Source organism: Apteryx rowi, unplaced genomic scaffold (genome assembly GCF_003343035.1).
Source record: "Apteryx rowi isolate R43461 unplaced genomic scaffold, aptRow1 scaffold_54, whole genome shotgun sequence".
Lineage (NCBI taxonomy): Eukaryota > Metazoa > Chordata > Aves > Apterygiformes > Apterygidae > Apteryx > Apteryx rowi.
Window position 1 is genome coordinate 1,537,735 of NW_020450805.1, and position 71,331 is coordinate 1,609,065.

The following is a 71,331-nucleotide window of genomic DNA, read 5'->3' on the forward strand; positions in this document are numbered from 1 at the left end:
TTCATAAATCCTGCACATTTTCGGAGACCCCAGAGAGAAAGGGGAAAGTTGTGAGTGTACCTATAGACAACACAACTTGAATAAATTCCAGTTATCAGTAACCTCTCATTTTTGAGAGCTTATCTATACACATATTCACACAGTATGTGACTGCAAGCAGTACCTCCAACATACCACTGTGTAGCTGGAGAAGTGCCCCAGTGTCCCTTAAATGAATCGAGACAGAAGGACTCATTTTTTCATGACAGAGCAATCTCATGCCTGAAAGTATCTGTATTTGTGTAGTGCAATTACAGAGGGTGAATGGAGTCCAGATGGCAGCTCTGCAATTCGTAGGGATGAAAACATTTTACAGAGAGGTCACTAGTACCATCTGAGCTGTAATGGAGGTTCAGATATACTGTGCTGTCCTGCCTTGCTGATGCTTCACAGGTTTTAACATGATCTGTGACCCACCAGCAGTTTCTCTGTGGAGATAACTGACCCTTACAAGCTTTCAGCTACAAATTTCAGAAGAGAGGAAAGTTTTTGCCTGTATTTCATCCTGTCAAGATCAGAAAAAAAAGAAGACATGGATTATATAGAACATGCAAAAATAGTTTAGGCAGAAAAAATTGAAGATTAATTTTCATACTTGGAGGGAAGCTGGACTTCATCTCAGAGAGAAACCCAGAAGGAGTGCTAAACATGATTTTATCAGAAAAAAAAATGGCTATTTTCTCTGAGATGAAGGAGGGAGCTAAGAGCTGACCTATCATGGGAGTAAGGACTAGGTTCAGCTCCTCAAAGGACTGGGAGTGCTCTCTGGCAGAGACCCTCACTAACACTTTAGTGAATTCCACTGTAGTGGAGCAAAAAAAAGACAGAACAGCCTCTTACTGAGAGTACTTCTTTTCTTATCAAAAAGATCCATTGACCACTACTTGCCTGGGCCGATGGCTCTGCTGCTCAGTCCCACTCAACCACAGGTAAGGTGGTTTCATGGCAGAAATGCCCCAAACAACACATGAGGTCAACTTGGCTTTGTAGGAATATATAAGTGTAATCCTTACTACTATCAATTAAAGCATTTGCCATATGAGGTGCTCRTGTGTGCTCTGCACCTGAGAACTTGCTAGCATCAGTGTCATCACGTATGGGATGCTGCAGGTCAGGAGCGCAGCTGGTTGAACTTAACTGAAGAGGTCTGGTAACAAGGACAGGACTCTGGTGAGCTGCCCTTGTACTAGGAGAGGGTCAGGAGGGTGAATGTTCTGACTCCAAGTTTTGGAGGTGGTGCAACGGTTGTGCTTCAGTAGTAGGGAGGAAAAGCAGGATGAGTGTGGGACCCACAGTGTGGGTGTAAAAAGAGCCAAGTGCTTGAGAGAATACCTTCCTAGGAGAAAAAACAAGTTAACTTGCATGACAAGTTACCAGTGTCCATCACATTAACAACTACATTGCTTCTCTTTTGTAATTCACCTATATTCTTACATCTTTTGTTTTAAAAGTAGTAATTCATAATTAGCTTTATATCATGAGGGAGAAATTATCTCCCTTCCAAAACAGTTAGTTCTGGTGCCAAAAAGCAAGAAGATGGGCAAGAACAGAAGCTATCTATCTATCTATCTATCTATATCCTTCTCACGGCAGCATAATAACCTTTTCCAGTCTACGAGTGTTAATATTGAAGGCAAGCAGACATGTATTTTGCACGTGCTATATTGGATTCACCACTTGCAGAACTTGAAGCACTCTGGCCAAAGTCAGACTAGTTGTTTCTGCGTCTGCCAGTTGTGTGTACCAGCTGGTGCAAAGTGAGAGGGCAAGGAGAATTGGCCAGTAAATAAAAACCTTCACTCAGTGGCTGCATACCCCACATTGCTGTGAGCGCAGTCAAGAGCAACCACTTTGCAGGAAGCTGCCCAGCAGAGAAGACTTCTTGAGAATTTCCCTGTACTTCATCTAAAAGTTGTTCTTACCAAAACATACAACGAATTATCACTGATGTAAACCTGAGCATATCACCTTAGCTTGATACAACAGTGTAGCAGTAATACCAAAAAAACCTCAACTAACAAAAGAAAAATGAGGTTAAAATATGTTTATAGGCAATATTTTGTTGTGTTTATAAAGCTAAGTAAATTAAAATGTTGTTAGTTTATTTTAGCTCTACTACCTAATACAGAGATAAAGACAGGTGATATATTGGCATGCTCACATTCAACACAGGGTGTACAATTGTCAGTCAGCTTTTAAGGAACTTTCTTGGCAAAGACTGCAGTCAGCATCATACAGACCAGATACTTTTTTAAATTTATTTTTCTGGTCTATCCATATTTACAACTTATAAACAAAGAGCTAAGGTACATGAATGAAATCTCTTGGTAAATGCCAAAAAAGAGCTTTCTGGTCACAAAACTGAGAACTGAACATAGATATCTCAAGTTCCAATTCAATATACAAACTACAGCACTATTTTCTCCCCATTGTTTCTGAACAAAAAGTAGGAAATAGCTTCATTTTTTCACATGATAAACAGTTTGAAAAGTCCTAACAACAGACTGCTTACATATTGAACCAACTTCACCCCCTTCTTATTGGAAAATACAGTAATAATTCCCCTCTCATGATAATCTATTTTTCGAAGGAACCAATATTTAGACAGAGCTTACAGTGGGCATTCAGGAAACTAATCAAAGAAATTAAAATTACTTTCTTTGTGTAGCTCAAGTGGCTAGTTAGCAGCAGGGAGAATAAGAAATCACCACTGTATCCTTCAATATGAGCATTATTAATTAGTTTTATTCAATAAAATATTATTTACTTTGGCAACAGAATTTCTGTTCTTTTAATATCCTAGAAGCACTTGTGTTTAGCTATATTTTTATTATGCCTGTATGTGAACATTATTATACACTGCTGTACACTTTGCATTTCTTCTAATTTCACACTTGTGTATATATGCTAAGTATTTTGATGATTTGAAAGCAAGTTAAAATATGATTGTTTCATTATTACATACCAGCTGTGGATTTTTCCAACTTTTTTTTCCAATACAATTTGGTACTCTGTAAATGGAAAGGGTGGGTATTTGGTCCATTGAACCAGTAGCTGAAAATCACCAAAAAGGTAGCCTTGTGAACAAAACTGCTACTAACTTCCATTGAAAGACATTACATAGAGTGGTATTTTTTCTTTCTGGAAAAGTGGAACATGATTATAATTCAGGAGGAAAGAAGACCTAAATCAGAAGGAAAACATCTACCCAGCTATATCTTCTTACTCAGTATGTGATTATCACAGATAATACTACCAACACATAAAATGGGGCAAATTCACTTCTGCTTCCTAGAGCAACTGGCGTAAAATAAGAAGAGCCTAATGTATATGTCAAAGAAACAAATCTTATAGAAAACAGTAGCTCTGCACCAAATGGTATTACAGAGGTCAGGGTGCCAAAGATTTCAGAAGTAGTTGATGTTGAAAAACAAGTGCATCTGGAGATGTTTAAGTGAGAGGTCACCTATAGGTTTCCAGATGGTTGAAAAAAGTAGCCGAATAAAGAAAACAAGAGCTGGTACCCCTGTAAGAGGCATCCTTTAAATTAATCAATTTCAAACCTTCAAAAGCTCAGGTTTATCTTGAATAAGGGGYTGAATTCAGGGCTGATTCCCACTTTATTGAAATTGTTCTCAAACTTTAAAATGCAGATGTCAGAGCTTACCCTTAGGCTTTCTCAAGATCACAGGAACTACTGTGTGTCAAGATCACACACGCTTTTTGTTAAGGAAAAACCGTTGTCCAGTCGTCCGGCTGATATGAATAGGGTCAAGGGAGTTCAACACCTGCTTTGAAAAAACAGGCTCAGCAGTTACCATACTTTGCTACAACAGGTGCTGAACTCATCTAACCTTATTCATGCTAAAAGACAACTGTTTTTAGCACTATCTTATGGGAGGAGTAAGCTCTGATATGAGCGCTGTGGTTACATCTCTAGGTTATTCTGGAAGTAAATAGCTAACCACTGTAGTTAGGCAATTGTAGGGTCTTCAGAGAAACTTCTTTTGGCCTGAAATCTTTGTGTTACTGCAGGATGGGTAAATAAGGCTAATACTTGCCTATGCTCATACTGATGCAAAAAGATTCCTAGAAGTATCTTAGAAACTAGTCTGCCATATGAAACAACAAAAAGTGGATTCCAGTTTGTAGCATGATGATCTAAGCCATAGTAGCCCAGCACAGTAAATTGCCTAGTCCCATAAAATACAAGTCATAAAAAAAGAAAAAAGGTTGTGAATAAGGCCACCAAATTACAGTTAAACGCTGTTACAACCAAATAGCTCATGTACAACTTCATAAACACTTCAGCTGGTGCTCTTAAATTACCAGATATATTTACTTTAGTCCTCTGAAGCACATTAAAGAAAAAGTGTTCTTTGTTCTCTGGAACTATTTGGACTCTTTAGCAGTTCACTTAACACATCATAATGTTTGTCATAGACTTTCCTAAAACACCACAGAAAAATGCATACTTCAGGAGAGGAATAAATCTCTTAAAAGGTATTAGTGTAATGAAGTAAGTCACCCCGTAGAGGTGAAGTGCTTGTTAATATCAGTGGATTTTCGTTCCAGTTCAGCAGAGTGCTGAAGCAAGTTCCACTAAAATCAGTAAGCAAATACACATGCAAGTTCTTTTCTGAATCATGGTCTTTAATTGTTATTCTGCTGGCTCTCGTGGGTTTTGCCTTTCCTTTTTCAGTGGACAGTGACCCTTGGAGCACGTGACAGTAACAGTTGTCCAAACATAAATTATGTTTGATTGTCTTTCAAGGTTCTTGCTCTTCTTCTCTTGGGTTGTCTCAGAGCAAGCCCCTCCTATCCCAAACATGCATGCTTCAGAGTTGCATTTGAGCCCTTGTATCCTGTGGCAAATATGCAAGGAAGTGGAATAATGTGTTTAATATTTTCAGACCTGTAGATGTTCACACAGAATCGTTGGGGTTGGAAGGTACCTCCGGAGATCATGTGGTCCAACCCCCCTGCTCAACACAGGGCCAACTGGAGCAGGATGCTCAGGGCCGTTCACAGTTGGATTTTGAATATCTCCAAGGATGAAGACTCCATAACCTGCCTCGGCACCCTGTTACAATGTTCAGTCACCCTTATGGTGTCTTTTTATAAAAACAAAAACAGAAAAAGAATTTTCTTACATTTAAAAGGAATTTCTTGCATTTTAGTCTGTGCACGTTGCCTCTTGTCCTTTCACTGGACACCACTGAGAACAGTCTGCCTCCAYCTTCTTTACTCCCTGCCATCAGATATTTATACATATTGGTAAGATCCGCCCTGAGCTTTCTCTTCCCCAGGCTGATCAGTCACAGCTCTCTCAGCTTCTTCCCATATGTTGTCAAGAATTAAGATTAGGCTATTGTTACCTTGTAAAAAACTGACAGTGTTTGCCTGAAGGACCCCACCCTGGAAGCAGGTGGCAGTCCTCATGAGAAAGGATTAAGTGAAAGTTGCTGACAGGCAGAGACAGGCTCTGAGGGGAACTGGCTTATTTTTCCTAGGGAATGCTAATTTAGAATATGGACTAAATTATCCTGGAAGAGGGATGCTAGGAGTGGCCACCTGAGGCAGAATATATGATCTGAATTTTATGGTATATTCTTTGTCTTTTTTTTTTTTTAATTAAAGACAAACACCATTAAGATCCTGAGCCCATAATTTTCACATTGCAGGGGCAGTCTTTAGCAGATAGGAAAAGCTGTCTGTTTTTATTCTTTGCAAGCACTGATAATGTCAGAATTACTGAGGTGATTCAGGGGAGCACTAGAAAATTGAATTGTCCTTCAAATACATTACTGAAAACTGAAGGATTGTTTGCAAAAATACATCTGTTTCTGGATTGCTGATTCTGCTATTCTGAAGCATTTTCATTTCAGTAAAAGCTTTGGATATAGACTGCAGTTAAAGGGAACCAAGTTTCATGCAGCACATAAAGCACAACCCGTCAAAATAAGTGGCTTGTGTACTACTCTTATCTCCTAGATTCAAGAGCTCTTTAACTCGTGGCAGCCCTTCACACAATTCTTACAGACTGCAGCACAGATCTCCTGTCCCTGACAGTCCCTCTACATTCAGACTTTAGGTTTTCCCTGGCCTGTTGCAGATCTTTATTTGCTACTTTTCTTTGCTAAATCTGTCTTATATTGGGGAAATTTTGAAAACAGTGGGTTAGTCTGGCTTGGTCATTAGAGATGAGATTTATTTACCTGTCTGATACTACACTACCATATTATTTATATGCATGATATGATGTGAAGTATGTTTCCTTTACCTGTCTGTGTTTGGGTTCCTCATGGACATGGTGGGGGGTTGGTGTTTCTGAAGTCCCTATGGATATGAATAGCCTGACAGGAAAGATGGATCCCAAAGAACTGAATAAACAAACAAAATTGCCAGAGAAGCTGACAGTCCAGCTGTCACTGCACAGAGAAGCCAGTGAAACAGAAAGTATGTGAACTCTTCAGTAGACTGTAAAATTCTCACAAAATGAGTGAGTGGACAAAAAAGTAGCAAATTAGCTTCAGTGTAAATAACTATAAGGTAATTCATCCTGGGGAAAAATAAGCTAAACTATGCTTACAGGATGCTGAACTTGAAATTGGCAGTTACAGCTCAGGGAAGAGATCTTGCAGTCATTGCCAGCAGCTCTCTGAAGTCATCAGCTTAAGGTGAAACAGTAGTCAAAAAGCCAAAAAATGGTCAGGCATCATCAGAAAGGGAATTGAGAATATAACAAAAAGCATCATTTTGCTGCTGTACAAAATCTTGAACTCACATCTTGGGCACTATGTGCAGTTTGGTCTTCATATCACAAGGAGGTCATAGAGGAGTTAGAAAAGGTACAGAGAAAGGCAATAAAAATGATTAAGGGTATGGAATAACTGCCTTACAAGGAGCAACTTAAAAGGCTAAATCTTCAGCTTTGAGTGCAGAAGGCTCAGTGGGAATCTGGCTGGGATGTACAAAATCATGAAGGCACTAAGTGAAGTGAGTACAGAGCTGTTAACTCGCCAGATCCTTCAGTAGTAAAACCTGATGTCATTCATTAAAACTAGTAGAGGATGAGTTTAAAACAGGTAAAAGTATATACTGTTTTACACAGCAGCCAGTCAAGTTCTGAAATTCTTTGCCACACATTTTGGGGGCAGACAGAAAGGTCTGAAAGGTCAGTTTCTAAAAGGAATTAGAGATTCCTGGAAAACAGGCCCAATAATATGCTAAAGAGAATAGGCAGGAACTGCCTATTCAATGACTGTGGATGTGGGAGGAGTACTAAGGGAAGACTGGCCAAGAGTGCGTGCTCTTCCTGAACAGCATTTCCTAGTGCCACTTTTGGAGACAGCGTGCTGGTCTACATGGACCACTGGTCCAGCATGGTGGTATGTCTTACATTCTTGTTTTCAACACTGGGCTCTGCTGAAAGACATAATCTGCATCTGCCTCACAGCATCCTAGTCTCTTCTCTATTCCGCAGCCTCATGTACAAAAGCTGGCTGGTCTGCATACTACAGAGCAGGTCAATCTACTACGTCTGGTGTGTGGGGTCACAGAGTGCCAGAGAGACTGCAGCAACATGTAGTAAATGCATGAGAATCTCAGGCAACATCTGGAGTGTGTGAGATGTGGTCAAATGATTAAGTCATATGCTCAGTTTCATGCCTGGCTGTTTAAGGACTTCTGTCAGAGGAAAGCATTGAGAACATCAGGCTGATAGGCAGTAATAACAAAAAATATAAATTACTCCTTCTGATTCCTTCTGTTCCCCTTTTGGATCCTACTACATGACTTGTTGAGAGTAAGATTATGGGAGGCCATGAACAAGCTTAAAATCTGGCCCTGCTTAGCCATCTCCTATTTTGTATGGGGGAAGGAAGTGGCCTAGATCTGACCCATCTACTATATATAATATATTCCACGGCATGTAATGTTTTGACAGCTTAAGTAGATATACAAGCACTGAATTGGTAACTCATTCAAATGAAAATTGGTATGCCTCCTATCTGAATATTGCAGGTTCTGGTTTTATTCAGATAATTGTGTTTATTTTTTCTTTTCCAGCAAGATAATTCTACATATTACTTCAGTGTCTGGTATGTGTTAATCTTGTCCAGGTTTTTTCTAATGCACTTTCATGAAATTTTAGATACAGATATCATCTGTGTCAGTAATGGGGAACGTAGGTGCTGGACAGGAGCAGAGGGTTCATAATCTATTTTGTCCACCTTACAAACATATTGCTTGGGACAGATTTTTTTTTCTCCAAGTACAACATTATGTGAGACTGGATGCACTGAGTGCCACTAATTTCTTGGATGACCATGCAGAACCTAATGATCCATTTACTCACGTGGACTGTGCAAGCACATTGCACATGGACTGATTATGCAACAATAGGAACACAATAGAAACATTTCCATTCTATCTATCAGGAGCTAAGACACAGAGGAAATTTGTGATTTGTCAGGAGAAGTCAGTGGCAAAGAGATAAGAAATAACTCTGGAGTGTCTTAACCACAAAGCTTCTATAGGTCGGTTGAAATGATGGACCGTGGAGCTAGTCTTTTGGTGAGTTTGACACCACTGCAGAGCATTTCCAGGAGCACTATATGATGGAGAAGGATRAGTTTTCTCTGTAATGTCTAGTCTCCTCTAATAATGATAATATTTGGCACACATCAGTACTTTCCTTTCAACTATTTAAAGCCCTTCTGCATACCTGTAATATAGACAAATTGTATAATCCCATTTGCACAAGTACAAGTGGAGAGAGTTTAGGTCAATCATTAGGAAAGCTTTCAATAGATMCCAGGAGTTTGGACCCCCAGTCATTTGCTTTAGTCACGTGAAAATGCATGACTTCATTCCTCACTGCTCCCTCCTCTTTCCTTTTTCTACATCTTTCATTTCTCACCATTGTTTTTTCTTTGTCCACCATATGGCTCATGACAGCTCAGTCTCTGAGTCTTAAATCACTTGAACTTGTCTCCTGACTCTGAGCCCCCTACTTGAGCAAGGAAGTGACTCTCTGGGAATACTGTATTAGCACTCAAGAGCAGAGTTCTCATACTTCACGGAAAGACAACCGAGAGGATGAGCAGTGTCTCCTGATCGTGCTTCATTCATGTGGAAGTCCGACAGGCAAATAGTTGTGGCCATTACTCACAAAGAATTAACTGCTTGGAAATAGTACTTCCCTTATCCCCACATCTTGCATCTTGTCCTCAAGCTTAGAATCAGCATGAACTGTGAGCAYGTCTACTTGCAAATAGTCTATTCTCATACCAATCCATGTTCTGCAACAATTCTGTAGTTTCTAACTATTTGGAGGGGGAAAAAATGCTATTTGAAAAGTGTTGCATATACCTCTCCATATGTGATACCTTTCCCTTTTAAAGGATCATCAGGAAGAGGGGTCAGCCATTTACTGTGGAGATACAAAAAGCAGCAGAAGTGGACTGTTATATCTGTCACTTGCTAGCTTGATGGGCTTAGTGAGAAGATAAAAGATACAGACATGATTTTACAGTACTTAATCCCAAAACTTGAGTTCACTTACTTAAGGAATATCTTTGTAGGTGCAGTCTTTGTTTGCCCTTTCCCTCCTGGATCTGATTTCCTTGTCCTTTTTCTCCTTCCTCTCACCCTTATTCTCTTCCTCTTTGCCATGTGTATTATCTCTCTTCGCGCAATTTGCCTGACTTTGATTCTTCTTCTCTTGTAAAAGTTACTGCAGATCCTTTATTTCCTATTCACACATATGTGCTGTCTGCAATCTGGTGTAGATTGTGTCAGAGCTGATTAGGATCATGAGGCAGGAACAACCAAGGCTTAAGGATTCCTCTTTTCTACTATCTATAGTGATAAAGCTTGCTGCCCGATACAGAGGTCTTCTCTGGGAAGGGGAAGAGGAGGTTCAAAAGCCATTCTGCAACATATTTAAAAACTGAGATGGGGAAGCCACTGAAGGATTCCTGCACTCATTTGGTTTTTTTTAACTTTGAAAGCTCAGTTATCTAGTTGGTCCTTTGGGTTGCTAGAGCTCAGAGGAGCAACAGAATTAAAGGATTAAAGATAAAAGATTAAAAGGATAAAAAATGAAAAATACTTTTATAAAACAGATGTTGGCATAGGTTTCTAGACACAATCTTGCTACTTCCCAAACTCATGGGAAGAGGAATCGCTGAAGGAACCTTGCTCATTCACAGGCTCTGCTTATGAGTTCAATTTCATATTGAGGTGAATGGCTGAGATAGGGTTATGTTTGTCTGTTCCTCCAGTTTAAGACAGAGGTTTATAAACAAGCTTCCCACTGGCTTTGACTTTTTTTCCTCATTCTAAATATTTCCTAATATAGTTTATAGTGTGGTAGGTTGAGTTATTTTGGCAACAGGCCAGCTCAGGTACACAATAAATCTTGTCCTCCAGTCTTTAGGCAGGTAAATATATTTTCTAATCTGGAGCAGTGGAGACTCAGAAAAGTCCTCTTGCTTTTGCAAGCAATCCATCAAATCCTTGTCTGCATTTTTGGACCCTCAGTATCAATACAGGCATTAACCTGAGCAGTTCCAAGACTGCAAATGAAGAGATACAGTTGCTCAATTTCTTTTTCCTGTCAACAGAAAAATGAAAGAATAAGTCCAGTGGGAACACATTATACGTGCAGCAAAGAGCTTAGGCACACTAAGAATATGCTTCTCATACATTCAAAATTTTAAGCTTCTTACTGAAGACTTCAGTAGCCTTCAATTTGAAAAACCTGGAAGCAAAGACAAGAAAACACAAAAAGAGCTGGAAAATCCCTATGATATGATGTAAAACTGAAGAGCAAGATTATAACTTCAGGCAGAGAACAAACTGTTCTCTGTAAGGATTTGTGAAGGAAAGAATGAGGCCTTAGAGGCCTTAGTCTGCTCTAGTATACACTCTCTGGGTTATACTTCTATTGAGATGTGCATCTCTGTAGCCACAGAGCCATTGAAAGGTGAATTCTAATATGTTCATTAGGAAATATATGGCAGAGCAATTTTTGTCACGTCTGGAAAAAAGCAAAACACCATCTTTAATGTTAAATCTTCACATCTTGTTTCTAAGCAAGTTCTCTTAGGTTACACTGACAAGTCCAAAAGATACTTTGAAAACATATACTTAGAGTCTTGCTGTGTAAGTAATGAAGTTGTATTAGTCACTCAAATTTCTAAGGTGTCCAGAGACTCAATAAATAAGCAAAACATTCCTCATAACTTTTTTCTTTTGTTGCCATTTCTAAAATTGGTTTGATGTTGTAAAGGGGGGTTTACTTTTTTTCTTTTGCCAATATCAGATCCTATGTTATTGCCCTCCTGATTGCCCAGCATAATTCACTCTAATACAGTACCATCTGTGAGGATGACAGTGTATATGTTTAATATATACATCCTACTCAAAAATCAAGAACTGGTCTCTCTCTCTCCTTTTAAAAAGATCTTCGGAGATTCAGCACATTCTTGCATCAACGAGAGGATTATTATTTGGAAAACATGAAAGCAGAAAAATATTTGGGAAGAAGACCAAATAAAGTGATCATTAAAGTTTCTTTTTAAGTCACAACATATAGCTGGTCTATTTCTTTACTTAACCTATATTACTTTTTGTTTCAGTGGTTACTCAATCCTTCACATCAATAACTTGAAGTGAACTGAGTCTGAACCATTGCATACACAGACTTCAAAAACCAGTTACAGCAGCACCTTCAAATTCCACAAGGAAACCATTAGCCCTATCCACACTGTGTGCGGGGCAGAGCACCAAAGCTGTCTTCAAGAACAGATTCACTGTCTGTGCAGACAGTGAACCTGAAAACATGGCCCCAGCTATGATGGGAAAGCATCTCATGGAGCATGCAGGTTACTGTGTGCCTAAGCACAGCCAGTGGGTAAACACCAGGCATATCCAGGCAGGCTGTCTACTGGCTGACTGCAGGTGTCCACAAGTCACCCATGTCAATAAGAGACAGGCAGGTCAAGGCGTGCTCACAGCCACTCCCCAAACTGCTTTTTAAATGAGTTGTGAACATTGCCGCTAGGTCTGATTCATTGCTGCCATTTTTCAGTTTTTCATTGACATAGTTTCATGTGGTGGAGAAGGGGGGAGCCAGTAGATAATATGAAGAGTGAAAGTGATGTTATCGGAATGATGAGGAAAGGTAGACAGATAAGACATTAAGAACTTAGCACCTGTGTTTTGAGGTGATGAAAAGGAGGAACCATGCACCATGAGGCTGGCTGGGGAGTTACAAAACTCAGTAAAATGAGACATCGAGCAGCTGCACAGGGAAGAATGACTTGCATTTGGATATCGTCTAAGTGGAGTGGAAGGAGGAATAGTTGAAGGACCCCTAGGTTAGGAATACAAGCGACAGGGGAGTTCAGCTTTGTTAAGTACATTCAGCTGCGGCTGGACATGCCAGGAGTGTGAAGTGTATTTTCTGTGAAGACAAGGGCAGGAGGCTATTTTTCACCACTGTAAGACGTAGCACAGAGCACACAGCGTAGCAGGGGGTGAGGACTTCACACTGTTTCTCCAGTCAGCCAGCTGTGAGCTCTTCCAGGAGCTAAAGTGGTCACTGCATTATTGCAGCATCACCTGGTTCTTGACACAGGTTGCAGAGTCATCTGACAATTCTTCGGTGCAACCTTCCTTCCCCTTCTGTGCCCCTCTGCCACCGTCTGCAGTTCTGGTCTTGCCATGGCTTGTAACTAGGGGAGCAGAGGAGATTCTTCCAAGGCAGCCTGATGTTGTTCTCTACAGTTTGATAGAAAAAGAAACATAATGGCCCCCTTTAAAAAGCAGATAGGTTGACTGAACTTAAATTCTTGGAAAATTATCAAAAGAAGTATTTAGACAATGTATTTGTAATTATTAGAAGGCAGCAAGATAATAAGTAAATACCAGGCTAAACTTATGAAGAACAATGTGTCATGCTAATCTAATTCTGCTCTGTAACAGGGTAATTGGCCTTGTGGAGAAATAGTAAATGGTCTCTCTTAATTTGGTCTCAGATGATATAAGCAACCTGGGTATATACGATAAAGTATTTTTAAAGTACTTTTACTGGATCAATATCTTCAGAATTTTTGCTAGTGGTTCTGATGACAGAAAAACAAATAGTAATTTATTTTATTATTAAAATACTAAATAAATACAATAATGCTTCAATAAGGACAAGTGCAAAGTAGTACGCTTTGAAATGATTACTTGCACAAATGAAAGAAGGGGAACAAACAGCTAGATGGTCCTTCTGGGCAAAAGGGTAAGACGATTTAGTAGATCACAAACGAATATAATGCAGGACGCATAAAAATGTATAAGATAAACCTTCAAAGTATGCATTTTAATTTTTCTGTTTAGCTATGGCAAGACCTCATCTAAAGCTCCATGCTCAGGTTTGGCTAGCCTATTTTAAGAAACCTATGAACCAGAGGGAAGCAGCAAAGATGATCAAAAGTCTAGAAAACCTGACATCTGAGAATGAAAGGATGAGGTTTGTTTAGTCTAGGGAAGAGAGAAGTGAGGAGAGACGTGAGAGCAGTTTTAAGCACATAAAGACTGCTGTGAAAAGGACAGAAACAAATTGTTCTTCATGTTTATTGGAGATCAAGACAAAATGCAATGGGCTTAACCTGCAGCAAGGGAAATTCAGGTCAAACACTAGGGAAGACTTCCCAACTTTAAGGATGATTAAGCACTGGAATAGATTGCCCACCAGATACAATACTTCAAAGCCCTTTGATGCTATTCCAGTTTTCTTACGTGGCATGAAGAATCCCTGACCAGCATTTCAGCTTAAGAAATATTTTGTGTAAGTGGAAACTGAGAAACGCTAGAAGGCAAGGTGTAGAGATAAACTCATATTTTGGATTAGATGGAGAGAGTTGGGTCAGAAGAAAAGTTTGTGCAGAAAGGGTAAAGCTGTGTGAGCAGATAAGGTCAGTCAGAGGTAGGAGAAGAAAATGGACCTAAAACCAAAGTGAGTATGGTTTGATCCCCACTGTGACTCCAGGTAAGGAGAGCAGGTGGCCTGCTACAATTGATGCTTATGTAACTACCAGAGAAATTCACTGAAACTGCAAATATCACTAAAATATTTTGTCTTTTCTAATTTTGTATCATTGCCCAAATAATGCAATCTAAATGCGGCATAAGACCTTTAATAAAAGCATCTTCAAAATATTTGCCACTTTATTAGGTGACAACAGTGAATTACATTGCAAAGGTCAATTGCATTATGTTTCATGAACTTGTTTGATGCAAAAGCAGTGAAAAGATTCTGTGAAAGAAAAGATGTTTTAAAACCAAAGCATAGACCTGTGAAGAAATTCGTTCCTTTCCCAGTGCTTGCAGTACATATACTAGTCGGCATGTTGACTGCATATGTCAACTTGCAGTTCTGAAAGATTAATCTCACATTATCCAGTACATTGTTGAGCCTCTTTGGGAATTCATGCTTTGTACCTTTGGCTGACAAAGCAATCTTTTCCTTCAGTATTCAATATTTTATGCTGCACAGTGCTAACCACAGCTGTCCAAGGCCACATGATAACTCTGCTTAGAAATATTAATTGAAGTGCATTAGCAGAACATTTTAGAAAATTCTAAAGGAATCTTAAACTTTGTAAGTTTCCTGCATGAGTTTTCTCTCTGCCTGATTGTAATGAACTAGTACCAATATACTATTTATCTTATAAAAGTCAAGTGATAATAGAATATTAGACAGAATTGTAACAGAAAGGTACAGCTGTAGCTACGTATAGCAGTTGCAATGTTTTACTCAAACACGGCTAACCCAAAGATTTTCCCTTTCAGATGAACATAATTCTTCTCAAAAAAAATATGTATATATCACTAAAACCAAAAAAGCCAAAGTAGCAGGAACTGAGTTCAGACCTGATAAATGATGTGAAGATAAGTAACCTGTAAATATATATTTGAAAGATTATATCTGACATTTATTGATGTGTGGTAACTGTACCTAGAAATTCCATTTCAAAAACATATCTTACTGTCCTTGGCTATGTAAGTTTGCACAACAAGAGTAAGCTTCTGCCTCAGAGGGTTTCCAAACTAAATAAATAAGAAAAGGGATGGAAGTGCACAGAGAAATGAGCATGTTCAAGATTTTGTAGGAAGGAAGTTGGAAATACTATCCGTATTTCTGAATCCCAGTCCAGAGATTCAGTCAGTGTAGTATATTGCCTGAAGAAATCTAAGCTTCACTTATAACTCTAAGTTTCACTTATAAATACTCTTAAAGGTCTAAATGTGCCTGGCTTGCTCATGAAATTTGTCTTCTTGATTTCAAAAAGCTACTCATATGAATAAGTCGAGGACAGTTTAGCCCTAGAGCTTTCAAGTGTTTCATTTATTTGGGCTGTTTATATCCCTTCTTTATTTGGTAGACAGATCACCAGATCACCCCCATAAAGACACCTCATGCAGGTAGTAAATCTTCATCAAACTCTCCCCACTTGTCTCTTGCTCTACTTTCCCTTACACTGTCCTGTATAAGTAATTATATCAAGTTTCTGGTGATGCAGAAAATATATCTTTTCTTTATTACAGGAGTCCTTTCATCATTACTGTTTCCCTACTGATATTCCTTTTCCATTCCCAGCATCATTCCCTCCTGTTGAATTCAATATGTTTCAGATTACATTTCCCCAAATGTATTAGCTTATAAGATATGTTCTTTTTACAGTTGCTTTCTACCTATGATACAGCTGCTGTACTGTCAATGTCTACACTGTTATTTGTATCTCCTCCCAAATTAGAATCATATTGTAGCCTATAACCTATAATATTTCTTTAATCCTTAAGCAGGAAACATGATGGCTTCAATATCTGATCACACTGCCATAGCAGGCTACTCCTTCTTCTCCTTTGCCTTTACCTTTGACTTTTTCCTCTTCTTCGTCCTTTTCGTCTTCTTATTGTTCCTCTTCTCCCTTTTCTTCTTCTTCCTCTTCCTCTTCTTCAAAAAGCCACATACATGCAGACATCATTCTGCAAATCAACAGAATCACATTGTCGCGGTCCGCGGGAGTGACGGGAAAGAATCATACGCAYTCACAGAATGCAGGTTCAATTCCAACTTTATTCGGCAATTTGCCCATCTTATATATGTTTGTGCAGTCGTACACTTTGCTAGGCCAATCACCATGCAGATTATGTCACAGGGAGCCAATCAYGGCACCGATCACGCACGCAGYGGTCATGCCTTGTACCTTGCTACTTATTTAGCAAAGCTATCTTACCCTTAACCTTGGTTCCCACTGGCTTCTGCTAGTTTATCTGTACTTTCTCAGGATGTATCATTTCCAGCTGCACCAGTGTCCTTGGTGGACTACTTCAAAGCGCGTAGCAGTGGCTATAGCCTGAGGCCTAAGGCTTCAGCAAATTTAGCTACTAATGCTAAGCAAGTTGTGCTAAGCAATTAATCCTAAACAGTGTTAGTTCCATGCTCTATATCTCATATAGATTATTGTTCTGAAGCACCGCAAGGGCCCCAACATCACATCTTGCCAAACAATGTTTCTGTGTAAGTCAGGGCTTTTCTTTAGGAAAGATCAGATCACCTGACACTAATCTGTTCTGCCAAGGATTATCTCAGTTTATTTTAATTCATGCATTGGCCCATCAGTCACAAATTGTTCATTAACCTTTTACATTCTCACAGCCCTGAAGCGATGGTTCAGTTTCGGAATTCTTTGGTGAAAAGGAGTACCTAAATCTGTGCTCTGCAAAGATTCATAGCTCATGAAAACTTCAGCTCATGAAAATGTCTAGGGCAACTCAAATTAAGTATCCATTACTCAGAGTTCTGTCCATGAAATCTGAAGGACTTCTCTTCTGCCTCTCTGAAGTTTTTACAATGCCATGGAAAAAAAAGTGTAGGGCTCCAAAAAATGTTTGTGGTGACCTGGAGAAGAAAGTCTGATCCCAAAGGTTGTCCTTTTTTTCTGTTTGTATCTGATGGTCTAATGTAAATATAATGTAATTCAATGGTCTAACCATCTGTTGGTCTAATGTAAAACATTGCCTCTCCCTGCAAGCTTTGCTTGTCTATGGTGTTCAACATAGTAACCTTTCAAACTTCCTAATTGCAAAGAAAACAAGCACCAAAATACTTTGGTGTCTCAAACTTTAGTGAGACAAGAATCCTTTGTTAATCAGACAGTCATTTATTTGGTATTTGTAGCCCACAATTTCATCTGTTGTGAATCCTGTGGCAACTGGAAAGTAGAAAGTTGAATTAAAGGCTGGAATAAGTATATTCTTCATTACTATGGTCAGTCACAATTCATACTACTTGCATTAATGAGAAAGATGGCTTCGTGTTTAAAGATACGTGTTGGAGTCAGATGATCTGGATTCAACTGGTGACTGATCATGCACTCCTGTAAAACTCAGTGACCTCTCTCTTAGAACCTGATTCAGCTGCCTGCACATTAAATAGCACTGTTATTCTGCCAGAGTGATAGCTCTATTCAGAGATTGCTTAAGGGCATTTCTGTCCTGGACCATATGGCATAGCACAGAGATTCTTAAGATAAGACTGAACAAGCTAGTTGAAGAGTGAACAGTAATGAGAAGATGGGCTAATAAGCTCAGGGACATCACAGTGCTGTTGGGATGGATTCCCTGTGCTTTCAGGTCGTACTAGCTCACATAGGTCTCTCTTGGACCTCTTACACAATGCTTCAGAATAAGGTGTAAGCATACTCTAAGAGTGGTCAAGCCTGGTCTTCAGCATCTCTGAGACACTGAGGGTCCATCCACTTTGGCATTTTAGCTCAAATAAAGAGTGCACTTGTGAAATGGCTCTCCTGATAGTCCCCACTTACTGCACTTTGGTTTGCTTCATGGAGAAGCTATGGGAGTATGCAAGATAGCATCCTTAGAGATGAAACTTAGCTGGAAGTTTCTCCAAGAGCACATCTAATGCATTCCAACTGCTAATAAACGTTCACTCCATGGGATCAGATTACTGCTAGTCTGAAGTGAAACTCCTGAAACGCATACTTTTGTTGATGCTGGATCCTCTGCACTGTGTTTCACTGTATATATCCACTCCTATTCCACCATACTATTTGCTAATATAGATATAGCCAAAAATATGCTTGTTCCCTAATTCAGAAGGTTTTGCTGCTGCAAACATATTAAAATAGGGAAACAACTTTATCAAGGATGGAACTCCACAGATTTCACTAGCATTACACCTTGAATGGTAATTAACCAATAAGATCATAAGATGTGTGAATTTGGAACAAATCATTAATACAGGCAAAGCTGACATAAAACAACAGTCTGCTAATTGCATATCACCTCAAGAGGGTGAAATAAGTATTTTTCAGGAATAAGTTATTAACTAGTGGGAACTACAAAGTACTTACAATTCAGGTATGTATAGATCTCGTCTATATAGAAAAATCTATAAATCTTACAAGCTGTGTTACAGAGGTCACAAACTTATTGATAAAAAATGAACATTGTTATTAAATATGAACCTGGGTTTGGACTTCAGTATCACAAATCGCAGTCATGACATTACCATCATCTCCTAGGAAGAAAGGTCCTGAAGGTAATGTGCAGAAATCTGACTGAACAAATGATGCCTGGTTCTGGAGCAGATTTACAAGGAAGTTTGCATCCCTTCAGCGAAGTGACTTGGAGAGCAGTAGGAGCATGTCCAGTAGATCTGTGTTAATTCACAGTCCAGTTCCTTTGTGTCTCGGATATGTGGCCAAGGAATATGGTCAGGGCATAGGAAGATAGATGTACAGCATTTGGTATCTCAGCAAGGAAGGCAGCTTTAAACAATCTTTGCTCCTTCTAGCAATACCCTCAGAGGCTGGAGAAGTGTTTAGTTTAATTTAGACTGCACTGTCTGTAATTTCCTAAGCACTGCGTATGGTTCGACCCCCTTTGAATTTATTCCTTCTGACCTCAGAGTGCTTCTTTTGCTTGTAAAGAGGTCCTAGAGAAAAAGTTTTGTGGCTGCATCTGTATTGCTCAGGCAGTCCCCCCCAGACAAATACAGAAATTGTAGTCCAGGCGCTCCTGTTTGTCCTGAACCTTTCACTAGAAAACCTGATCTCCTAAACACAAGGTTTTGACCACAATAAAAGCTGTCTAGTGTTTTGACTAGATTGGTTACGCCAATGGTCCTTAGGGAGAAGTCCTAGAGGATATGATAGAAAATGATTATTCCATGTGGTCTTTCCAGGATTGTTTAATGAAGCCTATGGAAAAGATCTTTGGTCTTCAATTTTTTGAATTTTTGTAATAGTCTTTATAAAATCCTATCATTTTTCTATCTTCTTACATTTTGTGGCTTTATCACAAGTACTTCCTCAAGCTGGGGAAAAATATTACCTGTTTTTGAGTTTTCAGGTACTTTAGAATTGTGCAGAACTATACAAGGATGTTCCACTTGGCCTCATAGAAAAGTCCTAAAAGTTTAAATTTAAATATTGCATAAAATTAGAAATCATCTGCAAAAATAAAAAAAAATTCTTACAGAAAAGATGATTGGGTACTGTTAGTACCCAAATACTTCTTCAGCCCGACAGCACCAGTTGATTCCCTCGCCCTCTCGGCTGGCCTGTAATTCTCTTTACTATAAAAGAAGGTTTGCTGTCATTTTCCTGTGTTTTTTCTCTCTTTCTCAAGCACCTCCTTCAGCTTTCAGCACTGCATTGCGGTGTCCGGATCAGATCCTGCTTGCACATATAACACAGAGGGGATTATGGGCCCCTCACCCTTTTCCGTTCACCACAGCATTATGAGCACTGCTTCGTTTGAGCAGAGAAACATGCTGGGCACTCTCCACTGTTACCCTGCACCAGGTTCGGTCACTTCTGCCCGGGCAGGTGGCACCGTGACCTGATGGAGTTTTACAGATGTTTTCACTTTGTATCGATGTTACTGACAATACAAAGGGCAAAGCAAGGATAAACTGGGCCTAGTGTATTGAGTTCTCTTACTCATATAGCATGTGATCACACCTAAATATCAAACATGAGACATATATAAGATGCATTTTCACAGAAGATGAGATCCACCTTAGGCATGAAATGTCCTTTCTCTTCTTGTTTTTCATAAWGTAAGCCCCTTGCAAATGCAGATGGGACGGCAGTAGATGAGATAATTCAGCAAAACCAAATTCATAAAAAAGAAAATGTATATTCTCTTCCCTCAGGCAATATATTCCAGTGTTTAAATCAAGCTTCACGTTTCTTTTAAATAGTCTTTAAACCTGCCTCAATGGAAAAGTTATTCCAAAGTTTGAAAATATCCCCTATCATATTATTTATGAACTCAAAATATTTTTCCAGGCCCATATATTATTTCTAAGCTTGTTTCCCCAGGAGTCCCATTATGAAATGAACTTTAAAGCTACATTTGGAAGGTGAATTTAATACCAGTCATACAAGATCTAAAGCTCCAGTCCTGCAAACACATCTGTGTCTAACTTTAAGCCAATGAGTATTTCTACTGAAGTCAATGGAAGTACTCCCACTGAAGTTAAGTGCATATATTAAGTGTTTGGAGGACTGGATTTGAAAGTACCACAGTAATAATTGTAAGTAAATATTTGTACAGCTTTTTCTTTCTCTAATTGTTTAATTCTCGGAGCATCTTTAAGATTCCTGGAAGGCTATCTAGCTAAGAAGTCTGTCTTGCAATGTTAAAAAATCTGGAGCAAAACCAAATGCAGATCTTGCCAAGTTTGATTTACATGGGCATCAACARTCTCTGGCTACTCCACCTTCTGGTGTGTCTCCCTGCAACTTCAGATTAGTATGTTGTATTCAACTCAATACAGACAAAGAAAATTTTGCAACTTCGGTTACAGTATTATGAAATGTAGATGTGCTATTTTATTTTTGATTGAAACCAGAAATAGGACAAATAGCTGCATGTCTGGAAATTCTTAAAGTAGGGTCAAATTTAGAAAAGTAAAAGTTTTGCTTTGGAGAGGACAGTATTGCAAACTTCTCTTTGCTAGAAAACTAGGCCTTGGTTGAAAATATTTAAGTTCTTTAGATAGAAACCTGCATTCATATAAGTGTAAACACAATTTGACACCTTTTCAAATTTGYTTGTGAGCACAGGCCCACACTTCAGTTGTTATTACTGCACTTTGTTTTAAACATGGCCCGTTTTTCTTATCAGAGGCAAAGAGAGAAAAAGGAAGGAGAAGGAATGTTTCTGAGCTGCACATTTCACAAGCACACACACATACTAGCAGTTCTGCTTCCTAAAATGCATTCTAAGTCAGAACTTCAAGTTGCATTTTCAAAGGGTTTAGAAACACATTCTTTTTACCATATACGATATTTCCTTGCATTCTGACTATGTACACATAACAGCCACAGCCCATCACCAGTACAGAATTTTATAGTAGATGTGTGTAAAGGCTACACCCAAGCTTTTGAATGAGGAAAACACAGCCATTTTGCAAAAAAATACCACATATGAGAAGGGAAGACAAGTACTAAGCTTGCCACTGTCATCCCAGCTGCATTCATGGACAGATCAGTAGCAGCTTCTGTAGAAAGTGCTTTGCAACTACAGAGACGAACCATATTTCAAAAGGAGCATATCCACGGTCCACAGATCTATAGAAAAGTCCCTTTACATGCCACAGAGGTGTGTGTGAGGGCCTGCTGCTGATACAAAAGTGGTGAGATAGAAAAGTGTAGTTTTGCACATTTTGGGAAGGGGGAAGCATAGTTGCAGCATAGGGACCACCTTATTTGGGGAGAAAAGTCATCCTGATGACTACAGGCTATGAATGCAGTGTGGAGTCTACCAACAAGTGTGGCTGTCGGTGAATGAAAGTTAGCTGTACACATTTGGACAGGACGCACTGATCATCAACAAGGACCAGAGAGCTTGTTATAATAGGAAGTCCACCTCAGTCTTATCTGTTGAGTGTAACTGATGGGCAAATAGTAGAAGTGTTGCCATTTGGGCGGAAAAATACTCATTAAAATTTGAATGGGCTTTCTGGTGTAAACTTTTGAACATTTTCAGTATATCATTTGTTGTCTTTATTTTCAAGTGAGCATACAGTTCAGCTCAACATATAATATCTCTGAGAGATCTCAGAAATGAGTAGTAATGCTGATTTTCTAAGTGACAGTAGGTAAATCCAGCAAAACATGCACTCAAAGGAAATACTCTGTGACTCATATCATATGAATTCCACCATCAATTAAACCAAAATCAAATGCCAAATTCAGTGTCTGCAAGAAAGAGAAAAGAAACTGTCTGTTTGGATAAAACTAGATATTACTGCACCCGTAAAAAAACAAGAAAAAAAAGAACACTTCCCACAGCTGCCACAATCTTGTGACAAAAACCTGCATTTTGAAACCTATACCAAAACCAGAACAAATTGTCATAAAATTTTGCTGCACAGTGAAGAATTTTCAGCCTCTCGAAACACGCAAATGCCAGTTAATTTCAGAGGCCCCAGACTCTTATCAGAACAACATTGTATAGAAATTTCCCTTCCTCTGGCACGCCAATGCTCCTCCTTGCCATTCCTGAGAGGGTTCTACACACAATTTGACACTGGGCCTGCTGGAGGCAGCAGGTGTTTTAGATGATCTTTATCTTTTTATCAGGTTTCTAGCAGGAAAATCTCTCATGTTGCTATTCTCCAATCCAGGGTTGCAGAGGTAGAAGAAAAGAGGAGAAAAACAGCATACAAGTCAGAAGAAGAGAGGGTCAACAAAACTCCTGTTCACTTCTCACCTTTTCCATGCTGAGTTGTATTGGACCCTATGTCTTACTATTCTTTGGCTCTTAAAAGGTATAGACAGTCCAGCTTGGCATGATCAGTAAGCAAGATTGGTTTCTTTTACAAAAATGAGAAATAGAGGACAAACAATAAGATGCTTTTTGTGACAGACTTTAAAAAAAAATTGTCAGCTCAACAGCCTTTGGGAAATAGCCAGGGAAATATCAGTTCTTCTTTTATTTCTTAAAACTGAATCCCATTTTTAATGGGTTATCATTGGTAACAAAATTCAATCTGCTATAGTAAAACCCTTCCTTGGAGCAAAAAGGCTATCTTCTATCCATCTCCCAAATTAATCTTTGCCAAGAAAATATACATAGCTCAAAAGTTAAACAAGATATTTTGTTCCTACCTACCCACAAAAGAACATCCCTCAATATTGTTTTGGAAATACTGCAGCACAATTAAGATAGAGTGTAAATCATAGAAAGAATATTTCCTGTAGCCTTTGAAACGTTCTAAAGCAGCTTGAAGTGAAAGCAAAGGCCTTTACTGTTGCTTAATGCCAAGTGAGTATTCCTGTCCAAGAAATTCAATTTATGATCAGGATCTCACAAAAAACATTGTCCTCTTGTGTTTCAAAGACAGAAAATATTACAGTGCTAGCATATATATTGTTTAAAGTGAAAGAACATCGAGAAAGTAATAACCAATAACAGCAAATGGGGATTCATGACCCACTGGGAAAGTCCAGCTTTGGGCCATGACTCTGCTCACAACCCAGTTGTCAAATTGATTTTAAAGTGGAAAAGAAATTTGGGGGTAGAGGAAGAGAACAGGGGGAAGAGTATAAAGAGTTTTAATAATTACAAGTCACAAAAAGAAGGTTCTTTATTTCAACCCTGCCAGGAGAAAAATGTGGGAAATGATGCATGCTTCCCTGCATTTTCTGCCATCTCCACCCGGTCAGATTGTCTGGAGGAGCTCYTGAAGACAGAAGGAGTTATTCAAGGGTTCTGTGGTGGAGGACTTTGATCTCTCTAACCTCTAGCAGAGTGCACACTGGCTCAGCTTATTAACACAGGAGCAAAAACATGTCTCCATTGCAGTCAATAGTCAAATTCCCATTTAATTCCCTGACATTATCAAAGGTACTTCAGGAGTTTTTCTCAAGATATCTGGTAGACACACAAGATTTCCATTCAGACTTTGGAAATTCTTTCTTCTTGCCCCAGCAGTCTCAGAACTGGCTTAGAAGATGGAAGTATCTTCCCTTTTATATTGAAAACTTGTGAAATGTTACTGGAGCCCCAGGTACCTACTGCTGGTATTCTTGTCTCTGGTCTTTGCATGTGTGGAAGTCCGAATTTGCCAAAGGACAATCTTGTCTGAGGAAAGGAGATAACATGTGAGTACCTAGCTGCATTGGATCCACAGAAAGGAGGATATTAAAGGACGAAAGTACCTTTTCATAATTTAGAAGATGCCTCCGCATCATTACCCCATTTTGTTTAGCTGAGACAGTTACTGAGATAAAAGCAAAATGAACACTTGTGGATAAGCAGAGTTATTTCTGAAACTAAATGATGTTTTCAATATATGCAAGCTGATTACCAGTGGATAGCCATAGTCGGTTAGAAATATGGAGGGAAGGGAGGAAATAAGGACAGACACAGTGTCTCCTTTACTGAGTATATATGTGATAGGTATTTGTTTTTTTAATAGCATCATATAGACAAGCAATACAGTGAACACAGTTCCAATCTCAAAAGTCTTCAATATGGAAGCAACCTTAAAGATGCAAGAAGTCCTTTTCTAGAAAAGATCAGTTTAGTGAATAAAATGCTCCAACATAATTATTTCAATGTTGGAGCACTTGGAAAGACAGCTGAAACAATTCTCATAATTTAGAAAATGGATTCATAGATAGATTTCTGACATTTTGAAAGCCAATCTGTTCCATAATGATATTTGTGTCTTGTTTGCCAAATATTGATAACACTGATATTTAAAAGATAGATGAACTGTGTAAGATTATGCTGATTCAAATGGAAATGGCTCACAACTCCAAAATGAAATTGTCATGTTAGGGCACCCTCTTTCAGTAGCTTATACTGAACTACATTTTATGCAGAAGTGCACATTTCTTTCCCTAATTCCCAAAGAAGACAAGTAGGATCTGAGGAGAGGTTCACCTTATGCATACAGTGCAAATATCAACAATCTTGTAAAGATCTCAACTAGTATATTTTAAAGGAAACAAAAATTTTCCACTCAGAAAAAGATAAAATAGGAAACAATGACATCAAGCGGAAAGCATATAAAGTGGATTAGCTGCACTAATCTGATAATGGAGAAAGTCCCTAGAGGCTCTTACCAATGTCATTTTTAACAGAATTGTACTGATCTCTTTGAGCTGACAATGTTTACTCAGTTTGGGCCTGATATAATCCATTAAGTCTGATGGACTAACTCCTGAGTTACACCAGTTGTGAAACTAGAATCCATCTCTGTATACTTTTAGTAATGCATCTGAGTACTGGAGAGATTAAAAAGTGATTTTTACATAAATTTAAAATAAACTAAACTAAAATCAATAGCTGCTTTCACAGTAGATGTACCTGACAATAAAGTAATAATGCAATATGGTAATAAATAAAGCAAATGAAGAAAAAAATAGGAAACTACTTTTCAATTAATTTTACAAAAACTAGAATAGAAAGTACTAAACTCCTTGAGAAAAACTATAGATATTCCTATAACAAGTAGATAATTATTTCTTCAGAAGACATAACTGTCATAACATCTAGTCTCAAGGGATTTCAAAACACAACCAAATCTGAACACATCTGAAATGAATGTCACATCAGTTATGTCTTCTGAAGAAAAGCACACCACTGAGAGAGCTGTAGGATTGACACTGCAAAATATCAAACTTCATGAGCCTGATCCAGCAAAATCCTCAAGGATGGACTTAATCTTAAATAAATTATTAGACCTACTGAAATAAACAGGGCTAGTGAAATAAGGGACAGAGTGCTCAGCATCTTGTAGTTTGACACCCCGATGAGAAATCTAAACACAAAAGTCAGTGTTCGCTTTCTAATCCCACCACTCTTTCCTTTATTTCTTTTGGCATTGGAAACAGAGACAGCTAAAGGTATGAGTAGTATTCATACACAACAAGTCACACATCTTTTCTTTCTCACTCTTTCCTTCTGTGTGGAAACGGAGACAGATGACATCTGCTGCCCTCAACATTCTGTTCAGTAACAGCCACTTTCCAGTCCAACCCCATTTTTCTGAATGCAATCTATTAAAGGGTCCAGTGCCAAAGACTGTCCTTATGCCTTCACGTGCTTTGCAGCTTAAGAATTATGAGAAAGCTATATGGTCTGAGAATAGAAAATATCCTGTTCAAATAACTTGCTGCCACTTAATTTTTTGCAAGTGCTGTAACTCATCTTACACATTTGTCCTTCAACTCTTACTTTCTGTGAATCAACTTAACATTTTACTGCAGTATTTCAACTTGAATTTGAGCCTAAATAAAAGATAGATTGAATAAATAAACAGATGACTGGGTGAAAGATGTATTTATTTCATAAATGAGAGACTCTGTTTTCAGCCAGTCTTCAGTGTCTTTTTGGAGAAGCTTCCTAACCCTAAAAGTGGCTTCTCTAGCTAGAGACTGAAAGGGAATTGCTTCCTCATTGGAGATCTGCTCTGCATGCTAAGTCAAACGGGAAAAGAAACCTGCATGGAAGTGTTATTTTCAGCATCCACAGTGCAGCAGTAAAGCAGAGTCATAGTTTTCAACCGAAGGCCTCTTTTCTCTTACTTTTCTTCTGGCTTTGCACAGCTTAGTTTCTTGCCTCTTCTTGCTGCCTGAATGAGCACATAAGGAACTGGTAAGGATGGCGTGACCCTTTTCAGCCAGTCCTTTGAACTTACCCTGTTTAGTTTTTCAACTTATAACATAGAGAGCTTTTTTGTGGAGAAAAGGGCTGAATTTACCCTAAAACCCTGCTAATGAACACTGTTTTGTAGAGTATTATTCTATATATCAGCAAAGCAGCATCACAATGATGATCCCAGCAAACATGAAACTGTAATTTCTTAGCCTGTTAATCACAGCATGCCGTTTTTCATAAGAAGTCACTTTAAYATCATTGCTTTTGTATCTTCTGTGGGGTACAGCTGTCTCACATCAGCAATACTATTTTGCGAGAGGATTCAGTTGCTCTGGCAACAGCCGTTGACAAGTCCTGTCTGTGCTACTGCAGAGAAGAGAGAGCGCCTGGAGGAGAGCTCCGCGGCCTTCCTGCTGATGCACTGGCTTTGCTGCACAAACACACTACCTCGCAGTCCCGTGTTTCGGAGAGCCGCCAACAAATACAGACCAGCAGATGCATTCCCCAACTGTCGTAGGATATTACAGGGAAGGGAGCTTATGAAATAAACAGACTGGTTAAGAATAAACTGGTTCTAATTCTATCGTATACAATAAGTGAATACTATGCTGTTATGCATACCCTTGCCTGAAAATTTCACTTCATAAATGGTGCGAATGTGGCTGTTAGGGAGGCCCACTGTGTACCTTTGCACAAACGCCTTCAGAACTGAGAGCCCACAGATCGTCAATACAGTGATGTTTAGAACATTTAATTTAATGCATGGGTTTTGCTTATCATTCTTGCTATCAGAAAACATGATGTTTGTTGCCTTTTTTTTTTCCTTTTTTAAGGCAAGATGATAATTATGCATCTATGCTGCAGTATGTCAATCCAATCTAAGGCTACCTGGGTAAGACAGATGTTCCTTTCTTCCAGCTAAACTTAGCCTTGGCTGGTGTCTTTAAATTAATGATCCATAAAGTTCCTTCTTCTGTCATGGTCAAGCCGCAGTAGATCCCTCTTGATCACCCCTTTTTCTTTGGGACAGAGGTTATCAAAAAAGCATTGATTTACGGAGCCTTTTCCTACTGAAGCACAGGGAGCTTCTGAAAAGAGGCCCTTGACTTAACCCCTTCATTGCTGAGTTGTGGGTGCAGCCCCCAGGCTTCTGAAAGTGCTGCCCAGAGTTTACCTACAGCAATCCTTAAAGCTTTTTCCTTACAGAATGATGAGACTGTCCCAGATTACAACCACATCTAGTTTTGGCTTGATGATTTTACAAGCTATGTATTTCTACTTTCAGTCTTTCATTACAATTCATTTGCTGACGCAGTCAGGAGGCAGATACCTTAATAAAATTTGAGCTCTCTGAGCATATTAGGTATCCACAGAGTTCTGGTGTCACGTAGTAAAGTCAGTGACAAGATTAAGAAACATGAGGTCAATGGCATGCTCTTGTCTGACAGAACTAAACTGTTAAATTAATTCTTGGCTGAAGTGCATAGCAAGACTGGAGTCCTGAAAAAATTAGATAATTTAACAAGAAATCTATAGATTTCTACTATCTGTCACAGAGACTCATACTTTCAACAGCTTTGTGAAAGAAAGTTAAATGCAGTATGCAAGTAGCTGCCATTCATCATTTTGTTCGGTGATTTTGCATAGAATGGAAATATGACAAATCCAAGAGCAGTGAGCGAAAAACATCTTGCCATTTTCAAAATCTGCTGCCTACCGCACTGTAGCTTCTTTCCAGTGTAATTGCACAGAAGAGTTTGTTTGGGATTGAACCAATGTGAGCCCACACCAGATGTTACAGTAATCCAGATCCTGTTTCCTAAATTATGTGATGAAAGTTTTTTTTTCCCCTGTTTCTCTAGGATGAATTCTTTTTCTAACCAACTTAAGCAATGTTTTCAAGTTCTTTCTGCCACTGTTTTTCGGCAAAGTTTTGACTCCTGCTTTTAAGCTAAATTTCTGTCATATAGTGCTTTATCTTCCACCAGAAGAAAGCATGAATCAAATATGCTCATAAAACATAAGCCAGATCCCCAAAATCTGAGAATGGCTTTAAAATAAAAACACAACACAAAAGTATTAATAGGCTTCTGGTTCTCTTTGTTTCTTTCTGTCAGCATTTAAAGTTTCCATTTTAAAGTTCTTCCCTCAAAACTGGAATGCTAGAAATTTTCCTTCCTTTTATTTTTATTTTTTCTTCTAATGAGAAAATCTGCAGTCTTCAAGTATCCTTACTCCAGCAGCTCCAGAATCTCAGGGAACAAGAAATATCATAGGACTGTTTAAAAATCTTAAGAATTGAGAGCACTGTTAATTGCACTAATTGTATTAGGGCTGAATCCTTACAATTAGACTTCCAGCCAGGAGCAAGAAAAGAAAAGGTCTAATATGGACTTCTAATATGGCATCTAAATGAATGGCACATTCACAGTATGGTGATAGGCATTAGTATAAAATCCTAACATGAATAATTCTAACACTGCTGCTATATATTCAAAACAAAGCAGCAAAGAAGCAGCAGAAAGGAGGCCCCAACAGTGGAAGAAGGTTAGGGCTGACAATGTCTTACAGCACAGCAGCTATAATCAGTGCCAATTACTGTTAYATGCATTCCACCACTAGATTCTAGTGAGTAATATCTTACTGAAGATGATATTCATAGCTCAGTAGTGGTTTCAACAGTAAATTTGTGACAACTGAAAGCCTCAAAGAGCAAGGAATTTATGGCAGGCAAAAAGCAAGGTTTGCTTATTCRTAGACTTAATTAGATGTAAATTGAAGACTCCCAACAAAGATTTTGACCCCACCCTGGGCTTCAGAAGCCCAGCTCACTAAAGGTTTTCCAGGCTGCTGCTGYGAAAAATCAGGAGAAATGAGCTTCCTTTCTATAGGTTCAGGGCCTGCAAGGCCAGCAAGGATCTAATGAGATTTTTAGAGATGTCACTGACAAATCTAATGATACACCATCCTGAATGAAGTAGAAGGCCTGCAGGAAAAAAATTACATGGGATCTTCTAATTGTTGGTCATGCATTTGTACATGGGGATGGAATTAAGGCTTTATGGACCATGTTGTTGTTACTGAGGTCTGAGGCCATCCTAAAGAAACCTCAATGTTCTTTTATATCATTTTCATAGATTTCTTACAATTGTGTATAGAAATAGAAAGGTATTTCATAGATTTCTTACAATTCTGTATAGAAAAGTATCTTCACTCTAACAACTGTTATATCAATGTGGAAATGTGACTAGAAATTATAGCAGAAGATTTGTCCATCTTTCACTATAAGATTGCATATGCTAGTAATGTAATGACTGTTTAATTGTTCCCTCCTCAATCTTATATGTGTATAGTCAGAATAAAACTTTAGGAATGGATGGAACACTGACAGAAATATAAAAACAAACCCACATATGTTGTTTGAATAAATCTTAATGCTTATTTAAATATCATAACACTTGAATATGGTTTTAAGCTCTTTAGAACAAACTTTCTTTCTTCATATATAGTCTTACAGAAGCTCACAGGGACTATATATATACAGAACACTCAAATTTGTCAGGAATCACAGAGAAAAAGAACAAATCCAGCTAACTGATGTCATTCAGCTAATTTGTTGGCCTCTTTCACTTTGGCTATTTATTATCTTCTCCCAAGATAGCCTTTCTGGGCTCTTGTGGCCCCATTAACCTTGTGTAACTGCTAGCCATACCTCTGTTCTGTCACATCCCTAGAATCCAGAAATTCCTCCAACATTATGAGGAAAGAAATGGAGAAGTAAGTGGTGCAGGAGGGGTGAGCAGATCACTTAGGCTCCTTTAAGGCCTTCTGGGTCTCAAATCTTTTGTGTTATTTCCTATGCATTTTTAAAAATGCTTTTCCATCATGAATGACGAGTCTGATGACTGATCAAGCCAAGAAAGTGCCAATAATACTTATGAATTTAATTACTGTCAGCACTTCTACTGATGCAGGTTTAAATTTAGCCATATCAGAGTTGTTACTTTTCCTGCTCAGGGACATCTCTGCTTCCACATGTATACGTTATTTTTTTCCTAGCAAAAGAGTGGACAATGAGAAACACATTGAAGGCGTGTCAAATGAAACACCTGCATATATGCTTTGTATCTCTAGCATATTAAACCACACAACTGTTCAAGTTATGAAGACTTTGCAGCTCTCAGTATGCAACATAAGAATATAGTAAGGTGTCCTAGTCCACTAGTAAGTTAGATCTTGATAACAGCTGTCCTTCGACGACATTGTTTCTTGTAAGTTATTTTCTTGTTTTCCTGTGCTGAGCTTAGTAAGTATTTTTGATAAAATCAGCCAAAAGATTCTAAATGTAATTGTGGTACTGAACTTGGTGCACAAAAATTCATTTCTTCTAAATTATGAAAGCATTTTGAGTTTGTGTCTCCTCTTATTAAATACTTCAGTTTTTCACCATTTTGAGGCAGCAAACTGCACTAACTTTTGCCACAAACACAGATTCATGGCAGAAATCAGCTATTCCATCTTCTTAAAAAAAATTAAAGGATTTTGGAAGCCCATTGAGAAATATCATCTTCTTTTATTCCAAAATGCTTTAAGCTTATGTTTCAGGTTTTTTCTTGCATAGTTTCAGTCTTCTGTTGCTAATTAGAGCATTCTTGGATACCATCTTAAAAAAAATGGCCATTTTATGGTTTTCTTTCTGGATGTAGAATCAATAGTACTGAGAGGGAATGCATTTTTTCCATGTGGGTGATAGGACCTCATAGTAAATTTGGGGGTTGTTACTGAGGTTGATTCCTTTAATTCTTCCTTTAATATTTCTTCTATTTCATTGCTTCCTGGATCTAGTAATGATTCTAAAAATGTGAGTCACATCAACACTTTCTATCCTAAGTTCAAGCAAGTTCAATAGCAAATGTGAGTACCAGTTCAGTTGGAGAACTTATCCTAGAGATCCCAAAGAAAAAAGTGCATGTAGAAACTCTGGATGACATGTTTACAGTATTTCAGAGCCACTGGTAAATCATTCTGTTAGTCTCAAAGAGCTGTAAATGTTCAAAATAAACAAGGCATTGATAAGAGATTAATCTTCTTCTCACCAACTCAGTGCTCTCATGTGTGGGAGAATTTATTTTGGAAAATGTCACATTATCTGTAAATGGACTTAATTCTCCAGTCCCCTGAAGAAAAACTACTTGTATTCCATTAACACAGTTTAAGAGGCTTTCTTTTCTCAAAAATTACAGTTTTTCCAACTATTCTAAATTTATCTCTTATTATTCAGTTTCCTTCTGTATGTGGAATTCCTTGCTTGTGTGTCAATACACCCTGTCTGCACTGGGTGATGAAAAGCTTCCAAAAAAAGTTCAAGATTTTAGATTTTAGCTACATGACCCTGCAAAAAAATGTGGACCCGTTTACCAGCAAAATGGCTTTTCTCCTCTCTGTATTTTGATATTGTAATTTAATGAGGCCCTTGAGCTTCATTTTGCTCCCTTTCAATGATAGATGCCAACGTCTTGGCTTTCTCCATGACTGGCCCTCACATATAGAATAGTCAAACCTCGTTAGCCATCTTGGCCAGCCTTCTCTCAGGAAATTGGTAGAGGATAAAGAAAGACTTATGAGAAGAAGCAGATGTAGCTTGCTCTAAAAATATTGCTAATTTTAATTTCCTGAGGCTTCTAGCATCTCATCAGATTACCAGGGAATCCAAATAAATAGGGACATAACCAAGGGCTCAGTTCAGCCAACTGAAACATAACCCTGTAACATTATTCTCACCAAGTCTTTTCTGACAGATGATAGGCAACTGAGCCTCACCAAAACTTCCACCATGTCTTTCCCCTCTTTCCTTTACCTCCATTTCTAAATACCAGTTAGTGTCTTACTCATTCCCCTTCTCAGTGTCAGCCCCTTTTTTCATCGTTTGTTCAGAATTGTTAAATACACATGAATCACTTCTCCATTTTTGCTCCTCCTGTATTGCCTACCGTGCCATCACAAGGGACATCTCCACGGCTGAACACATCTGTCCCAGGGGATGATCTCTGACCCCTCGGTCAAGCAGGGAGGATTCCCACCTGCCTGGATCCCTTAGGGAAAGCTCCCTCAAGAGCAGACTGATGGCACATGCAGCACATAGCATTTGGCTCCACAGTGCCCATTCCCACATCCGTTTTGTTTTGGAAGGAAATAAAGAATTCCTGTTAACAAACTAACATTTATGCAGTGCGGATGACCAGCAAACAAGGACACGAAAGGAATGAGGGGAGTCAGTTATTCAACACTGTAAATATACTGAGCAGAAACAGGTTTGGTGGTCACTCACATCATCATCCTCAAATGCCTTTTGTTACCATTGTGTGGTAATTACTCACCAGAGTGAGTAATATGCCACATTCATTCTTCTTTGTATTTTGGAATAAAAATGGGATTTCAATTCATAGTTATAAAGTGTTATGTACAGATGTTTAAAACTCTTCACACCAGCCTGCAGGGAGAGTTTCTTTCAGGATGAGTAATTAATTAAGTCTCCAGTACTTAGGATTTCCAGGAAGTCTCAGGATGCTTTTTCACATTAACATCCACATTGTGCATGTGAAAAACCCGACTCATTGGTTAGCTGATGCTCTCTTTAGAGTGCAGTTTCGTCCCTTTCTGAAGGCCATTTTACACTTCTGAAACRGCATCATGGAAAGACATAATGAATGGGAAGGGGACAGGACTCTCCCACTCCTTCGAGTGGAAGCAGCAGGATACTCTCCCTAGCACCCAAGTCCACACTGGAACCATCTGGGTGTGGAGCACTGGATTACCCCTGACACTGCAGTGACCATGCTAGCCAGTTGTGGCCACAACGAGCTACTTAGCTCCTTTCCTCTTTCCTTCCATTAGTCCCTATCCCCTCTTCCTGCCATGCTCCGGCACGACTCATTTCCCCACTACAGTGCTGCAACCTCTCTCAGATTCCTCAGAAATGCCATCAGATGTGCTATTCTGGGGAAAGCAATGGTGGCAGAGCTGTGGAAAGAGAATAAAAAATGAAAACTAAAGGGAAGAGCAAAATCACCGTGTTTCCTCTCTTGCCCAGGAAATTTATGCCTGTAAAGCATAAGGCAGCCATGATTTAAATGAGATATGGGTCATTAGAAACTGTAGTAGTTACTTAGATTGTCTTCTTTTTCTCTCTCCCCACTCACACAACACTTAGCTGTAATTTTAACCAGTCTTTGGGTAGCGTTGTCTCTGGGAATGGCACGAGTTCCAGGGAGCTCCACAAGGGAAAAATATGAAAGAGGGGTATATGGGAAGCTTGAGGATAAAAATGAGAAAAGAGTAGAGTGAGCCTTATATTATTAGCAGAATTCCTTTTTCCAAAGATTTTTCAGTAAAGAAGGAGACATTTGGAAAAAAAAAAAATCTTTCATGCCTGGTCTCTTTTAACAGAGGTGTTTTGTACCCATAAAAGTTCATGTGGTATTTGCAGTGGATAGAAACTGTGAAAACAAGCTTTTTCTCCAAACGCAGGTACCCTTTGGCATCTCTACTTATTAAAATTGTCCAAGAGTAAGGTCCCACAAGAGTTATGCTCCTGTGGTTCACAGCTTCTGGGCCCAATGCTGTTTCATTTACAATGGAAAAATCAAGATTAATGTGACTGAGGTAAACAGCACTGTTTTCACTGAAAAAGAATATCAGAACTGAAAGGATCATCCAAACTATCTAAGTTTTAGTTGTGCTAGATCTAGGCAGGAATTTCCAGAGCAAACTCCAGAAAGCCTACTGCCCCAAAATATGTAGTCCTGAAAATACTTATAGATCAAAACTAACTTAGACACATAATGTAGATACTGTATATGTTCAGAAGCAACCGAACTTGGAAATTTAGCTCTATTGTGATCTAGCTCTTCATGCCTCTTTATCTATGTCCCTTCAGAGGACTGGTCTGAAAAATATGCTAAAAGGATGCTTCATACATCACATGTTCAGTTTCTAAAGAGAGGGCTGAGTTGCCAGGCTATGCCAGGAATTTGAGGAGGAATAGTGCCCCTTCATTTGGAGCAGGCAAGAAGGAGCATCGACCTGTCCCCGTGTTTAAAGAACTCAGATGAAAAAGGGAAGACTCTTTTCCCCAGAAAAAAATGCAATTAACAGTGCACATTTATTGGATGAAAGAAAAATAATTCACAGAAGCTGGAACTAGAGCCCATATCTGCCCACTTTTAGGCCTGAGGACCATCAATTGATGGTAAGTCTGAAGTGAATCCTGGAACTCAGATCCACTTGAGTTATTCCAAATTTACATGAAAAATTAGAAATTGAGTCTCAGCTGACAAGTATAGACTRTAAAGGTATGTGTTACCTGCCCTTTCTCAAAATCAGTTGCTTGGTAGATCACCCACTGTCAAGGAGCAGGAAGAGAGGCTAATAGGGAGATAGAAAACTGAAAGTCCTAAATAGTCTAAGAGGAGCTAAGGCTCCCTTTTGCTAAATGGAGGGAAGATGGTGGGGAAGTCAGTCAAATTTCTTTTGAAAGGAGCTAGGATGCCCTTTTTTGTTTCTCTGGTCCTTCTTCTGAGGAAACCTAGCTTTTGGAAGAAGGAACCTATCTACAGAAACTCAAATGGCCAAAGTTTAAGAGAAGTGCATAAACTGCAGGCTAGCTGCCCTCTTGAAGGCAAGGAGTCCTGGCTTCTGCAGAAACAAGGGAAGTGAGTAGACAAGTACCTTCTCTCTTACCACAACAGCCCAGCAGTACTGACGTCTTTTAAGGTCTCTGCTTAGGATGTAAGTTCAATTTGTGTAAGAATAGTGTACACACAAATTCTGCTACAAATAAGGCAGTGTTCATGATTCACATTTTCAGTCTGCATCAGCATATAGGCTAAATTTCTCCCCACTCACTGTCAGTAGTGGTCTGGGTCAGACTCAGCTTCCGTGGCTGTTCCCGGGGTTCGTTCCATCAGCTCCCAGGGAGGCAGGCTGAGCTCTGCATGGCTGTAAAAAGCCAACATGGAATTTAACTGAATAAATAGTTTAGCAATGAATATTACAAAGTAAACTTTTACTTGGTCTTTTTTTTCAAACAGGGGATAGATATTTTGCTGCCAGTTTGTGTGTTTATTTTTCAGTTGCCATAGAAAATAATTGACTTATTTTCTTCCAAGAATAAATATCTTTATTCAAGCTCCCTAAAAAAGCATGCAGCCAAGACTTGCACTGGGGCCCCATCCGTGCTGTCTGCTGCTACAGTCCACAGCGGACAGATTAAGCATTACCATTTTTACTGAGGCTTTTGAACTGTTGGATGAAAATGTGTTTCTTACAGTACATTTATCCTGCTGACTCCTACTGTTTCAGATCAGAGAGATGGTTCTAATGAGGAGCCTAAGGAGATGCAAAATGCAAAGAAGTCAAGACATTCAGCAGTGTCATTATCCCTGGTTCATAACTGTTTCCTCACCATTTCTTTAAGTCCTCCAAGCAAATAACTAAACTGCCTTTCTGAATGTTTCTCCCAATGATTCTTTTTTGTTTTCTCTGCTCTGGATATATAAGGGCTTTCTCAAAAGCCAGCTGAATTTGTGGAAAGACTTAATTGCCTGAGGATTCCAATGCTAAGTATATTATTCTTTGTTTCTGGATCATTTTCTTTCTTTTGCTCATGCATATAAACTGGGGAGAGGGAAATCCTTGGAACCCCTCATGAAACTTCCCTCTGAAAACCAGGCCACTTGTTCAGTTAACCTTTGTGTAACCTCAGGATGTGTGCTCAGACCTTACTCTAGTAGCTTTTTTCTTCATGACAGTCCCTTAATATTGAAGTAATCTCTCTGCATATTGTTCATGTTTGCATACTGCTGTCCACTTGAAAGCATTCTAGAATTATTTCTGCCAAATTATAGGCAGTGTTTCTATTTATATATCGTGGATTTGTTTTCCTCACTGCTGCTAAGCACTGCGCTGAATCTTTCAGAGTTTTATCTATTGCCTTGTCCAGCAGCACTTCTGTTCAATGTTCGGTAGTGTCTATGGAAAGTGAGGCAGGCTTTTGTCATGCCTGAGAGTGTCAGTAGTTCTCCTACCTTATTTGCTGTAGAAGGTGGAAGCATGTGGTAAATGCAACACAAGGATACCCAAAACGAAGGAATAGCTTTGTAATTCTGACTTGAATTTATGTAGACTGAATAGGTAGTTGTCATGAACAGCCATGGCTGCTTCTTCGGTTCTTCTGTTGTGCAGAAGAATCAGCATCTTAACGCCTGTTTACTAGGCAGTCAAAAATACGTTCCAGTTATATTTATAGAAGGAGAACTAGGTTGAAAATTCCCCAAAATCAAGGGTGCATCTGTGTTGTGCATAGGCCCCTGCTTGAGCCAGCTTACTCCTTTTCCTTGTATAAATGCAAGGCCTTCACTTGGCAATGTGACCAGGCACATACTAGGGGAGAAAGTTTGGACGTATCCTACGCATTAGTACCAGTTTAAGCATGTATCTCCATGTGTGTGTTGCACAGCCTGGCTGCTATGACTGTTTTGTCAGGCCAACAAGGACAGCCCAGCCATGGGCAGCTCTCTGGCCAGCAATAATGCATCTGGCGTCCCACAGCAGGCATCGTGGATGGGAGTACCTGCCACACTTTGGCTCATGCCCTGGCCTGCAGTGCCAAGTATGGTACATACCATGTATGCACTTCATGTATACTCCAGTTCTACGTGGTTCTCAAGCCCATCCATCACATCTGCAGATGGTATTCACTGTAATCCATATCCTGTCTCCCGGGTACCTCTTACAAAACATCGCATACGCTTTAAAATGCAGTTGTTTAAACAAATCCAGCTTTTTTGTAAATTCCTCTTTAAAATATACAAATATACAAAAATGCTTTTTCAGTAGACATTGCAACAGTGTTTCGGATATTAAATTAAAATTGAGCATAGCTGGAATTCCTGAAGTGAATAAGACTGATAGCCACTGGGAAAATGAAAGGGAAATTATTATTTACTCGATTTTGTATCTAACACCAAGTTGAAAAAGACACATGTTTTTGATCTTATGTCTTCCCACTAAGTTTTCATGTATGAAAGTGAAGTGATCCCAAAGATGCTCATGAGTCTCACCATTCCAGCATTACAAATTACTTAGTGTCCTCCATGGACTGAAAGCCAGATAAATAGAAGCAATGCTTATTTTACCACTCAGCAGATCTTTCAAATATTATTACTGTGGCATATTTCTTTTGTTTTATTTTATTTCAAGTGGAATTCTATTTAAGACTTTAGGTCACTGCTTTATGCCCTTGGGCTGGGTACAAATCTTTAACCACGTCCCTGTAAATAAATGGTAGTGATTTTCATGTGATTGCAGATCATGACAATGCTGTTGGGAACRTTTTATTTAAATGCCATGTCACTTTCACCTACTGCCTTCAGGCCAGCGCATGACGTTCAGTAGGTGTCAGGGAAATGTCACATCTGGGAGGAAGAGCTTGTGTGAATGCTAAACTGGAATGTGGAAAAATGGTGTCACATAACCCCATAATCTAATATTGTTCTGCCTTAAAAGGGATGTTTTCTCCATGGAGATACATGTTTAACCAAAATGACTTCTGCTTTAAGTTCAGCAGAAACAAAACATATCTGTTTATCCCCAACTTTCTTGGGAAGCTCTCGCTACAATGGTTCAATTCCAGGACCTTGTGTATTTTGCAGACATGATAAGAGCCTTTAACAAATAAACTCAAAACATGGAAAGGAGAGGAATAAAATTAATTTTTCTCATGGCATGAGAATCGCATCCTTCTCCTAAGAGAAGGTAAAACTGAGACACCAGGGTAAAACTGAGAATATATCAACTCCATGATGTATCCTTTTCCACCTGAAAGATATTTGGATCTCCTTTTTCGCACTGCTTCAGGGATTAGAAATTCAGTTAGCAGGAGTAGATCTTCTTTAACAAAAGTAATAGTTGAAAAAAATAACTGGAGAGCCAATGGACAGAGAAATATAAAGAGGAATGTCATGTTTGGCCAATGGCAGAGATAATGACTCACTAGCCAACTGGCAATCTTACTCAGCTTTATCTGATTAAATCAGCTGGAGGCAGGGAAAGACCCACTCAGTCAATCAGTATGGCAGTTTGTCTTTTTTCCATTTTCAGAGATCTTTTTCCATCTCTAGATATGCACCTCACCCCCTCATGATGGTGCTTTCTCTTCCATTTGCAGTGACCTTTGCTCTTTCTTTCACTACATCCGGAGCAGCAGCTCCACTCAGATTCAGGAAGGGAATCTTTTTTATTCTGACAGTGACTAAAAGCAGAATCCAAGCATAAGAACGGGGAAAGTATCTAGTGGTATTTCCCTGATACTTACTCAGAACAAGGATTTGAGAACTCATGATCTGCTAGGAATTTTTGATATCTGTAGTTTTTGTATTAGATTATTAACTCCTACTCACCTTTTCACTGCTAGTCTTTGTTTACAGACCTCTGCCATACTATCCCTCAGTTGCTTGTTTTGCAGGCTGAGTGTCATTCCTCTCCAGGAAGTCATTGCTTAACTGATCATCCTTGTTGMCCTTCTCTTTAGCTTTTCTATTTTTACTATAAACTTTCTGAAATAAGGGTACTGGAAGTGCACAGAGTTTTCAAGTGGTGGGTCCCCCATGGGTTCATGCAATAGCATAATGATGCTTTCTGTTTTTTCCTACTCTTTTCCTAAAAATCCTCAGCATTCTAGCTGTGTAATTGATCATTATTAGGAACTGAGCTTTCAAAATCTCTCTTCCGAGTGMTAAAAGCTGTTTCAGAGTCTAAAGTGTGTATACAATTGTTTTTCCCACAGGCATTACTTTACATTTATATTCATTTGGTTTCATGTTATTTTATTACCTCCTCGACATCATAGGGATCTCCTACAGGTCTTCACAGTCAGCTTTCATTTTGATTATCCTGAACAATACAGTATCATCAGCAAACTTTGCCACTTCAGTGTTTAACCCCTTTTTCGCTCACTAATTATATTCTCTATTACTGCTTTTGCTGATTTAACTGCTACGGAGTTACTGTTCTGCAGTTTTTCTGATCATTTCTGAAGCCCTGAAAAACTGGTGTTTTAATGCTTTTAAATTCTTATTTCTGACAAATTTATCAAATGCCATTCATATGGTATTGAGGAGGTTTCAAACAAGAGGTTACAAGCTACATGCAATAGTTTAGCTATTTCAGACTTGTATTCCTTTACAATTCTGTTCTGAACAACATCTGGATATGGTGACTTGTTACGATTCATTTTGYTGATGATTCCTCTTCCACTGACACTTCAGGCAGTGTCAGATCCTCAAATGCATCCACTAGGAAGAAGAAGTCTGATGGGGAAATGTTCCTAATGTTTCCACAGAGAGCAAAGCTACAAAAAAAAATTGTTTACTGTTTCTGTTATGACCTTATGTTCTCTGAGCACTCCCTTTTATGCTTTGACCATCTATTGCTCTACAAACTTTCTGGCTGACTTTTTACTTCTCATCTGTCTGAAAAATAATTTATTATGACATTTTATGTCTTTTGCAAGGTGTTCCTCAAACTCTTTTCCAATCTTCTTATGCGTTCACTTTTAACGTGCCAGATTTTATATTATTTTCCGTTTTCCTCATTTGGATGCAGTCTCAGATATTTAAAAGTTGTCTCCTTACTTAAAATATCTTCCACTGACCTGATATTAAAGCCTGCTGATTGATTGTTTTGGGCTTGGGATGGAGGGTGCTGGTATTTCTAAAATCTGTGTGGTAGAAGTCATGCAATTGTTTGAAAGCTTTAATATGTTGTCTATAAATAGCCCTCTTGTTGACTGCAAAAATTTACTCTTTTGGTTGCCCCTTTTAGGTCTTTTTTCAATTAGTGTTCTCATTTCTGTGATTTTTTTTTTGTTGCTCCCTGACATTTTGCTTCCCTGCATTTTAAATTTGGTCCATTATAGTCAATGGCTTGTTTTCACCCACAGGGATGCTCCTCCTACTCAGTTTTTTTCTGATGCTATGCTGTCTACTGTCTTGTCTGCTTGCCTCTGTGTGTCTTGTCTTGTGTCATGTGATGCATATGTTAGAGTCGGGAGTTTCTTGGTCTTCTTTTTCCTAAATAGCTTTTGCTTTGCTCCCCTTTCAGCTGGTGAGAGCTAAAACAGTTGCTGAAGGGAGCTTGCATTACTGGCAGTGAAAAGCTTAAAAGAGATATGGAGACCAAACTGCTCATTGATATCTGTCAGTGATCTCTCCAGCACTGATGTGACATTCATTGGTGTCAAGGGGAACATATATACAAACATACTGCTGTTTGACCTCCAAAGCACCTATCTCTTTATTTTGCAGTCCAGAGCCTCTGCCATTGCCTTTGGGACCTTGCTGCTGCCTTCTCACTTGTCTGAATACTTGGCCCTAATAATTTGTCTTTATGTGTCTCTTTCAAATAAGAGCAGAGATTTGGTTCATGTCCTACTTTCAGCTAAGAGATCGTGCCTTCAGTAACGCACTACCTAATTCCAAGGGGATTCTCCGCATTGCAACTACACTTTATTCCAAGGAAATAGTTCCTTCCTGGAACTGTTTAACTGTCTCATTGTGCAACTTGCCCTTTTATTTCTAGACAGAAGGATAATTATGTAGAGTCATCCCAGACTCTGGAATGAGCCTGTCAGTCATGCAACAGTGTTATCACACTACACTTGATAAATCAGTCACAGGACTGTTCATATATGCCAACATGTTATCATCATTACTTCTGCCCTCAAACTGATCATTTTTATGCACCCTCTTTATCTGATCTCACAAGTAAGTCTCCTAAACTCACATTTTCAACATGATGGTATAGAACAGGGCAGTGGGCTTACTGACCTCACCTAATATTTTATTAATGAATAAGTAAATTATTAAAATACATATGGAAAGAAGGAGAAAAAAGTGGAAACTATGCTATAAATAGAACAAGCTTGCTGCTTGAGAGTTAAGCAGTCATCCATACTCATGTTCTAAATTATTTAACTCACTGCTCTAGTTCATTAGTTTCTTCCCAGTATGAAAAAAATGCATTTGTTTCTATGGCAATCTTCAGAATTTAATCTGAACTGAAGGTCTAGATAGCCCCTGATATTTTATAGGGTTTTTAATATGTTTAATCAAAACCTGCAAACCCAAGTCTACCTTTATTTTTCAAAGATATCCTTGAGGTTAGCACTGGGTCCATACACTGATGACAGCTACAACACAGTAGAAAAATGAATAAGGGAGGTTTAAATTGGTTTCATCAGGATGCTGCAGCGGCAGTAACCTTGACAAAAACCAGCTGCAAGCTGCTTAGGCTAAAACAGCATTGAGATGAATCAGTTTTAATAATACTCCTGGCCTGTGTGCCGTTTTAACTGTGTCTATAAGTCCTCCAGGTTTACTGAGTTCAAGAAATGTTGTTATTATTTAAACAGTTTTATTTGCATTGGTCCAGTAAAACCTAAGCAATAAGCTCCTCACATGCTATGTACTTTAGAGGTTCCTGAGCGACCAGTAAAGAAGTTTACGGTAAATCCCATATCTCAAAGCTGGGTGCACAGGTCCAAGTGAAGTTCAGAACAAATCATATACCTCCATAAAAAAGGCCAGAGAAAGAATATTCTCATTCTCAGTTGCTTCCTGCAGTTCTGATTAAGGGGCAGGTCTGAAAATGCCTGATCCATCATCCATTGTGCCAGCACCATACCATATAAACTGTGAAAGGTAACCCTGTATACCCACTATTAAGTAAAGTTCACTTTCAGGTCAGTAAATGTAAACATTTTCAGTTCAACTCACATAGAGTCCTGAATATCATTAAATCAGTCTAGGAATACTTGTTATTCTATTTGTTTATTTTGTCAAGTAATCAAAATTATGCATATTATAACAAATTTCCCTACTGCATAGTGGACTTTTGCAACTTTCACTGTATTCAATGCTGATTAAGAGTGGACTGAAAAGAGAAGTATGTATGAATACATATTACAGTTAAGTTTGCATTCAGTGTGGCTTTGATGTCAAATCCAAGCTATCAGGTGAAGTCTGATGATGCCAAATTCTTGTGAGATGTTTCCTGAACATTTGCCTCTCCTGCTCTGGTGTAGTTCATATTTCCTTAGCAGTCACAAGAAGCTAAATCAGAATAGACTGAGGCTAGTTTGGACCATGAAATTTGAATCTGAATCTACCAATCACCTGAAATTAAAGGATTAAAATCTTAAAACTCTTGTATGACAGGTTTTTTGCAGGCAAGAAGATTCTTAAGAGTTGCAATACTGAAACAGAAAATAAATGTAGCTGATAAAAGCAAGTTTAACATGTTAAGCCAAACAAGACCTTAGGCACATCCTACACAAAGTGGTTCTAAATATTGAGGGAGATGAATATCCTAGTGAAGATACCTCTAGTGAAGCTATCCCTTAGCAGTATTGTAAGTGCCCCCAACTGCTGGATATCTGGGGACATTTCAGTTTAATCACAGCAAGTGAGTTGAATTTAGGTAAATTATTATTAGTTCTGTCATTTCCTGCCTTACTGCCCTTATTTGCCTTCAATCAAGAAACATGCATCCACAGGTGGTTTTACATTCGCAGAATTGGGGAGGAAGTGTGTAAACATGCTGATTTCTAGTTATTTGGCTCAAGGTTGACCTTCCTTCCTGAAAATTTCATCAACAGTTGCCATTGGCTGCATTTGAACACATGATTTCACTATAAACCTATGCCTTTGATGTTCATCTTTCCCAGGATCCTGTGATTTTCCCTTCAAGAGCTGAAAATGGCAATTTGAAGTAGTGATGAGATCATTTGCAAATTTGCAAAACTCACAGCTTGAAACAGGTCCTTTTATAATAATGGATTTGCTGTCTGGCATGAGTAGATGATAATCTAATTTCTGTCACTGAATCAGAATAAAGACCTGACTGGAGCTGTTCAGGAATTTTAGGACAAAATGTAATGTCATTGGAAAATGCTGATCTGTCAGAAACAACATATTCTTTGCAAGTAGTTTGGTTTCAACAAACTTTTACCAAAGCACAGTCATATTTCCTTTAAAAACTTGCCCAGTTTTCTTACAATTCATGTAGTGGGTTGTTCAGGAGTTTGCGTTTCTAAGGTCTAAAGCTCTGGCCAGCTCTAGCAATGCTTAAATTAAGTAAGTTGGGTTGGAAAAAGTTGAAGACCCAAAGTTTGCAGTTTTTGACCAGAAAGGTGGTTTGCAGAGGGGAACACTTGAGAAAATACTCAGAAGAAATCCCTCTAATTAGCTGCTGTCTTCACTGCCCTGTTTTGGGGCTATGGCAGCTAATGCCAGCTTCTGCAGAAAAGGTCCGTTGCTCAGCCCTTTGGGGAGAATGATAAAGGATCAAGTAGAAGGAGACCAGAGCAGAGCAGAAATAGTCTAGCATTTCAGGCTCCATCCTGGCAGCAACAGGAGGAGAAGTCACTCCTCTGATTTCCATCCCTGCAAAACCTAGCTGGGAAAGGGGAAGGACCAAACAAAACCTGGCTCTTCCCAGTGTCAGAAAGGAGGGTGAGGAAGTTGCCATTGCAGACTTGGGAGGAGAGTCAAAGTGCCTCAGAGAGCAGCTCTCCATAAATCTTGCTCCTATTGGTATAGGCCTGATTTGAGGCTTGAGAGACTGAATTCATTTTTGTACAGAGGACTGGTTAATGGCAGATTGGTGGTGACCCCCCTGTACCTGTCCTGTATGTTTAGAGAACATGCAAAGCATTGATACCTGCTATTCAGGCTAGCTGATGGTTAGAGGCCCCCAGGATTTCAACTCCCCTGCTTGCAAGGCTGGAAGGTTTGTTTCTGGTTAGTCCAAGGCTGGCAACATAAAGTACAGAAGTACTAAGAGCTCCAGCTCAAGCAGAGGCTCTCAAGACTTTCAGTCTCCCTATTGAAGGACTGGGTGCCAAGTACAGATATTGCAAATTTTAGGCTGCTTGATCTGGGGTTAGGAGCCTGGAAGCCACAACACAGATGGGGGCTTTTGAGCATTCTGGGCTCTCTGCCACAGAGCTGTGAGTTGTGCCAGGCCTCAGGGCTGCAGCAAGGCACTCGCTGGGGAGTCCCCAGGAGATAAGTTCGCTTTGTCTCATTTTGAAAAAAATACCAAAACAAGAACCCCATAGACATTTGTGGGGGATGACAATGACTGTATTTTCCATTCCGGATTGGAGGGGGAACCTTCCATATTTCAGAGTACAAAAAAATAAGTTTTAGGCAATTCTAACCACAGTCTCAAGGCCTCAAGTATTCAACTACTTAGGCAGCTACAGGCTCATGGATATAGAGCTAACCAAGTACTTGTTCCGTCCTTTCACTAGGGAATATTTCTCACGTATATTCAGAGTTCAGAAGCCAAAATACATATGGCTCTGTTTTACACCAGGAGGTGCTGGTTCTTTTGAGGATCCCAATAAGAAAGGCACAGACACTGTTAAGACAGATAGTTATTTATACCAGTGCAAAACAGGCTCAAATTGAGCCAGTATGTGTCTCTTATTTTCTTGAAGACACTGACCATCCTGCCTCTGTTGCTGTGATTGATCAATCAGAACACTGCAGCTGATATCAACTGTTGCCTGTCACTACTATAAAAGTGTCAGTCTAGGTAACTGGGCATATCATGCGAATTTGACCCCAAATTAAAAGGTGCTTCACCACCACTTTCTTTCCTTGTTCTGTGGCAACCATAGGAACAGGGCTAAAGACATGCTGCATCTCATACTTTCAGAAGGACCTGCCAGTCTTAACGCTTTCTGCTTATGCTGGTATTAAGTTCACAGATGTTAAGAGAGTATCACCACTTATTCCTTCTGACCCTTGCATATGTGCAGCTCATGACAACAACACATGGTAGAACAGTTCAAAAAAGATTGTGAGAGGCCATGCACTTGTGTAGAGACTCTAGTGAGTACTTTGAAATGTCACAGTCAGTAGGGCACAGGTTTCCTCCTCTTCTGACAGGAGCACCTCCTTCTGCCTCCGCTCTACCTACTGTTCAGTCCTGCACAGCTCAGCTACAGACTGGGGTAGTGCCATTCCAAGAGACCAGAAATGTGTTTTGCTGTCCCTGAGAGCAAGGCATCTTAACCCTCTGTGACATCTACACTCTGTGTTGTGCAGCCTAAATAGTTCGTGAAGTATTTGAGAGGGCTAATATGTACAATGGTCACTAGAGCTTTAAAAGTCAGCCTGACCTTTGCTTTCTTGACTAGAGCAAAAGTTGTTGCTGAAATAGAAGATTGGAAACCACAATTTAAGCTGTTCTGTGCAACAGTCAATCTTTTTAAAATGTTCACTTAAGAAAAGAAAAAACTTCTTTCTCAATCATGCATTGTTTACATGCTGAGTTCCACTCTGAAACTGATATTTATGGCTACTATGAATTTTTTAAAAGAGAATAGTTTCTAATTGCAATAAGGTTGGGACTTTAATAATATAATACTTGCAGAGATTGGACAACATGTATATTAATGAGTACAATTTTTTTTGTAGCCAACACATTGCAAACAAAGAAATATAAAATGAACTACAACCTGAAAAAAACGTGCTGGTGCCAGCAGTCACAACTATGGATTGCATACAAAACAAATGAAGAGGTATCTCTTTTTCCTAGGGCATCCTCCTAGCTGGCTATCTGGTTTTCTGATCATTGGCTGTTCATATACGAGTCTGCTTTTTTAAGAGTTTGACCTATGCAGGAGAACCTGAAGTTACATAAAATGATACAATACTTGAAGCTATTATATGAAATTGAGTTATTTGCATTTCACTTTAATGATATGCATTTTTCCTTGATAAATCAATCCCAGGCCCATTTCACCTGCATTTGTAGAGACACAGTGACATCTAGTGATTGCTAACAAATRTAACAGATTGACCCATAATTATTTGGAGTACTGGATCAGACCATTAAGTTAACTAGTTCATATGCATTTCAGGCACAGAAAAGTTCAAATTTATGCTGTTCATTGAAAGAAATGTAAGCCAGTATTCATTTCTATTTTATAAATTTTATTGAAACTCCTAAACTAAAATAAAATAGAAGTATACAGCAATCACTAATCACACTGAGAAAGGTATAATAAAGTCACAAGTCTCTATAATTTTAGGTTACATTTTTTACTTTCTTCTGAAAAGTTTCTGGAAGAAAAGAAAACTCCACCTCTAGAATCTTCCAGCTTCCCACACTATGATGAACTGCATATAATGTTCTTCCTTACTTCCTTACTAAAGAAAATGCTGTTGATTTGAGTACAGTTCAGTTAATTAACTCTATTTTTGTCAGAAAACTTCTGCTAAAATGTTTGTAAAGGAAATACTCTCTCTCTCTTTTCTTTGGGTTAGGAGATGGGATGTTTTATGTTTGCTTTTTTCCTCAGGCTTTATATATAACACTCCGGCTAGCAATTCTGCTCTTACAGTTGATAATGTGTGAAGGCCACTTCCTATTTTCAAGAACAAAGCTGACACTGCTCTACCTTTAAAGGGTAGATGGAAATTTTATAGTCGATCTTTGCAGGAGCAAAGTCAGGCTTATAAATGGAAACTCAGTGCCAAGTTTAATTAAAAACTAATTGTTGTCACACCATTTTGACACTGAAAGTTTCCTACTTGAAATTAAGTGAATTTTGAGGAGTGATTCCTGATTCCTAGTGCAGCTATAATACAGTCATTGATCATTTTAGTAGAGCAGAAGCTCAGTTATTCAACTCCCTTCAATGTGAAATTTTTGTTTAGTCTTTGCTAAAATTTCAGAGAGGTTATTGTTATGTTCTTAATGATTAGTAGAACTAGTGCAACAGTTGAAGGGTGATTATATGCCAGGCATAGGCTAGCATTAGTATGCCACTAAAGATGAGACAGTGTGTTCAAGAATTGGAAGCAGAGAAGCAGCAGTGAAAACAAGGCTCTACTGAAGTGGCAAGAGAAATTCCCAGAGACATTAGTGAAGCATACCTGTGCTTCACACAGGTAAGCAGGTTATACTGCTTGTAAGTGTTGGCCTAGATGTTTCATGTGTTTGCAAATCCACCAACAAAAGTCCCTCAAAGACAGGGAAAATACCTGCTTTTGAGTCTAACAATATATTACAACAGTCAAAGTTACAGACTTGTAACTCATTTTCCAAGCCGTGCCTTTAATGAAATGCTTGGTTTTGTCCTAAAGACTGCAGAAAAACTTCCTAATCATCTTCACTTCTTTTCACATCCTGCTGGAAAAGCTTTGCTTCCTACCAGGCATGCAAATTCACTTTCATCTTCTACTATATGTTTTTTGGGACAGAGGTTGTTTAGAGTTTTCAAGGCTTATCTGTGAAATAAATGTGCAGATTCCTTTTAAATCTTCAAACATTGCTGTGGAAAGAGCTGAGCTAAAGACAATGGAGACAGCTAGAAAGATGACTTTGGGAAATATCCTAATTACTTATTCACTGATAATACATACTACAGCCTATGGAACAAATAGAAAGTAACTACCTACTCATTTTAACACTAGATTTTRTTTTCCTTTTTCACAGTGATTTTTGCAGGGAGAAAGCCAATAAGTACTGTGTACAGGTTTTTTTAATGGAAATTAGGGTGCCACTTTCATTTCTTGTTTTGTCACACTGAGTAACCAGTGGTGGGAGGGCTCACAGAGCCAAAAGCAAATCTTATATTAGAATATCTGATTGAAAAGTTTATCTCTTTGCATTTTTCACAAAATTAAAAGAAAGCAGAGCCTGTTCTTTTAGATTTATTTTTTTGTGAAAGAGAAGAGCATAGTGATGATGATGATGATGATGATGATGATGATGATGATGATGATGTGATTATTATTTTTATTGAAGTTAAACCTAGGAATTCAGTTCATGTACCAGTACCCTATTCTGTTAGGCACTATGTAAGTACAGAATAAAAAGAAACTTTGTGCATCAAAGGGACTTGATGTGTCCTCTTGTCCTGAATGGATGAGCCCCTCTGTCCTGCACATGGAGACTTCCATGGGTTTGAGGCAACAGCTGGGAGTTTTCCAGTGAGAGACTTGCCCCTAACAGTGCTGAGCTAGGCATGCTCTGCATTCTTTCCTTCAAACCTTCAACTGGAAGTTGTTTGGAGCAGGCTTGAGTAGAGAACATAAGGGATTGTGGGCACAGCTCCTGAGACACCCTTGTGCCAGGAAGAAGTGATAGGCCTAGAAATAGCAAGGTTTCTGCAAGTGTCTCCAGATCAATGAGATTTGTCTCTGGATAGTGGGACATTTATGGGCTGGAAGAGGAACAACCCTTTCCTGTTTTACCTATCATATTTTGGTAATTTGGAGAAAACTCTTTGAGATTTTACAGTGACAAATCTAGGTTTATTGCCATTTTCTTCTTTTTGGTGGGTGGTACCATTTAATCCAAATCCCAAACTAATTTTTGAGGTCCCAGAGTTGAGATGATTTGAGCAGATGCAGCTTCCACAGGATTGACTTGAACATTGCTATTTCCCAGTCAAAATAGGGTTCCATGCATTTAATTAAAAATCTCTTTGTATTATAAAAAAAAAATGGGGAAAATTCACAGAGAATGAAAGGAAAGAGAATAGAAAGGAGTAAAGTTAAAGGAAAAAAGGAAAGAGAACACAAAGGAGTAAAGTTAAAGGATTGCTTCCTCTGTGTGAAGGAATCTCTACAACTGGAAATAGTCCCAATCTTATTTTCCTTCCACTGGAACCTATTATGTTTGCCCACAACAGAACTAACACAGTGAGGAAGTTAATGCTCTTCTTGCGTGCTAGCTAGTCATTAGAGGCTCACAGTAAGGAAGGTGATCAGAGAATACTTGTCACATGCCCAGACTACCCTCATTCAAGGCAACTGCCACCTCAGTGCATCATATGAGGCAGGTCAAGCCTAGGGTGAAGCCAGCTTTCTATGTAAGAATTTTAATTAGCAATGAGCACAATAAAATACATAAGCTGCTGAAGGTTAACAAGTGCTACTGTTTGAGATTTATGCCCAAATCCATGCTGTGTACTTCCCTTCCCTCACTGCCATAATGGATTAGCAGTATACTGGATAGTAATCTACAAATATTACAATCATCCTTCTAATCTGATTAACAAACTTGTAAGAAGCATTAAGGACACATTTATTCTGCTTGTGGGAAACAGTCCAAATACAACGAACCAAAAGCTGCTTATCTACAAGCAAAACCAGCATTATATGACTCAAGGGGGCCAAGTTAATCAGAGCTATCAAGAGACTAATTCAGATCCAGAGGACTGGGAAGGCAGATTAAATGATCGTTCATAAATCATTGAAAGCATACACTATACAGTATTGTAACAACAAACAATGATCTTCTGTAGGGTGCAGTTTCCTGCTTTCTATATATCTATGTTTTGACATTTTAAGTATCTCATCAGCATCTTTTTATCCCTAAATCGTGCATGTGTAGCAATAGCATTATAACTTAGCTTGTTAACCATTAGACCTTTAGGCAGGAAGGGGCAGACTGCAAAAATAAATCTAAAATTGTTCATGATTTCAGGCAGCAATACTGTGCTTACTACAAACACGTAAAAAATATAGTAAAATACAATCCAAGATGTTKTTAGAGAGATCAACTGAGGAAATGTGAAAAATCAGCTTTATATACACCTTAGGCTCCTTCGCTTTATGGAATAGAGGGGAAGACACTGCTGATTGATTTTTCCTTTTTAAAATATTGTGTAGAACTACTGAAATGTGTGGTCTTAGTGGTCTTTCCTTAATAAGGAAATCAGCATAGCAGTGTGTAGGCTTGTTAACTGACTCCAGTGTTTGGAACAACCAGGGTCTTGTCCTATTATGTCTTTATTCTAGTAGGACTGAGACTATCCATAAGCTACAATTACTTCTGATTTCTCTTTAGAACTGTCTTCTAGTGGCTCAGTTACCCATTTTTGAAAGTGGTTAAACCTTTGTTCTTAGACTGCTTGCTTTTCTTTCCCTCTATTTCACCAGCCCTTGCAAAGACTTTTTCATTACTTACCAGAAGTAAAAGATTCCTCCAAGGACTACAGTTAGTGGCACTTGTATCTGATCTCACAGGACATGGAACACTCTCCAGTTCTCCATACCACATAATCTTCTACATTTCCAGTGCCTGATTTTCCTTGGCTCTGCACTGCATGTATTTACTTACATCAGCACAGAGTGAGTGAGAAAGGCTGCCACTGCAAAGCACTATCTCTGGAAACATGACGCCCTGGGATAAAGGACAACACAACACCTTGGGAAGAAGGGAAATAAGCCTTTAATTAAAATAATTAAATTATACGTGTTTTTATTATTTTTTTCATGGAAAATGGAAAGATCTTCAGACTGAAAGAATAAGGCTGAATGGAATGAGGGCCTAAAAACAAGTGAGTGAAGACAGCAGTTCAATATGATAGCACTGTCAAAACAAACTTACACAGATTTGTCCCAAACTATCTGAGCAACATCATTTGTTCATTTTTATGACTTCATGGAAGTCATAAATACTGGGGKTTTTCCTCTCTTCCCCTTTCCCTTCCTCCAGTGAAAAACTCTACATATCTCAATCATAGCTCTAGGAAGGTGACTGCCTCTGTACTCAGCACAGCCCTTTGTTTTTTGGCATAGCATCAGACATTTGCCCACACCTGGCTCTTACTTCTGCTCCAGGTCTTATCCAAAACTGCCTCCTCTATAGCTCAGGTTTCCTRCCAGGTCCTATTATTGCCAAGATGCCAGCTGGTAACAAAACTCCCAAACCACCTGCAGTGTGAAAGAAGTACTTTCCTGCTCATTCCCATTTCTCAACATCTTTTCTGAGCTCCTGGTTTACTCTGAGCTTTTCCGCAAGGTTCCTTAATTGCAATTATCCTCAAAAAAGGATCAGCCATCTCCATTCAAGCTCCAGGTCTGAATTTTTACCACCATTTCTCCAAGATCGTGTTCTTACAAGGCGACCTGTTTGGACTACTCATACTTTCTTTTTCTGGTTCAGCAATAGCTATTAAYCCTTTTCTGTCAGTTTCTTTCTTTCAGAGTTTTCCCAGTTACCTGTAAATGAAAAGTGAAGTCCCTTTGAAGGTATATTGGTTGTTTCAAATACCTGTCCACATAGTGGTACATTAGTTATGAGGCCTAATGGAACTCTTTGGTTCTGTATAATATCTCTTTTCTGTCAGAGTGGATTTGTATGTCCAAAGACATGAACACTCAGTATGTTGCAATTAAATATCCCCCAGAAAAGAGGAAGTGTGCTTACCTACCCATTTTTTTTTTACAGACCAAGGCTGTGGAAGGCGAGAAGTTTGCATAGGTCTGCAGCATCAGGTGCCAATGATAAAGAGTCAATACAAGAACAGACAGAATGAAAATGCTTTCTCTAATTCATTTGACTTTGTTTTTTTCTACTGGAATTTAAAATGAGGCACCAAAGGTTTTCCTCAGCCTAGCTCAAAAGAAAAAATTGTCAAATGTAAGGAGACATGTTCTGATTATATGAAATAAAATTATGAGAGAAATTAGACAGCATTAACTACAGTCTTTTGTGAGAAATATAGCCTGCTAAGGGAAGAGAAAGGACAGAAAGTAAAAACAGCTCTGAGAAGAGACATGCAGGGGTTACCCAGAGCTTGGGAATCCTTTTACATTTTGACCAATCTGAAATAGAGCTTTGAAGCATATGTATGCCCTGCTGAGCAACTGAGCAATTGGAAGGATAGAAATTTCTAAAAGTTGATCAGACTGTGTTCTTTAAGCTGTATTATTTTGACATCTTCTTTCTGAGTCAAAATAAAAAATAAGCATTTACTAAGGAAATCCATGTGTCTGTTTCCATCAATGCACCCTGTTAATTTTAAACTCATTTCTCTATTTTATTCAGCTTTATTCAATTTTCAGTCTATGCATTTTACAGAGGGTTTGGCTGCTTGAAAAAAAGTATTTTTCTAGTCTGTGTCAGTGTACATCAGTTGTTCCCTTCCAATGTGKTTTTTTTTTTTTTCCTTAAGCAGACCGTGTCACCTGAACATGGTGATGCAAATGTTTGGGGGAAAAAATAAACAGATATGAAGCTCCATATGTGCCAGTGGTGAAAGGACATATGCATAAAGACTGCAGCCAGATCTCATCCATTCATAGCAAACTATAGCTGAAGTCATTGACATCTTTCCTAAAAGGATGTGCATGTGCTAACTATAGCACAAAGCAACATAGTATAGCTCAGGACACAGACATACAAGCATTTTGTGAGAGTTGGTGCTGGGAGTAAAAACCTGAGATAGGGAAATTGATTTTATTAATTTTTGAAGAAATATTTATGCACTAAGAATCTGATGCAGTGGTGTATAAAGCTCAAATTTAAATATGTGCTTACATGCTTTTGTCAATACAGATAACTTAAGCATGTTTCAGTGCTTTGCTGAATTGGGGTCATGCCTTTGAAGGATTCTAACTACAGGGAAAATGCTGTATTTATTTCTTTCTGGCAAGGCACAGTGAGACAGATAAAACAGCTTTGAAGCAATCCATGGCACAAAGCAGAACTCACAAGCACAAGTTCTCATGACAAGTTAACACAGAGTTAATGGGTTCATGATGTATTAGCATCCATGGTTCAAAACTGCCTAGAGAGATGAAACAGCAGCCCTAACTTGTACTCCAGTTTCTTCCTCTCAGTGGCAGACTGGAAACAAATGTGCCACCTTCTGTGGGCCACCAGAGAGGTGGTTTCTTTTGCTGTGTTTGGAGCTACCTTGTGTATACTGCTCTCTGCTGGGATATTTGTTGAATCATAGCAAGAGGCAGTCTGCATTCCAGCTTGTCTACACCAGGAACCTCAGGTATCAGAAAGAAACAACTTGCTGTGAAGTAGACCAAGATGTGAACTTAAGAGTATACCTGCAACTTTGTTATAATATCTGTATGCAAATTCCTACCCCATGCAAAATGTGAGGTAGCTTACTGTGAAAGAAATCAATAAATGCTGACTTCTTTTCACAAGCCAAAATGATGGTAGATTAAAGATGGTAAAAATCCCTTGAGATAAGATATCTGGTGTTTTACTGTGGGATAAGAATTTATTTATGGATAATAACTGCAGCATAGCTCTTGTTCTGCAAGTTTACCTCTTTGTTTACGTCACAGTAACTTGTGTGTACCCATGCCCTCATTTATAGAGCTAATAGGCTCTAATCATACTGCTATTATTTTAGAGGTTTAACTTCTCGTGGGCATATTCTCTGTCTGGATCAAATTTTCCTATAGTATATCATAGAGGTGTAATCACACTAGAATAGTCCTTTCCTGCCAAAAGCTTCTCTGTGCTACATCAGACAACTATACTATGTAACTGAAAAAAATTCTGTAAAACATCTGCCTATTATCCATCAAGTTTCAGTCTTTGCTGCCTTTTTATTAAAAGCTTTCTATAATCTACACAGTTAACATCAATGCTAATAAGAATTAGCTCATAGAAAGCACACACACACACATAAAGTACACACTCTTTGAAACCACTTAAAGACTGGAAAGTCCATTAAGGATTCAAGTTTGCAAGCTTTTGAGCTGATAAATGGTGATCTCTATCTCACTTTCACCTGACCTGTTTCTCCTAGAAGAAAATGTGATATTATTCTCCCTCCAGGCTCATTGACAGACCAGGAGATCCAAGTAATACTAAAGCTTCTGATTCAGTGTGTGGTTATAGATAAGAGCATCTCTCAAATAATGAAGATTGTAAGTGAATACCTGCTCTGAAAGCTGGTTCTGTTTAAGAATGTGCTAGCTGAAATTGTTTTTGGCAGTTTACTTTTGCACCATTAATAAGTCCCAGATCACAACTATCAAACGTCCATCCAGTCACTTTAATCTCCTTTAAAGAACTCTGTGTGGTTAGTACCTGACTTAATTTGCAGACTAACAGTGATGTTGGCACCCAGTCTTGTTTGCTGCTGAAATCTAAAAATATCAGCTTCTTGAGACAGATCAGTGGATGCATGAAGGAAAGCCAGCCATCACTTCTCACACAATTCATTGCCAAGTCCAAGTGCTGAAGGTTCTCCAAGTGTTTTTTCTCAAAAAAACTGCCTGTGAACATATATTTATTTATGTATTTCTACTTCAAACCCTAATGAAGAGAATGATTCTTGTTCATATTGAAGTAATTGAGTCTTACTGAATTCATTAGAACTTCTGTGCTTAAAAATAACACCCTGAATAGAATTTAAATGTGTTTGCATATTACTTTTTTTCTTAGTCAGAACCACAAAAGTAAAGCATAGCAACCACATATCACAAAGTTTTTTATATCTAGACTGAAATATTCTTCCTTGTTAAAACTTAATCCTACAGTATGTTGTTAACTACACAGAGGTCATTCACTTAAATGGGGCTATGAACTGCTGCTCATGATCACCCATGCAAACAGCATTGCAAGATCAGGCTCATGAAGATTCTCTTTGATTTGACATTTCATTTCCACTGTATGCTCAGGAGTGGTGAATAATGTGGCTTCATGTAGTTTTTATATCTCCCTGACCTTCAGCTATCTCCCTTGATAAAAGTTATAGTAGTATTAAGAATGTGACTGTATTGGTCTTTTTTAACATACTGACATACATTCAGTATACATACAGACATTATGATAGTGGAAGATTTGATGTAAAAAGATGCAACAAGGACACTTCTTGTATTCCTGTGATGTTTATGGAGGAGATACTGTAATTCCCTGAATCAGTGAAGATTTTTTCCTCTCTGGGAGATTCCTCTCAAGTAATCTCCAGCTGCCTGTAGTGTCCCTTGCACTACTTACAGAGTAAAAATGGTCTTCACTGAATAGAAAATGTGGCTCATTATTTGGCTCATCTAATTCTATACATACATACATACATATATATATTCTACCCAGGCCTGCTGCTATTTCACTTTCATTATTAAAAATTGCTGGGTTTTTTGAACTATTTTTGATTTGGTTTTACCTGGGTTTTTTCCTTCATTTTTTGCTCTTCCATGGTACCTTTACTTACCTAGAATTCTGATTTGCGCATCAGTAAGGCTCCATTTCCTCAATCCAACTTTGGTCAGCTGTGGCATCGTTTTTAATAGTTCTAACAATTTTGTTAGGCAAACCTTTACATCATCTCCCCAAGGAAGCATCAGCACTTTCATACCAGGTAGGAAATTTAAATCATCAACTAATTGCAAATGACAAGTGTAATTTTTTGGTTATAACAGCTCACTGTAAAATCACTTAAAAAGATTAAACCAGATTGAATTTCAACAGTGAAGACAATACTGGTAGGTTAAAGACTTCAAGACACTTGCTTTGGCAGCAATGACAGAGTAGCCAATTGCATACAAAACTCCTCACTCCTAGAAACTCTTTCCATTCACTAAGAGGAAATGCTTCAGGACACCAATTATATCTTACTTTAAAAGCAAATGAGGAACAAGTTCTTGAATTTCTAGCTGGATAAGTCCCAAAATTGAAGCTCAGCCACCAATTTAAATGATTTATCTCAAGAAATCTGTCTTACGAAGTTTGTGGACAGCATCTTTTCCATCCTTTTCTAAATAATTTTCAGACAAATCAAGTACATTTGGTTTTGGCAAATTACAAAGATTCTGAGCTATGGGAGGAAAAAAAGAAGTTTGTTATACATGTATTTAGTGCAGCATGACTTGTCTTCTATTGCACCTGAGTTTTGTTTTTTTAAATGAAACAGCAAGACGAGATTTTTTTAAAAGCTTCTAGGTTGTTCTCATTTGTTTGATACCTCTCTGATGCAAGCTGTGCTCTCTTGTTAAATGTGTCTCCATGAACTGAAAAAATAAAGGGCCTGGCCAGCCATAAGAGCTGAAATAATGGTTCTGTATAAGTTAGACTCTTATGGCTAAAGGAATCTTCAATGGAGACGACAGCCAGCTTTAAGACATCTTTGCAACACAGAAGCAGTACAAAGCTGTCTAAATATACAGGAGTCTGTTGTGGCTTAGGCCCTACAGACTTCAACCTCCTGCTTCACAAACCGGTCAAGGTTTTTATAAAAGTGTGTATTTTACAGGATCAGAGAATTGTGGAAAAGTGAGACTAGATGGGACCTCATAATCTAAGCAATCTGTAATGGGGCAGGATACTGATGAGCCTAAACCACTCCTCATAGATATTTATCTATCTTGTTCTTTGAATTCTTCCAAATTCTCCTTAGGTACTATTCCTAGCTTTAGAAAGTATCCCTCAGTATCCAATGCAAATCTTTTTTGCTGCAAATTTAGCTGCTACTTCTCCCAGTGGACAAAGACGAATGGTTGATTATCATCTCTTTCTAGCAATGTTTAGAACACAAAAACTTTAGCGTAACTTTTTCAGACTTCTCTCTCAATCAAAASAAAATTAAACCACTCCTCTTAAGTCATGTTTTCTTAACCTCTTATTGTTCTTGGTGCTCTCTCTCCATTTCTCTATACCTTTCTTAATTATGATGTTCAAGGCTGGGCACAGATTTGTTGCTCAGGACTCACCAGCACATATTTTTTGCAAAAGCATATTTCCAGTCATATTTGTAATCCACAGAAGACCCCAGATTCTCTTCTTTTACACAGATGATCTCTATTTTGTATTTGTGAAGTTGATGTCTCCTTCCCAGGCACAGCCCTTTACACCYGTCTATATTGAATTACCTACTGTTTTTGGACTATCCCTTAAATGTATCCAATTTTAATTATGGTTCTTTATTCTAAAAGGCCTTGTAAACCTTCCAAACTTGGTATCATCTGCAATTTTACAAGCAGAATCTCCATTCTGTCATTTAAGACACCAGTTAAAATATYGGTTAGAACTAGGAAAGACTTATTTGATTATACTTGAAATGTTCTCTCACTTAGTGAAACAGGTGTGACTACTCTTTTAAAGTAATTTTTCAATCAGTTGTGCACTCATTTTTTTTACATATCTTTCATTAGCATCTTTATAAGGATGTTGTACAAGATAGTGTTAAAAAACTCATTAAAGTTATGATATATCCAAACTCATCTTGTCCCCTTCTCTACCTTATTATCCTGTCAGAAAAGTTTCCTGGAGATGTCTGATGTGATTTGTTCACACCATCTTTCATCTCTATCATTTAAGTGCTTGCAGAAATTTTGTGTGATAATCTGTCTCAAAATTTTTCTCAGTATCCAAGTGAGGTTGGCTTGTCTATAACTTCCTTAGAAGAGCAAAAGTTAGTGAGTTTTCTATTTTCCTGCCTCCAGAAGTTTTCAAACACAAGTGTCCATGGTTCAATGATTCTTTCAGCTTGTTCCTTATATATTCAACAGTGAATTTCACTAGTTCTGCTAACCTGAGTGCATCTGTTTTAGTTAAATGATTTTTCTTTATCCTTATTTGTACTACTGTCACCCCATTAAAATGATTTCTTCTCTTTCCTTCCACAAATTCCAGGAGAGGTTTGAGGTACAATGGTAATAACTAGGGTAGGCATGTGATTGTCTTTTGCAGGAAGACTTATATGTGACAMAAGCATTTCTCCAGAAAGAGCTGCATTTTGAGAATTTCAGGTTTTGTGCAAGTTTGGAGTTGCATTGCATGGAATCTTAAAATAGATTATGGGGGGCTCATTTATCTGCACATATCAAAATACAACTGGACTTTCACTCCTCTAAGTTATTCAGACCTTGAGTATTACAATAAATAAGAGCTTTTTCAGGGATCTGTTTAAGGAATTTAAGCTTCTGTATAATTGTGGGGAAAAGGGAGAAATTAGTCTTTAGAAGTCTGAAGTTATCTACAATATTTTGGAATAAGCTCTAGAAGTGACTTTAAGATAGGTTATACAAGAAACGTCCAGCTCAGAAAAATATTTTGTCATAAAAAAATGATTAATCCAAAAATTTCTATGTGTAATAAGTTGAAATAAAAAATTTTGATTCTCTATAAAGGTTACCTGTAAAACTTTCAGAGCAAGACTTTTTACAATGTTAATGAACAACCATAATATAAAAGTAGTACATAAATGTAGCAATTAAAAGGAATTGCTTTTTAAAAAGACATTTTCTTTTTAAGGTTATTAATTTTTTTATTACTATTTACATCTAACATTGAAGAAACTGTAGTGTTAAAAATCTTACTTGTTCAGACTGAAAGTTTCAAAGCCTGAACTATGCATCAGAGAATATAATATCCAGACTGAAAAACAAAACATGTCAAGAAGTTGAATACTCCAAATATTACTATCTTTTTTCCCCAGATAAGAAAAAAAATTGACCTTTCGTGAAATGCTGATCTGAAACAGGTCAGATACAACTATATTCTAACCAGGTGAATTGACTAAAGATACTTTGATTTAACATCATGCATTTTAAACCATGATTCAAATCAATAAGCAGGAAATCCCAATTTTAGCTATTGATTTTAACTTGTGCACTTTAAATATTCTTCTAAGAAGCAGATCATTCTCAAAGACTAGCATAATAATTTAAATACATCCTTTATATTTGGTCATTATTGTTGATAATCAGAAAGATATAGTTTATTTTTCACATTTACATAAATAGTTTCATAGTGTAATGCATATATGCATATTCTTACTTTTTATATTTTTATCATTAAGGAGAGTGAATGAGGCATAYCTTATTTATTTATTTATTTTTACTTTGAGTGATGCCAAGATACATTTGGATAGAAATTGGAATCAAAGTAAGAGTTTACAAAAACAACATTTAAAAGCATGCATTTATTACATAAAATTAAATAAAGCTACCTTAAATAAAATTACCTAATCTTAATAGATACAACTGAGAAAATAAATTATACTTGAGAAAATATGTAGCAGGTCAGATTTAAAGTCCATCAAGCTCAGTATCCTCTCTCCAGTAATGCCCTCTATGAGATGTTCCACTCCTTGGGATCTTTTCCATTTCTGTTATATCCTTTCTGAGATGGAGTGCTAGAACAGAACCCAGTATTAAAATACAAGTGCACTATGGATTTATACAAGCCCATAATAATGCTCTCTCTTTCATTCTCTATTATATTTCTGATAATTTCTTCTATTTGATTTTTTGACTAATACTGARCATTGAGCAGATATTTTCATAGAACTATCAATTTTAACCCCCAGGGCTCATTTTTAAGTGTTAATCACCATCCTTGTGTATGTAGAACTATGATTTTTAAGAACTTAGCAGTATACTGAACCAAAAATCCTCTTTGTTTAGACAAGCTTTTTTTTTAATTCTTAAAATACTGAAATGCCAAGTGTAGAAGCACAGGCTATTGACAGTAATCTTCTCTAAGGCAAAACCTAAATATTCTAAAGCTTCTAGAATTCCCAGTGGTCTCACTTCTTCCCATAACTTGGAATTACATTACTTGTAGGATGAGTCAATCTGACAACCTTAAGCACACAAAAATAATGGCCAGTTTGGAAAACAGGACTTTGAGAATGATAGATCTATTTCTTTTTCAACGACACCAATTTTACTTAGTAATAGTTCTACTTAGTTAGCGGTATACTAAACAGTTAGAATGTTAATTAGTAGTATACTAGATTACTACTGAGCAGTAAGTTCAGGAGAACTATTCTGGCTTTACAATGCTGAAAGACTAATTAGAACTTGCTCTGGTAAAAAGTATCACCATATATATTACACCTTTTCTAAAAGGTTTTCTAAGCAGATGTCACACAGGCTTTTCTTTTTTGTTTAAAGAAATAATTAAAATAAACTGCTGCAAATTCCCCACTGCCAGACAAAGGCATCCAGAGAGTCTGAGAGACAAACTTCTATAGTAAAATGAAGTTAAAACATCTCTGAACATTCTTCTTTACAAATATTAAAGTAAGGGAGTAGCAAGAAAGAAAAACATTTACCRACATCAGTTTGCTCTCAGATTAAAAAAACCTCTTTCAATAAGCAGCAAATTATGCTACTGCTTGTTAAAAGCTGATGATGTATTATTTGCAGGTTCCTTCTCTGTAAGTTTACATCTTATGCAATTACTTAATATACTGTTTGCAGAAATATGTTGTGCAGTACCTTGCCATTGCCAGAAATATGTGGAAATATATCACTGTTCTTTGATCTAAAGCAAGTTGTCATTCATAACTGTTTGGAATTTTAGGATACAGCAGTTTTCAAAAACCTAACCTTCAGTCCAGGGTTAATGGTCAAGTTAATAAATACTTCCCTGCCAGTAGAAATAAATGTTTCTACAAGGCATATACATCATTCACTCTTTAATGGTTCCATAAAAAAATGATACCTTCAATTCAGGAGTAAGAGGTTCACTGCAGGATTCTATTTATATGTAGGCTATAACATGGAGTCCTGCCATTCCAAGAAGATAGGACTTGGGGCTTTTATCACAGATTATAGTACTACTAACTCAAACAACTAGATATACCTGGACAGGCCCAAAGAGAGGACCTAACAGTTTTAGATGCAAATGTAAAAGCCATCTCATAGTGGATGATTTATACCATTAGTATAAAGATTAGCCTAAACTTGTATTTCTCTGAGAAATTAGGAATACAACTCCCCAGCAACTCTTCCTACTTCCTCTATCACAGCGGTTGATTTCAGACTTCCCCCAAGAAAGCAGAACAAGATTCTGAACATCGATGACTGATTTCCTTTTCATGCTGTAAATATTGCAAAGCATTCCAGTAAATTCACGTACTACATGCTACACGTGCATGCAGGTGTTGAGAGGGAGCAAAGCTGTAAGAATGGGAGGAGGGGAGAAAGGATGCAGGATAACAAAACAGATTTAAGATTGCACATGGAAAAAAACAAGCAAATGGTTTGCAGAGGACCATGATGATATGGGGAGGTGGAGCCATATAAACTGTCAATGGATAGATGGAGGCATATCCTTTTTGATCAATCAAAAGGAAGGATTCACTTTTTCATATCCGTAGTAGAAAGAAAATATTTGGGATATTGGTTTTCCTCAATGGTCAAAGAAAAAWAAAGAGCCCAAAGTTATTTTTGAAAGGTTCATTATTTGCCAGCACATCTTCTGATACCTGATTTTTGGTCTGGTGCTTACATATCTTACCAAATTGTTACAGAGGTCACCCACAAGTCTTGGAGCAGAGCAGCTTGAACAGCATAGGGCACTAGCCAGGGGCATGCATGAGCAGGGAAACAGTGGGGACTGAGCTCTGGGGTGCTGCCCCAAACTCCCAGTCGCCCGTTCCCGTCACTGTGCCTTTGCACTACACAGGGCCCAGGGGACTCCAGCTCTCTGGAGGAGAGCTCTGGAGCTTTGGGGGTTGACCTGCTGGAAAGCAGCTCTGCCGAGAAGGACCTGGGAGTCCTGGTGGACACCAAGTTAASCATGAGGCAGCAATGTGCCCTTGTGGCCAAGAAGGCCAATGGTATCCTGGGGTGCATCAGGAAGAGTGTTGCCAGCAGGTCGAGGGAGGTGATCCTCCCCCTCTACTCAGCCCTGCTGAGGCCACATCTGGAGTACTGCGTCCAGTTCTGGGCTCCCCAGTACAAGAGGGATGTGGCACTGCTGGAGCAAGTCCAGCGAAGGGCTACAAAGATGATTAGGGGACTGGAGCATCTCTCTTATGAGGAAAGRCTGAGAGAGCTGGGCCTGTTTAGCTTGGAGAAGAGAAGGCTGAGAGGAGATCTTATCAACGTGTACAAGTATCTGAAGGGAGGGTGTCRAGAGGATGGRRCCAGACTCTTTTCAGTGGTGCCGAGCAACAGGATGCGAGGCAATGGGCACAAACTGAGACACAGACGCTTCCATCTGAACATGAGGAAAAACTTTTTCACTGTGAGGGTGACAGAGCACTGGAACAGGTTGCCCAGAGAGGTTGTGGAGTCTCCTTCTCTGGAGATATTCAAAACCCGCCTGGATGCAATCCTGTGCAACGTACTCTAGGTGACCCTGTTTGAGCAGGGGGTTGGACTAGATGATCTCCAGAGGTCCCTTCCAACCTCAACCATTCTGTGATTCTGTGATTCTGCTTCCTACGTGTGCGCTGCTGGAGCGGGCTCAGGGCGTGCCCGCACAGGGACAGCTGCTAACGGCGCCGGGGACTACCGTATAACCGGCGGGCGGTACCGCCTGTGAGGGGGAAGAAGGATAGCCCTTGCGCTTTGGAGTTCATCTGGGGGGGCAGAGAGGCTGCGGCCGCACCCGGTTACGGCGGGAGGGTGCGCACTCGTGTCACGGGTGGCGGCGCCACGAGGCGGCCGCAGCGTTGGCCGGGCGATGACATAGGAGGCGGCCGCCAGCAGGGTGACGGTTGGAACACTGTGGAAGGCGGGGCGCGCGAGCCATGCGGGAAGGGCGGGAGGGGCGGGGCGGTGCAACGACAGAGCCCATGTATCTCCGCCTCCCCACCTCCCTCCGCTGGCTTGTGTCTCGTCCAATCAGGAGGGGCCTTATACTGGAGTCGAAGTGACCTCACTCCCCTGGACGTAGCCGGGGAGCCGGTCAGAAGTGGCCCTGTAGTGGCCAATCGCGGCGCGCGTTGCAAGCAGCCAATCGGAGGGTGGTGTCGGTTGTTGTTGCCCTGAGAGGCGGCTGCGCGGTACGAGTTGGGCTGCTGCTGCCGCCGAGGGAGGGACGCGGGGAGGCTCTAGGCCGCGGCGCCGCTCGCCTCCCGCCGCCCCCACTGCCCCGCGGCCCCCGCAGCGGGCGGGGAGATGCAGTCCCCGGGCCCTCAGCAGCCGCCGCTCTATGCGCCCAGCAACGGGGACTTCACCTTTGTCTCCTCGGCCGATGCTGAAGGTGAGCGCGGGGCCGCGGCTCTCCCTCCCGGGAGAGGGGCCCGGCCTGACACGGGGGGAAGCGGGCGGCTCCCGCGCCGCTGATGCAAGAGGTGCCCTCGTTTCCCTTCCCCCTCCCTGCTTCCGAGGATGGTGGCGTGGCTGGGGGCGGAGCAGGGTCGAGCACCGCCGTGGCTGGGTCGCAGCAGGCCCGGGCCTCGGGGGCTCCGTTGCTCCCGGAGCGGTGGATAACGCGAGGGCGGGCTGCGGCTTTATCGGCGTGGCAGAGCCGGCCCTGGTGCCTGGTTTCTCTGCTTTTCTGAATGCCGTAATCGGGGTTGTGCCAGGCGTCCTGACACGTCAAGTACTGTCACGGGCCACTTCTCTTTCCCAAGTTGCTGGAAGTGCGATTTGGTATCTATTAATGATTGCACTGTCAGCTCACCTCCGATGTACTGCTATTCTGAAGTCTCTGTGCCATGTCTTCTTACAGTTCAGTAATGCTGTGAAAAGGAGCACTATGTGCAGTTTAGGGGGTGAAGTGTGGCCTGCTGCCTGACTGCTGCACAAATTGCTGTTGTTTACTAATGTGCTATGAAGATCTGTCTCAACACTGCAAAAACATACAAGAACCAACATCTTGCTGCTTTTTTTTTAATAGATAATGATCTTTGGGCTTTAGCTGCTTAAACAATCACCTTTTCACCTTGTATATTTATTTAATCACAGCTTTTTTAGTTGTGAATAGGAGTAGGAAACCATGTAAATCCTGACTCATGTACCCCACCCTGGAAAAGCATAATTGAGGTGGAAGACTGCCATAGAATGCCTAACTCTTTAGTAGTGGATTAATATTCCATGTCAAAGGAACTGCGAAGTTCACCAAAGAACAATCTGGAGCAGTTCTTTTTTTTTTTCTTTCTTTTTCTTCCACCTTGATCTGGAAAAGAGTCTGTGCACCTCTGCATGAAAACTATGAAACCTGGCTGAAAATATTTGCTAAGTAATATTAATAGCATGCTGGACCCAACCTGTTCTAGCCACCTTTCCAGCAGGATGTGTTGGATTGGACTTGGCTTTGTACTCTTCGTGAGCACAAGGTGTGATCTCATGCCTGCTCAAGTGTACTCCTGTTTGTGAAGTGCTACATGGGCYTACTCCAAGAAACAAAAACATAAGCAAAGTTAAACATCTTAATATTTATAAATAAAAATGCTACACACTGCACTATTTCTCTTAATTTCAGAAATCTCAATCCATACAAAGAATGAAAACAAAAGCTGTTTTATCATCTTCTTTCATTTCTCTGAGAGGTAGGGGGTGTTTGTGGGGGGGGAATGGTGAAGAGGGGTCCTCAGTTAAGTGGACAGATACGATTTAAAGAATAGGCTGTTTTCTTATCTATTGCATTGCTTTTTTCAAATTTAAGAGAAAAGACTGTCTTGGAAGGTAGTTTTCTGGAATGCCCAGTTGAGGTGAGGCATATGAGAGACCTCAGTACTGCTTATACAGTGTTCTGCCTCAGACAGCAGCAACGAAAGCATCTGAACTCTCACTATAGCAAGCGTCAGAACCATGAATTCTTGGCAGGTTCTTCAGCACTTGGTTAGTCTGGTGTCACCAGTTTCATACCAGTCGATGGAAGAGGGATGACAGACTGGTTTCTTGGTTTCTGCAGCTTTATGCTGTACCTGAGAAGTAGCCTTGCAAAACACTACATAAACTTAATATCACATTTATGGGTTTCATGATTAAAAACTGTGCTATTAGGTATTCATGAATCATCAGCTGCTTGAAGGAGTCTTAGTAAGTAAGGCTGTGTGGAAGTCTTCCTGCCTCAGGGTGGATTGCCATTCATCACTGGGAAAGAAGAAATAGATGGCTGATTGGGTTATTACGGATGTTGGTTTTGATGGCCACAGCTGTACACCAAGAATAGCAAGAACCCCTCCTTGCAAAGCCGTGTTACATTGTAGCATAAGCAAATACTTGGAAAGGAAAAAGGTCACAGTGATACTAGAAAACTCATGAGGCTTTCTCCATAATGAAGTTCAGGCATGAAAAATACTTTTTCTTTTTTCTCCTCCGTAAACAGCAGCAGGCATTGCTTGTGTGTGGTGGGAACAGTGTACTTGTGCTGAAACTTTCACGAGCAAAGAACAATCCTTTCTTGACATTACTGAGATCTCTATGTGGATCCTGTGCAGATTGTGTTCTCAGAAACAAAGCAATGGGTCTTTAACTCTCATGATTATGAGGTTGTTGAAAAGCATTTATGGGGRAGCTTAATTTTAAGCTTGAATAGCTTAGCAAGATGATTTGGGAAGGAGACTTCTGTTAAATTAATTGTGATACTGCATGTTAGGTGAATGCTTCAGGCATGCTGGCTGAAGACCATAAAAGAGTTGTTATATGAATTTTGATTCTATAAAATTACTTTGCATTTTGATAGAAAATATCTCAAATCTAATCTATGATATGCCTCTAATTTGCCTCTATGAGTATGTGTTGCAGAAGTTTTTCAGAAGTACTTGCTATAGGCTAGATGATTTGGGAAATTAGTATCTAGGATTTTTTTTAAGAACTTACAACAATAAAAAAGACTCCCTTTGGTGAAACAAAAGGAGTTGGAAGAGTACAAAGGCTTTGCCTATCAGAATATATTTGTAGCAAGATCTGTACAAAAAWTTTACTGTTTTTGTTTGAGTTTTTTAGCAAGTAATAATGGAAATTCATAAGTTCTTGAAAGAATGACTGTTCTTCTCTCTTAAGCCCATTCTGTTTTTTACATTTCTTCAAGCTACTTGTATTTTAAGTGTGTTTTTCAACTGTGTATAACTCTGAATACGATATATGAATAAAATTAATAAAAATTATTGGTGACTTTTTCTGTGATATATACTTACAACCAGAATATATTTGAACTGCTCTTTTTTGTTTGTTTTGTTTTTTTTAGTACTATGGCAGTGCAAGATTGTAGTACGTTAAAGAGGACTCCTTGCATTTCTCCTTACTGGCTGGAGAAAAGCAGAGCCTAAGGATCTCTGATAGTGTTGATTTTTTTAACACTTTGACCTATATTAAAGGCAGGCTACAAGTGAAAATATACAGATGTTTCCCTTTCGTGAGGAAGAGCACATGAAAGAACACAAACTGAAGCCTGTCCTATCATACCATAACACTGTGTCACCAAAACGACAGAGTTAGTCTGAAAGCTAAAACTTGGTGATTTGAGATATAAAACAATGTTGTTGCTATTGCATTAAAACTGAAAGAACCCTTTCAATTTATGTACGTCTTAGGGTATGATTTTATTGTATAATTTTGACTRTTTCATGGTGATGCTTGGCACACATAGCTTTGTATGTCTGTTGTTCATCTTTCAATAATTTTGAAATCAAATGGCTTTTGACAAGGCATAAAAAGGTATATCTTTCTCTTTCTTTTTCTCTAAGATCTTAGTGGCTCCATAACAACTCCAGATGTTAAGCTAAATCTTGGAGGAGGAGGAGAATTCATCAAAGAATCTACTGCAACTACATTCCTGAGACAGAGAGGGTATGGCTGGCTTCTGGAAGTAGAAGATGATGACCCAGAAGATAACAAGCCACTCCTGTATGTTGTAATTATTTTTGGTTATCCGTCTTTATTAGCTGTTTATGAAAAACAAACAGCTCCTAAACTCTCAAACTGTCCCCCAGTTTCTTGCTGTGACTAGATTTCTGTTCGATGAATGACTTGAGGAATAAGTCTGCTTTCTGGTGCAGGAATGATGATGTTTTTCATTATGGATTTTATTTTTAGAGTAAAAGAGAGGCTTGTTACACACCATAGGGAAGGAATGAAAACGGAGGAAATAACCTCCAGATTTTATTAAGCTAAATATAAAAATTTAGACTAATTTATTTTCTGCTCTTATCTGTTGATCTTGTTGTGGTTTAAAAATTAGATCATGTTCTTTCTATCTTTTGTGCCGATGGTATGAGTTCCCTAGTGCTGTTAGGGAATCAGAGGTTAAGACACTCGTGGAAAGTGTTGTGTTAACTGAATTAATATWAAACGAATTCTGTAAGTTGCTGTGTTGCATTGTGAATCATCGTAATCATTACAATAGGATTGTAAGAAGTAAGGAGGTGCAAACTTTGTAGTCTTTGATGCTATACTATATTATAAAGCTGTATTAGAGGGGTTAGTGTGTAAAGACAAAAATGCCTGTCACATTGAAAATCTCTGCTTCCCTTGTTCACAGGAACACGGTTGGGGGAAGAAAGTTTGTATTTTAGGGTTTCTACACTGTGAAGCAGGCAGGCTGGGTTTTAGTCCTTGTTCTGCAGCTAAGCGACTTAGTTCTCAGAGTCTCCATGTTTTCCTTTGTTAATTAAAGAGAATGATGCCTTAAAAAGCAGAGTGAGAAGGAAAGTACTCTGGAGTGTTCAAATGAAAGTGCTGGGAGAGAACAAATGTCTGGAGAGCTTAATACTGAAACTGCTACTTGAAAAGTGCTATAACTTAAAATGTGCAGAAATAGCACCTGTGTGAGTAAGTCTATTCTGTACATACATAACTTTTAATAACAAATAGAATGGTATGTTGGGGTGATGACATACCAATTCCCTCTTTTATGTAGCATTGTATACCACAGCACCACATTTGTGATTCAAAGGCAGTTATGTCCTAAGTTGCTGATTGTTGGAAGCAAGGAGGACATGAAAGGGAAAGGATAATTTTGTAGGGAATAGGATGCATATAATCTTCCTAAAAGAGATAACCTTAATTTGACTTCATGTAGCAGTTCTTACGCAGTTCTGATTTTTCCCAGAATGTGTGTTGTAACAAAGGCTTGTAATCTGAATGCTTCTGCAGTTTTAAAGAACAGCAAGCAGCTAAGGAAAGTTCACCACTGTGGTGCTATCATTGAAAGCATTTTGTTCAATAGAGTGAGATTTTTCTTCTTTATTGAGCAACCTTGCTTATGACATTTGTCCTGTAACAGTTACCACCTCTTCTTAAGCAAGGTAACTGTAAGCTTCATGGGAAAGACAGTTTATTCACATGAGAAACTATCAGAAGCCCTAGGCAATGACAAAAAACTAATCCCAGAAAGGAAAACTCTGCTATACAGCTTTCAAAGTGAAATATAAAAGCACTGCTTACTAACTGTTTAGGGGGATGGAGGAAAAATAGATGCTTTTAGTGTTCTCCTTAGATTCAGGAATGTGTTAACTTTTTTTTTCCCTTTTTTTTTTATTTAGGAACAGGCTAGTAATAGCAATCCAGAAATAACTTCAGTAATAGCAATCCTGAACATGCTTCCAGAGATTCAACAAGCAGTATTTCATTTTTGAAAGAGAAATTGTGATGAATCATGTCTTTACTGCATTTATTTCTTATTTGAACTTTTCTGAGAAAAAGTCATAAAACAGTCTAGTACAGAACTTTCATAAACAGACTTCAAGTATACAATTCCAGTTTTCCAGCTGTGTTAAAGATGTTCCTAAATGTAGAGCAGAGGGATATCTGCCAGAAATCTCTTGCAGCTCTTCAGAGCTTCTCAGTCATTACTGCATAGGGAAAACTGTAATTTAGAGTTCCGTCTTAATGTTCTGCAGATATAACTGCTTCTTTGTGATGTAAGTTAATGGAATTGCCTGTTACTTGGAAAGTCTGCTTCCTTCCCCTTATGCTAGGACAGTCAGGGCAAGAGTTACACCAGTTAAATCTCCTGTGTAGGAAGACTCTTCCTGTCAATTTGTAGCTGCCTATGGATAGTTTGTAGCCAAGGACTGGAAAAGGCAATTAAAGAGGTGCAATAGCTGTTAAATTTATGGCTGGTTTAATCAGCTTTTATTTATTCTTATCCATACTGGAAACAAGCCAGTAATTAAACACTTGGCATAAACTGGTATGGTGAAAATTGCTGTTGCTGAAGCAAGTGAAACCTCATCTTAATTAAAATATTGTTTTGACCTGGTGAAACCTATTTTRAATGTTTTAGGTTTACTGAATGTGAGGGTATTCTTTTTTGTAGAATTTGAAATGTATTTCCATAACAAGTGTGCTCATGGCACACTGTTGAACACAGGAATACGCATAGACATCTTACTTGAGTGTATTCATATGTCTTTGACTCATGAATATTTACAATGGTACGAATGTACCATGTATCTTCCTGCATGTCAGAAAATGGATCTACTTTCTTAATATAGACTGTTAGGATGTGCTGTGGATATTTTCTGTTCTCAGTCGTAGAATTTATTTTGGTATAATTAAGTATATCTATCCATGGCATGAGGGTTACTGAATGTGTGGTAAGGGTAAGGTGTTGCTATATCTTGGAAGAACTGTTCCTTTACTAGTCATGGCTTCAGAAAGCCTTACTGTGATATTGTTCTACAAATCTGCTGTTGCCCCTAAGCATGTGTTTTTATGATCTATTTCATTACTGTGGCGTAAGTAATGCTCCCTTGCCTTACAATTTCAGGGAAGAACTGGACATTGATCTGAAGGATATTTACTACAAAATTCGATGTGTGTTGATGCCTATGCCATCTCTTGGGTTTAATAGACAGGTGGTGAGAGACAATCCAGATTTTTGGGGTCCTCTGGCAGTTGTCCTCTTCTTCTCAATGATTTCACTATATGGACAATTCAAGGTAGGTATAAGCCTTCTACCTAAAAAGAAATCTAAATTAATTTTGGGGACATGACTGCTAAATAATTTGCATTTTTACATAAGTAGAAAGTCCTTTCTTCACATACTAATGTGGGTTATTCCAAATACATTTCTTACTGCTGTCTTTCTGGATATTAATTTAAACTGTGGATTGCCTGTGGATGAAGTTAATCATGACAAAATGTCAGGTTTTTTTATAGTAAAACAAAAGAAAGAGGTGGTTGCTGGAGGAAATGGATCGATACTAATATGATTATAGTCATATTAGTGAATCTTGCCATTTTAATTATGACCTTTTTTTACCTTGCTTTTTTATTACTAAAAATTTTACCAAAGAGCATTTGTGAGGATGCCATGAATTTTAATTTCCTGACAAATAAAGCCATTTGTCTAACTCATGCTGTATCACAACTGTTATCTGGTACATTTTATCTTCATTAGTGCTTTGTGCTCTTTTGTCCTCCCTGTTCAATTACAATCAAATAACTTTCCTCTGGTCAATAGAGTTTTTCCGTAATTCCTTTTAACTCTAGGGTGAATAACTAGTTAGAGGCATTGTGCAGATTTAACTGACCTCCATAAACAGTTAGTTGGTTTTTTTTTTTAATTTATATTTGCATTGAAAGAGAAAAGTAATATCATTTATAGTCACAGTTTGAATGTGAGCCTAGGTCATCTTTTGGCAATAGTTAATTGCATCTTGCTTCGTAAATCTTTATGACGAGATATATATAGTTTTAAATACAGCATAGCATAGCAATAAGTCATATATGTCAAGTAACATAATATGCTAAAATTTTTGTGAATGGTGAGATAAAATCATTCAGTTTGTGACTTCTAGCTAGCATATGGTGTACCAAATGCAGACTAAGAATTCACTCTAATATCTTGTTTCTATTAGACTTAAAATTAGTAGACTAAAACACTGCAGTATTCAGGTCTTCTGAGTGGACCATTTAGCTGCCTCCTGGKCAAAGCAAGGACTATTCCTTGATCCTGTGACAGAATCACAGAATCACAGAATCGCTGAGGTTGGAAGGGACCTCTGGAGATCATCTAGTCCAACCCCCTGCTCAAGCAGGGTCACCTAGAGCACATTGCACAGGATTGCATCCAGGCGGGGTTTGAATATCT

The 71,331-nt window shown here is 38.8% G+C and overlaps 2 protein-coding genes across 5 annotated transcripts in view; one reads left to right on the plus strand and one right to left on the minus strand.

Moving 5' to 3' along the window:
- Nucleotides 1–54,561: 54,561 nt before the first annotated feature.
- NLRC4 (NLR family CARD domain containing 4) lies at nt 54,562–57,348 on the minus strand. Its single transcript, XM_026081216.1, has 4 exons — nt 57,312–57,348; nt 56,327–56,419; nt 55,817–55,984; nt 54,562–54,878 (listed from the first exon to the last, which is right to left on the minus strand). Exons 1-4 carry the CDS (start codon nt 57,346–57,348, stop codon nt 54,562–54,564), a joined length of 615 nt encoding a protein of 204 aa, XP_025937001.1.
- A 5,969-nt stretch (nt 57,349–63,317) lies between these two features.
- The window catches only part of YIPF4 (Yip1 domain family member 4), a 19,564-nt gene continuing 11,550 nt past the window's right edge, over nt 63,318–71,331 (plus strand). Inside the window, exons 1-3 of one of the 4 annotated variants that reach the window (XM_026081214.1) lie at nt 63,318–63,546; nt 66,980–67,139; nt 70,006–70,177. In XM_026081214.1, the coding sequence (XP_025936999.1) occupies nt 63,462–63,546; nt 66,980–67,139; nt 70,006–70,177 (417 nt within the window). In that variant the 5' untranslated portion in view covers nt 63,318–63,461. The remainder of the gene's footprint in view (nt 63,547–66,979; nt 67,140–70,005; nt 70,178–71,331) is intronic. The other 3 variants (XM_026081212.1, XM_026081211.1, XM_026081213.1) reach the window with 3 other exon arrangements.

Excerpts from the sequence above, each read along its gene's own strand:
- NLRC4 (XM_026081216.1), bottom strand. The coding sequence starts at position 57,348 with ATGACTGGAAATATGCTTTTGCAAAAAATATGTGCTG. Across the intron at positions 56,420-57,311 it reads TTTGCAAAAAATATGTGCTG|CTCAGAATCTTTGTAATTTG; the intron begins GTGAGTCCTGAG and ends TTCCTCCCATAG. Across the intron at positions 55,985-56,326 it reads AGATGCTGTCCACAAACTTC|TTGATGATTTAAATTTCCTA; the intron begins GTAAGACAGATT and ends ATTTGCAATTAG.